General features: G+C 36.1%; 1 long non-coding RNA gene across 1 annotated transcript; it reads right to left on the minus strand.

The window, feature by feature from the left end:
- Positions 1-35,708: 35,708 nt before the first annotated feature.
- Positions 35,709-48,301, minus strand: LOC133233363 (uncharacterized). Its single transcript, XR_009731694.1, has 2 exons — positions 48,177-48,301; positions 35,709-35,962 (listed from the first exon to the last, which is right to left on the minus strand). It is a non-coding gene; the product is annotated as an uncharacterized LOC133233363 (long non-coding RNA).
- Positions 48,302-72,089: the final 23,788 nt, after the last annotated feature.

Raw genomic sequence — 72,089 nt, forward strand, 5'->3', positions numbered from 1 at the left:
ATCAAAATATATGATAGATACTCTAAACTTGAAATAAGAAAAAATATATAAGAACTGGACAAAAGATATGGACAAACAATTCACCAAGAGGATGTGAAGATGGCAAGTAAGGCACATAAGAAGACATTTAGCATCATCGGCCCTAACAGAAATGATATTTTCTTAAATTGAGATATCAGTGAATGCCTAGTAGAGCAGCTAAAAAAAAAAAAAAAACTGAAAATACTACACATCAGTGGAGATGTGAAACAAGTCAAAGTCTCAGACACTGCTAGTCACAACTCAGATTTGCAAACATTCTGTGGAAAATAGTCTGTTTTTTTTTTTTAATAAAGTTAAACATCCAGTTACAGTATAATCAATTACACTGCTCAGTATTTACCCTAAAGTAAACTTGGTTCCACACACACATACCTTACATGAAGATTTCTAGCATGTTCATATTGCTGAAAACTGGAGACAACTTACATGAGGGTGGGTTAGATGACCCACAAGCTGGAATCAGGATTGCTGGAAGAAATATCAGCAACCTCAGATATGTAGATGATACCACTCTAATGGCAGAAAGTGAAGGGGAATGAAAGAGCCTCTTGAAGAGGGTGAAGGAGGAGAGTGAAAATTCTGGCTTAAAACTCAACTTTAAGAAGACTAAGATCATGGCATCCAGTCCCATCACTTCATGGCAAATAGATGGGAAAAAAGTGGAAACAGTGATAGATTTTATTTTCTTGGGCTCCAAAATAACTGAGGATGGTGACTAAAACCATGCAATTAAAAGACACTTGCTCCTTGGAAGGAAAGTTATGAGACAGCATATTAAAAGCAGAGACATCACTTTGCTGACAAAGATCCATCTAGCCAAACTATGGGATTTCCGGTAGTTGTGTACAGATGTAAGAGTTGGACCACAAAGAAGGTTGAGCACTAAAGAATTATGCTTTGGGATGCTCAACATCACTCGTTATCAGAGAAATGCAAATCAAAACCACAATGAGGTACCATTTCACGCTGGTCAGAATGGCTGTTATCCGAAAGTCTACAAGCAATAAATGCTGGAGAGGGTGAGGAGAAAAGGGAAGCCTCTTAAACTGTTGGTGGGAATGCAAACTAGTATAGCCATTAGGGAGAGCAGTGTGGACATTCCTTAAAAAACTGGAAATAGAACTGCCATACAACCCAGCAATCCCACTGCTGGACATACACACCAAGGAAACAAGAATTGAAAGAGACACGTGTACCCCGATGTTCATCACAGCCAGGACATGGAAGCAACCTAGATGTCCATCAGCAGATGAATGAATAAGAAAGCTGTGGTACATATACACAATGGAATATTACTCAGCCATTAAAAAGAATGCATTTGACTTAGTTCTAATGATATGGATGAAACTGGAGCCTATTATACCGAGTGAAGTAAGTCAGAAAGAAAAACACCAATACAGTGAAAAGAAAGTGAAAGTGAAGTTGCTCAGTTGTGTCCGACTCTTTGCGATCCCATGGACACCAGGCTCCCCCGTCCATGGGATTTTCTAGGCAAGAGTACTGGAGTGGGTTGCCATTTATTTCTCTAGGGAATCTTCCCAACCCAGGGATCGAACCCAGGTCTCCCACATTGTAGACAGATGCTTTACCGTCTGAGCCACCAGGGAAGTACCAATACGGTATATTAATGCATATATATGGAATTTAGAAAGATGGTAATGATGACCCTATATGCGAGACAGCAAAAGAGACACAGATTTAAAGAACAGACTTTTGGACTCTGTGGGAGAAGGCAAGGGTGGGATGATTTGAGAGAATAGCATTGAAACATGTATATTATCATATGTGAAACAGATCGCCAGCCCAGGTTCAATGCATGAGACAGGGTGCTCAGGGCTGGTGCACTGGAATGACCCTGAGGGTTCAGGATGGGGAACACATGTACACCCATGGCTGATTCGTGTCAATGTATGGCAAAACCCACTACAATATTGTAAAGTAATTAGCCTCCAATTAAAACAAATAAATAAATTAAAAAAAAAAAGAATTGTGCTTTTGAACTGTGGTGCTAGAGAAGACTCTTGAGAGTATCTTGGACAGCAAGGAGATCAAACCAGTCAAACCTAAAGAAATCAACTTTGAATATTCATTGGAAGGAATGATGCTGAAGCTGAAGCTCCCATTCTTTGTCCACCTGATGTGAAGAGCTGACTCATTGGAAAGACCCTGATGCTGACAAAGATTGAGGGCAGGAGGAGAAGGGGGCAACAGAGGATGAGATGGGTGGATGCTATTACCAACTCAGTGGATATGAGTTTGAGCAAACTCCAGGACACGATTTAGTGACTAAACAACAACAACAAAATGAATAAACAAATGGAATACTATGGACAATGGAATTACATATAATATTATTCAGCAATAAATGTGGATACACTTTTGATAGACAAAACGACCTGGATGAATCTCAAATACATTTTGCTGAATGAAACAAGCACTTCTCAAATAACTGTATACTGTATAATTTCATTTACTTTGTTATTAAAAATAAAGAGTAGAACTATGGGTATTGAGAACAGGTCGTGATTGCCAAGGGCTATGGGTGGGAGAAGTGCATGGAGCTTATGAGACTGCTCCCTAACCTAACTGTGGTGATCCTGACATGAATTTGAACATGTAATAACAGTCACAAATTTTACATGAAAATAAAATAACCCATTTAATTTCATGATAATTAAAACAACTCAAAAATTTGTAATAAAAATAAACACTGTATTTTAAATCAGGCATTTATATTATCATATCAAAATGTTATTTTTGGAGTTGAAGTTACATAGTCATTATTCCTCCAGATGCAAAGGCTTTTGTGAAGAAATTTTAATTATACTAACAGATTACAATCATCTTTTATGAAGTTTCCATCACAAACTCAGTAATTTTGAAGACCTTGCTAACAAAAAGTATTAGATATAAAGAGCAAAGGGAGGTAGTGATGAGCATCATGAGTAGAGACACAGATTCTGTTAGAGGAAGCCATATCCTCAAATTCTTTATTATATTAGCATTACCTATTCCATTCACTAGGTTTTTTAAAAAGCTACAGTTTTATCTTTAGGTTCTTGGTCATTTTAGCAACTTATGCTCACAAGCCAGGAGTTACTCTTTTTGGTTTTGTTTTTTGTTTTTTTTTTTTTCATCTATTCTCATTTTAATTTTTTAGATGGAAATATCTTTGTGGTTTAAAATGTTTTCTAGTTTCCCTGAGGATTGGCAGATCATGTGGTCTGTGTTTCTTGACAATATGCCTTGTATTCTTTTGTTCCTCTTCAATTATTTTTAATTTAAAAATATACCATCCTACAAGCTCCACACTTCTGCCTCACCACCTATGATTCATAAATGATAATATCAAATCTATTCAGGGTACTGATTATCCACCAGGTTGTCCTCACAAGACAGATAGAGACATATTTTCACATTTATCTGTGAGTAAGGTGAGCAAACAAATATTTAGAATTAATAGGTTACTGGAGAAAATAAAAAGTACATTTGAATTACAGTGAATTATTTTCACCTTCATGGTTTACTGATGTATAACTATAATGCTATTAGTCTATATTTCTTACAAGACCCAGAAAAAAAGTAGTTTTTACCAGAAAACTGGTGAGGGGGAGGAGTGGAAACAAAGCAAAACATTCATCTGACAGAGGTTTTAAAGTTACTAGAGGAATTAATGGAGAAGGCAACGGCACCCCACTCCAGTACTCTTGCCTGGAAAATCCCATGGATGGTGGAGCCTGGAAGGCTGCAGTGCATGGGGTTGCTGAGGGTTGGACACGACTGAGAGACTTCACTTTGACTTTTTACTTTCATGCACTGGGGGAGGAAATGGCAACCCACTCCAGTGTTCTTGCCTGGAGAATCCCAGGGACAGGGGAGCCTGGTGGTCTGCCATCTATGGGGTCACACAGAGTCGGACACGACTGAAGCGACTTAGCAGCAGAGGAATTAAATAAATTTTATTTTAAAATTTCAGTATTTCCTTGTGATTAGTCTGAGGTCCAAAACATGTTCATTTTGTAACAGCAAAACCACTCGATTTTATGAAAAAATGTTAAGTGACATAAGATTGCTGAAATCAGGACGAGAAAGTACATTTCTTGAGCAGTTTAAATTGAGCTTTCTAAAATCCTCTAAGCAGTTCAAATCTAAAAATAACCTAAATTATTCAGATCTTTAATAATGTGCAAATACGATTCCATCCTCTCTAAGCTCTAGGTATGTGATAATTCCTATCATTTTTCATTAAATGCTGTTGGATTCTGAACATTTAGAATTCTAATCTCATTTCCACAATGGCTGAAATGGCATTAATATCGATTTCGAAGGAGATCACACATTTCATCTGCTTAGAGGAAGGACGGCACTCCAGGAGCCTTTGGCAGAAGGAGAGGAGGAGGAGAGAAATACGACCTTATGGCAGGAGGAAGATTTTGTCTGGTCAAGATGCTCAGACAGCTGCACCACAAGACATCAAAACAAAAGTTTATAAAAACGATCTACTACATTGAAAACTACAAGTTGTTTTTGCAGTTTGCCCTTAGAAGACTGAAATTTCAAGACTATTCTCTACTGTAACCTATAGAACAATGAACTAAATACAAAAAATTTTCAACAATATTTACTCTAGATAAGAGTAAGAAAAACCGTATCTAAAATCAAAAGATTATAGAAATATAACATTATCAATTTAAATGGATAGCACAACAAATTATGCTTTATGTCAGACATAAATATACTTTAAAGTAGATTCTGAGATAGTACTTATGTAACTTAGACATGAATCTGATGGTAAAGATAAAATCAGGAAATACTGAACTGTAGAATCATAATAAATAATACCACCATAATATCAAACATAGCAAGAATGTATTTTATTTCTTTTTATTTTGAAATTTATTTCCACTAATTTTTATTAGCCAATATGTGAGTAATGTATTAGTGAAATATTCTTTATGGTTATTTTCCTGAGCTTAAGATCCATTGCTCCATGTTTGAAGCAACTTCCTTTACTCTTTGCCAACTTTCAAAACTATGATCTCACTTTTTCAAGAAGCCTTCCTTTTCTAACTAGATGAAAGGTAATATGAGGCCACAATAAACTCAGTACAACACAGAAAGATGTATTCAGTTCAGCTTGCCTGTAATTTCAGCGTGTTCCATTTTCAAACCATGGAAGCCTAAGTACTCAAGAATTTTCCATTTCAGTTAACTTCTGTCAGCCTGTATGATTTGGCCTCATTCTGTTGACACCTATTACGGACTCACTGTTTTGTGCATATGGGTACTGGGCATACAACCGATGACAAAACAGTGGTTTCTCCTAACTTCTTCAAATATTATGCTTTTTGAATTATTCTGACTCATGAACAGTCTGGAATTCTAATTGCTTGAGACACCAATTTGGTGCAAAACTTTTACAAATGCTTTGAAACTTTTAGATAGGAAGTTCAAATAAGCTTTCCTATAAGTAAGAATAAGTTGGCCTATTTGTCACAACACAGATTTCTGGGCATCACAGTAAAAGGCTAAGGGTTGATTCCAGAAATCACCCAAAAGTGTAATGAGAGATACAAGAAACAATTTCTAGACATTACTTTCTTAATCTGGGACCAGACGGGTGGTCTGTAATTCAGGATCTGTAACATAAATCACCTAGAAAAATTTATCAAAGTGATTACAACTTAAAAATATCCTTAAATGTTTGACTATTACAATATCCTTCTGCCTACTCCCCTCCATATCACACAAGCTGAAATCCCCTGCCTTTCTCTTTGTGAAAACCAGTGTTGCATTTGATTCATAAGCTTCATTCACCTCTAATATTCTCTTGTGGTTCCTGTCACCATTTGTTTTGCTTAGAACAAACACAATGAACATGGACATCACAAAGACATTACTATTGCAGATTAGTTAGGATTCAGGGAGGTTTAGTGGGCATGGGTGAGGTTTTGGGTTTAAACCACTCACTGACTCTGTGACCTTGGACAAATTACTTAACCTTTTGAAACTCAGTTTCCTGTCCTTGGAAGTTGAAGAATGGTGACAGAAATTCAGGTGTATTGCACTGATTTTACAAGATAAAATACAAGGAGTTATATTGCAGTGCCTGCTACATAACATGTCTATAAAAGAGGCACCTATTCTAATATTTCTCACTATTGTTTTATTTTTTTAAAAATCATGTGAAACTCATCAAACTGTGCAACAAACAAGTATATAACCAAAATTATAATCAATTCTTTGAAAATGATAATAATATTAAAACTTTGTGTTTTCTCCTATAATCTATCTAAAAACTATTTTTTATTTTCAGAGCTGACATCATATTATTTAACATTTTATACATCCATGAAATCAACTAGGGTTGGGTCTCATCCAAGCTATCAGAAAGCTTTCCTTTATCCTCTCTTTGATCTTGTCTCTCAGATTGAGTATTTGATATTCTAATTAAAATTCTCTAATTTGCATATTAATGTAAAGCATAGGGCCAAATGCTTTCAATCCTGAAGTTCCTTTGCCTCAGTCCATCTGGACTTCACCCCTTGCTCTGGGTATGACTGACCCTCACTATTGGCTGCCATTCTTTTCTGATTATGCATAACAGAACATTTTTCCCACCTGCCACATGCATCTGTTCTGATATCTGCCATGTTTTGCAGGTCCGTTTGTATCCTGGCACTTCATGTCTCTTTGTGGACCTCCACAAGGTTCAGTTTTGAGAGTTCCATGTGATAAAGCTTATTGACAATTTTCAGCCTTAGTGTATGTCTCAATCAGAAGCTCAGCAGTCCCTCAGACTATAACAGCTTGAGTTTAAAGATTCTTCATTTTCAGGTTCACAGGAACATATCAGATTTAAAGCTCAGGTTGGATTATCTCCAGGTTGCAGTGATCTAAAACTTTATAATGAGTATTGTTCAACTTGACTATACATTTTTGGAGTTATGGAATGAAGGGTCAGCTGTGATGACAAGAAAAGAAGATAAAAGAAAGAAACTCATTTTAATAAATTTAAAAAATCATATTGAAATAGGTGGTGGGTTTAATAACTAAGCAAAAGGCTAGGCAAAGTAAGATCTTGATAGTGAAGACAACTATTATTGTGTGCACCATTAATTGTTATATAGTGTATCATTATAATTCCTCAAAAACAGCCTGTTATGAACTGAAATTATGGACTCCCTGACACCCCAGAAAATTCATATGTCTGTGTTGAAGCCTAACCTCCATTGTTATAGTGTTTGGAGGTGGGGTTTTGGTGGAGATAATAATGTTTATATGAGGTCATGAGAATGGGGCCCCTGTGATAGAATTAATGTTCTTTTATGAAGAGTAAGCCTCCCTGATGATTCAGATGGTAAAGAGTCTGCCTGCAATGCAGGAGACCCAGGTTACCTGGAGAAGGAAATGGCAACCCACTCCAGTATTCTTGCCTGGAGAATTCCATAGACAAAAGAGCCTGGCAGGCTATAGTCTGAGGTCACAAAGAATCAGACACCACTGAGCAACTTTCACAAACAGGAAGAGAGACCACAGGTCTGTCTCTCCACCATATAGTAAGAAAACAGACTAAGAAAGCAATCATTTGTAAGCCAAGAAGAGGCTTCTCACCAGACACTGAATTTGCTGGCATTCTGATCTTGAACATTCAGCCTCCAGAACCAAAAGAGAGGAAAAAATGTCTATGGTTTAAACCACCCAGTCTGCAATACTTGTTATGTCAATCTGAGTGAGCTAAAGGACAGCTTAACAAGTATTCTCCTCCTTCCCACCCAAGTATCTCATGATTATTCATACTGCTGTGACTCTTCAGTATTTCCTGGTTTAAAATGCTTTTGCTGATCCTTTCACCTCCCCAAATGTTATCAAAAATCCTTCTTAGTTTAAAATTCACATGTAAGAATATTCAAATCTCTTTGGGGATTAGATGCATAATTGGAGAAGTCATCTCTTCCCTTGTCAGCTGTAATTCGGCTGTAATATCCTCCTACCTGATACTTCTGCTTCTGCCCTCACCACACTCATTCTATTCTCCCTACAGTCAAAATTATCCTTTTAAAACATCATAGATCATTTCATTCTTTTGCTCAGTCCGTATGTGTCCTCCTTTATTATGCAAAATAGAGACCAAGTCCTCTAAATGGTGTATGTATCACCTTCACTGCTCTCTGCTACGTCTTTGACCTCATCTCTACTACTTTCCCTGGTAATCTTCATCCATCCATCCATACTAGACCCCTATCTTTCTGTGAACATGCCATAAGGCTTCTGTATGTGCTGCTCCTGCTGGCTGAATATCCTTCAACCAAATACCTATACATTTTCTGCCATATTTCCTCCAGTCCTTTGTACAGATATTATATTGTCCTTTGTACAGTGAGACTTGCCCTTCCCTCCATACTCCCTTTCCATTTATTTGTTTTATTTTATTCATATCAGTATACAGTAAAGTTAAATTAGTTAACTGTATATTATCTCCTGTGTGAGTGCACGGTTGCTCAGTCATGTCGGACTCTGTGACTCCATGGAGTATAGCCCACCAAGCTCCTCTGTCTGTGGGATTTTCTAAGCAAGAATACTAGTATGGGTTGCCATTTCCTTCTTCCCTACCAAAAAAAAAGAAAAACCACAAGGGAAGAGATTTATCTGTACTGTTAGCTTCTGTATTCCTAGAAACAACAATAAATAATTAAAAACAAGTACTTAGAAAAAAGTTACAATTTTAATTATTGCTATAAGGGGATGACAGAGGATGAGATGGTTGGATGGCATCACCGACTCAATGGACATGAGTTTGAGTAAACTCCAGGAGTTGGTGATGGACAGGGAGGCCTGGCATGCTGCAGTCCATCGGGTTGCAAAGGGTCAGATGTGACTGAGCACCTGAACTGATACCCTGTAAATGAAAAAAATTATTTGTCCTCCCTACCTGACAAACTTGTGTATCACTGTAGGATGGTTCTGACTAAAATTGCCTACAAGTGTACCAACTTGACAGGAGAGCCAGTAATATTGGGGTCAAGTATGTGTTATAGGGATTGAGGTTTCAAACTCTTTCCATCTTTCAGTTCTGCCATTCTCAGTGTATAAAAGTGTGTCCATTTATGGTGCCAAGATAGCTGCATGTGATTTTTTGCTAATATTTTTTTTTCTGGGGCACAAATATTTCAATTGCAAGAAATACTTCACGGCTCACTTCCAAGACTAAACATTGCACAAAAGAGTAATATCATGATTGGATTAGGTAAACTATGAGTCATCTTATGAATCTGGATGCACTGAACCCAGAATAAAAAGTGAGGCTCCACTTCGGGAATAATAAGGAATAGCTGTTGGGTAGATAATATGTGTGTGTGTGTGTGTGTGTGTGTGTGTGTATGTGCTCAGTCACTTCAGTCATGTCTGACTCTTTGTGACCCTGTGGATTATAGTTCTCCAGGCTCCTCTGTCCTTGGGATTCTCCAGGCAAGAATACTGGAGTGGGTTGCCATGCCTTCCTTCAGGGGATCTTCCCAACCCAGGGATCAAACCCATGTTTCCTGCATCTCCTGTATTTCAAGTGGATTCTTTGCCCACTGAGCCACCTGGGAAGCCCTATAGTATCTCACAAAACTGGTGAGGGTTAGAGCTTGCTCACCAACATTTAACCCATTTTGTAGATAAATACTGACATTCAAAAAATTTTTAAAGATTTGATCAGTAACCACTTTTTGATAAGGTCATTCAGTAGACCATCAACTAGCAAGTTTGCAAGGAGATTTAACAAAAATATTGGTATGGTAAAACAAATAAGAATTGAAAAATGAGGGTCTTGATAACCATGGAATCAACATTATCACAAGGTTTATGTAATATACTCAATCCTATTTACTGACATTGTAGGATACCAATAGCCAAAATGGGTTTTAGGTTTGGAGTTAGATGTGCATTAGCCTTAGCTCTGCCACCATGGTGCTGTGTGACCTTCCATAAATTACTTAACTTCTCTGATCTTTACTACATGATGAAAGTTCTAATTAGTACTCACCTATCAAATGCAATGAGGAGAACAAGTCAATATATCTCTCTAAACATGAAGAGGACAAACACAAATAAATAAGCAGTAAAAATCACTGGAATAATTAATAAAGCATTTCAATGCACAATTTAATCAGTAATCAAGTTTTAAAATCCCTATTCTCATTATGATTTTGCTCTGAGCACTGAAAATATATTATGAGTAGTGATGTGAATATTTTATTCTAATCAAAATATTATCATATATTAGTGAAACTGTAAGACCTAAGGTTCTTTATTAATAATGCAGTTGCATTATTAAAAAGTGGTAATTTTGATTGTTTTACAACCTGTTTATCTGTGTGCAGAAGGGGCAGTGGCAGGGGGGAAACAAAATTAAGAATTAGAGAATTCTGATTTCCAGTCACCTTCTTCTAGTTCATAGCCATATGCATATGTTAATTTGCATACATATATCTGTACTTCAATTTCATCATTTTTAATGATAAAAATGATTTTAATAATCCATTCATCTATCTAGATCTATCTATTTATCTATATTTCTGTCATCTATTTACATATAATAAAGTGTTCCAGTATACCATAGGAGTTGAATCAATTGTAGTTTTCTTAGTTTATGTAGCTTTGTTGACAAGAAAAACTGCTGAGGCATATAATAATAATGACAATAATAATCTAAATAAAAACAAATAAGTATTTGCTGGGCAGAAATGATAATCCATTAATAGGGAGTAGGATAGATTTTGAAAGAATTTTTCACTAAGATTATTTATATAACTAAATTTTAACTTCTATTTAAAGACTATTTATATGATTATTTATATAACTAACTTTTAACTTCTATTTTTTATTCTATCCTATAAATTGGGATAAACAAAAACTTTAAAACTTTTCTCCCTCTGTTTCTTTATCTAGGTCACACTGTTTGTCAAATAGTAATTACTCAAACATATTAACTGTTTTTAGTTTTTTTTTTTTCTTGCATTTCAGAGTTCTATTTCTTTCCTTAATGGCAAGGATTTTTACTGAACTATTTTATTGGTCACTGGGAGAAGGATAGACTGTTACTAACTGTGAGGTGACACTGATTTGGATATTATTTTTCTTACATCCTTGCTGCATTCCAAGCTTTGCTTTATGCTATTGAAACTCCATTGTTGCTTATTTGAAGTTCCGTCTGTTTCAGAATGTTGGAGAGTTTTGTGAAATTTGAAAACTTGACAATTTTACCTGAATAAAACCCAATGGCAAAGCAATTTTAAATAGCTATAGACTGATCTAATGACTGATGCTATCAGATCAGATCAGATCAGATCAGTCGCTCAGTCATGTCTGACTCTTTGAGACCCCATGAATCGCAGCATGCCAGGCCTCCCTATCCATCACCAACTCCCGGAGTTCACTCAGACTCATGTCCATCGAGTCAGTGATGCCATCCAGCCATCTCATCCTCTGTCGTCCCCTTCTCCTGACTGATGCTATAAGTCTAGTAAAATAATTTTGATGCCCCCAATGAGATGTATGCAATTAACTGCTTAACTATTTCAAGTTCCATACTAAATTTTAATTAATAGCTTACATTTCATATGCCTTTATTATTAGATGATAAATTATTCAAGTTTTGATGTTACAGACAAGTGTAGACAGATGCTAAATCAAAGTAGTTAATGATTAAAATGGGTTTTGATAGATTGCACCTTTTTTTTCTGGTTTTCAACTCCTGAGGGTTTAAGATTTTTGAATAGAGCTATAATTACTATGACCATTTGATTCTAAAGCTTTTACATTAAGCAAATATTAATTGAACACCCACAATAATCCAAGAACTCTTCTGGGTACTGAGTATAAAGTAAGAAAAACATAAGTGAAAGTGAAAGTTGCTCAGTCGTGTCTCTTTGTGACACCATGGACTATACAGTCCATGGAATTCTCTAGGCCAGAATACTACAGTGGGTAGCCTTTCCCTTCTCCAGGGGATCTTCCCAACCTAGGGATCGAACCCAGGTCTCCCACATTGCAGGCAGATCCTTTACCAGCTGAGCCATAAGGGAAAGCCAGGAAACATAAGGTAACTTGAAAAAGTATAGAAGAGTGATCTAAGTTATTGGAATCAGAGAAAGCTAGGCTTCAGGATGAACATGAGCTCGCTAGATGAGGAGCAGGGAAAAGGAAATTCCATATAGCAAAAGAGTGGGGAGAGATATAACTTGTCAAATTTTATGAATTACAAATTTTAATTTAATTAACATGACTGAAAGTAGTGAGATAAGGAAAAAGTGCAGTGAGCTAAGACTGCAAATATAGGCAAAGACAAAAATGTGGTCTTGTTGGGCATGTTAAAGATTTTGAAGGGTTTATATTAAGTGTGTTAAGTTATTGAGTAACTAATGGGAAAATATAACATGCTAAATTTTAAATTTCAATTAGAGCACTACCTACCAAAGGAAATGGCAACCCACTCCAGTGTTCTTGCCTGGAGAATCCCAGGGATGGGGAGCCTGGTGGGCTGCCTTCTATGGGGTCGCACAGAGTTGGACACGACTGAAGTGATTTAGCAGCAGCAGCAGCAGCAATATTTTTTAAAAAATGAAAAGTTAGATAGAGGGGAATAAAGGAGTCTGTGTAAGGTAAAATTTAAATTTAAAATAAAAGTTTTCCCTGTTGAAAATAAGGGAAAGAATATTAGTTCGCCTCTCTTCATCATCCACTCAATGGACGTGAGTTTGAGCAAACTCCGGGAGATAGTGAAGGACAGGGAAGCCTGCCTGACTCTGGAATTGCAAAGAGATGGACATGACAGCGAAAGAACAACAACAACCTTTTTCTTAAATCATTTACATTAGAAAATTTGTAATTATAATTTTTTTTGTCTATCTCTTTGAAATGAATGTAAACTTTTAAAAAGCTAAATAAACCTCTTACCATCTTCACTACCCCAAATTATCTATCTCTTTTAAATGTTATCATCAGGAAAAATAAAGCCTTTATCTCCCAGTTCACCTGGGCAGGCAGGAGCCTAATCTCTGTAGATGCCTTGCTTGAAGTTGCAAAAGTACATCTTTCCTGTGGATAAAGCCAATTCACTAACCCAGATGATTGCTCTGATAGTCCACAGAATTTGTTATTCTTGTTCAGTTGCTCAGCTGAGCCCGACTCTCTGCGATCCCATGGACTGCAGCATGCCAGGCTTCTCTGTCCTTTACTATCTCCCAGAATTTGCTCAAACTCATGTCCATTGAGTCAATGCCATTTGTGACAAATAGTGCTGTGAAGTCCTCTCACTTGAGAACATATATGTAATGGGTAATATCTTCATGGCTGTATTAAAGGGCAGAATTTCTTTTTGTCTCTTTGCAATCTCTTAATGCATTACCTCTGATACATATCACATTTCAGTTCAAGGCATATTCAATAATCAACTTTTTTTTCTCTTCTACATTTGTGGAGAAGTTTTTTTGGATTGGGAAAAGATTCTGGGTTTTTTTGTTTGTTTGTTTTATTTTTAAACTTTTATTGAAAAACAGTTGATTTATAGGAGATCTTGCTTTTAATTATCTTTTCCCAGCAACTGAACCCCACCAGATCATACCTGACAGGTATTGATTAATGTCATTTCCCTCGTGCTTCAGATGGTAAAGAATCTGTGTGCAGTGCGGGAGACCTGGTTTCAATCCCTGGGTCAGGAAGATCCCCTGGAGGAGAGCATGGCAACTCACTCCAGTATTCTAGCCTGGAGAATCCCCATGGACAGAGGAACCTGGGGGGCTACAGTCCATGGGGTCACAAAGAGTTGTACCTGACTGAGTGACTAAGCACTCCTCCAGAAGGTAAAAGTCTTCAAACACTTCCTTATTCTGCCTCAGTCTCTGCTGGTTGTTTTCTAGGTTTGATACACCAATAGTCACTCGTGATATCTTTTGGCTGAGCAATGTATCAGTTTCAATACATCTTTTCTCTACTATGATTTATTTTTACAAACAAATCAATAAATTAATAAACAAGGAGTAATAAGTAAGTCATGTCTTTGCTTTCTAGTAGACATAACCTTCAATGCTGGATATCAGTGTCTGGGGCTTGGGGAGTAGGTGTTGATTAGTAGTAGTTACAGTTTTGTAACTGTAAATGGGGTACAGCTGCTTACCACTCAAAAGCCAATAAAGAGCCCAGCTTGGTGGAAAGGAAAGTTTGCTTTATTTTGGATGTTGGCAACCAGGAGGTAGGGCAGACTCCTGTCCAAAAGCCAACTCCTCCCCACTGAAAATTAATGGGCTAGAGATTTTATAGGTTGAAGGAAGGGCATACTTGTAGGAACTGTACAGTTGGCTTCGATAGTCATTTTGACATTGGTCATTGATGGTCTGACTAGCATCATTCTGATTCTTTTAAGTACAATTAATCTTCAGTTCCTGGGTTTCCCTGGTGGCTCAGTTTTAAAGAATCTGCCTGCCAATGCAGGAGATGCAGATTCAGTTGTTAGGTTGGGAAAATCTGCTAGAAAAGGAAATGGCAGCCCACTTCAGTATTGTTGCCTGGGGAGTCCCACAGAAGGAGAAGTCTGGTGGGCTACAGTCCATGGAGTGGCAAAAAAGGGTCAGATACTGCTTAGTGACCAAACAAACAACAGTGACAACATCTTCAGTTCCAGGGTCAGCTGGTTTCCATTTCTTGAGGCCACTTCTTAGAATTGTGGCAGCTTATGCATGGTTACAGTCCGGTCACCACATAGTTAACTTCTCCACCTGGTGGGAGTTTCAGTAGCTTAAGATAGCTCACAGGGTATGGTTCAGAATATTATCTATAGCCCCTGAGAAGGAACTAAGGGTCCGTGACTATGCTTAATGACTAAACTTATTATTTTGTCTTCTTTGACTGTTTCCTTTGTTTTGGCATGCTCTTACTTCTCTGTTTAAATTTATTTGGCTAAAGCTTTTCCACAGCCAAAAGGCAGGCAGAGGACATGGGGGACAAGGATCATAGGGTTGTGCTCTGTTACACTGACATGATTCTGCTTGAAAAGTATACTTTATTACCTCTGTCCTGCACTCCCTTTTCCATGTATTTCTAACCATGGTTCATTTACTCCTGAAAATAAACCTCTTTCTATTCAATTCTCATCATATAAGAAACAAAATGCTCTGATTTCATTCACCATATAATTCTTTTGTCTATTCTTTAGCTTCATATAAGTACAGTCATAAATATAAACTCATTTTTAGCTAGATTCTTTTGCCAAAATCATATTTTTTTAAATTGAGGTATAAGTAACATTAAACATTATATTGGTTTCAGATGTACAGCTAATGATTTGGTATTTGTATGTGTTACAAAATGATCATCACAATATGTTTAGTTAATATCCATCACTACACATAGTTGCATTTTTCCCCCCATAACAAGAACTTACAAGATCTACTCTCATAGGAACCTTCAACTATACAATATAGTATTAGTAACTCTATGGGCTCCCCAGGTGGTGCAGTGGTAAATAATCTGACTACCAATGAAGGAGATGCAAAAGATGTGGGTTCAATCGCTGTGTCGGGAAGATCCCCTGGAGTAAGATATGGCAAACTACACCAGTATTCACGTGTGGAAAATTCCATGGACAGAGAAGCGGAGCAGGCTACAGTCCATGGGGTCTCAAAGAATCAGACATGACTAAACACATATGTATGCACACACATTATTAACTATAGTCGTTATGCTGTATCTTACAGTCCCAGGACTTATTTTATGACTGGAAGCTTGTACCATTTTACTGCCTTCACCAATGTTGTCCATTCTCCACCTCCCACCAACCTGTTCTCTATATCTATGAGTTCACAGGTTTTAGTGCTTTAGATTTCACATACAGGTGATGAAACAAATTTTATATTTTAAGACAAGGCAAAAAATCAAACATTAAATCCTTTTGGTGTGTTTGTTTGCATCTCCTCCTTCCCTCTGTAATGTGCAGTGCACATCTGCATTACACGTTAACCAGAGCTCCTGAAGATGGGAGTGCCTGCACAACATAAACATCATCTTTTTTTTTTTTCTTTCTTTTGATGATACCAATGTAACTTCGCAAATGAATAACATTCTTTCCTTGCTCTGTACGTTGTCATGGTGCCTTGCTGCTGGCTCTGCACATGTCTTACCTGGACTACACAGCCTTGGTGAATTTCCTGTAAAATACTGTTTTTCCATTCTGATGTACAGTCCTTGGTCTCAAAAATGTATATGACGGTGCTTAAGATTTCTAACAGGTGGAACAGTTCTCAGAACTTTCTCAGAATCTGCTTCCCAGGTCATAACCCTCAGTTTGGCTCAAATATCAATAAAATTTCTTTTATTGACTTTATTGTTAATTAAATTGTTATCAATGTAAGCAAAACAAAAAACTAACAAGTGTTGGTGAGGATAGGGGGAAAATGGAACCCTTGTGAATGTACTGTGTGAATGTAAATTGGTGCTGGAATACAGGGTAGAGGATCCTCTAAAAATTAAAATCTAGATCTACCATATGATCCAACAATTCTACACCTGGGTATGTATCTGAAGGAAACAAAAACACACACATGAAATACACCCTCATTTTTCTTGCAGCTTTATTTACAGTAGGCAAGACATAGAAGCAACATATGTCCTTTGGTGGATAAATGGATTAAGAAAATAGAAAATAGAATAGAATATTATTCAGCCTTAAAAAAGAAGGAAATCTTGCCTTTTGCAACAACATGGATGAAACTTGAAGGCATTATGCTAAGTGAAATTAGTCAAAGACAAATACAGTATGAGCTTACCTGTATGTAGAATCTGAAACAATAATATTTTTGAGATCCATCCATGTTGCTGTATTTATTAGCTTCTTTTGTTTTTATTGCCAAGGAAGATACAATTTTATGAATACAATTTAATTAAATTGATAGGTGTTTGGGTTATTTACAGTCTGAAGCGCTTATGAAAAAAGAACATTTTTGTGCAAGTATTATTGTAGGAATATTTTTATATGTTTTGTGCAAATATATAGAAGTGAAAATTTGGGGTCATAGGGTAGTTGGATTTTTAAATTTATACAAAACTTTGAAATAATTTTCCAAAAAAATGTATCATTTTACACTGTCCCTAGTAAAGTAGAAGAGTTCCATATATATCCTTCACAATATTTGATATTGTTAAACACAGGCTAGTGGATATGAAATAATATCTTATTATGGTTTTAATTTGCATTTTATGGATAGTGATGCTGCTGAGTTCTTTTTCATATTCTTAATGACTATAAAAATATCAGTTCAAATAAACATTTTACATTGGATTATCTATTACTGACTTTTAATTAATTTTATATATTCTAAAAATTAACATATTATATGCATAGAAAATATGTTTTCACTATCTATATTTACCTTTATCAAGTTCTTAGTGGTATATTTTCATGAGTGAATATTTATTTAAATAATTCTTATTTAGCACTGCTTATTCAGTTAGTTTTGTCTATGAAATCTTTGCTTACCCCAAAGTTGTGCAGGTTTTCTCCCATATTTGTGTCTGCTAAGTCACTTCAATAATGTCCGACTCTTGGCAACCCTATGGACTACAGCCCCCTCTGGCTCCTCTGTCCATGGGATTGTCCAAGTAAGAACACTAGAGTGGGTTGCCATTCCCTCTTGCAGAGGATCTTCCCCACTCAGAGACTAAACTCGAGTGCCTTATGTCTCCTGCATTGGCAGGCAGGTTCTTTACCACTAGCTCTACCCAAAAAGGCTCCTCCATCCATGGGATTTTCCAGGCAAGAGTACTGGAGTGGGGTGCCATTGCCTCTCCACCTCTCCTATATACTAAAGCTAAAATCTTAAGCTTTGTATTTGTCTTTAATCTTGATTTAAATTTTGAGGATTGTGTGAGATAGGGGTCAAAGCTCACTCTTTTTCTATTATGTTTATCCATTTAGTCCAACACTGAATTCAGTTCAGTCGCTCAGTCGTGTCCGACTCTTTGCGACCCCATGGATTGTAGGACACCAGGCCTCCCTGTCCATCACCAACTCCTGGAGTTTACCCAAACTCATGTCCATTGAGTCGGTGATGCCATCCAACCATCTCATCCTCCGCCATACCCTTCTCCTCCCACCTTCAATCCTTCCCAGCATCAGGGTTTTTTCAAATGAGTCAGCTCTTCGCATCAGGTGGCCAAAGTCTACCTGTTGAAAATACTTTTCTTTTACCCATTCAATCTTCTTGGTACTTTTGTTGCAAATAAATTGACTACTCATGTAGATATATTTCAAAACTTTCTGTTCTTTCCCGCTGATTTATTAATTAACACGAGGTATTTTTAATATGCCTGCTAATTAACATTTTTACTATTCATATTTTGAATTTTTCAAGCATGCACAGATGTTGAATTTTCTCATATGATTTTTCTTAAACTATTGAAATGATCATATAATTTTTCATTTTTATTCTGTTTATAATGTTTAGCTTTATTAATGTCAAGGGTTAAATCAACTTGATTTCCTGATATAAACTCCAATTGCTTGTGGTGCATTATACTTTTAATATATTTCTGTATTAAATTTTCTAATATTTTGTTAAGAATTTTTTCAAGGAGTTATATAATATTCTGTTTTGCATGTAGTTTTCTGGTCTTATAATTTCTTCTTCAAATTTTGATATCATTATCCTAGGTTAAATCTTATAAAATAAGATGAGAAGAGTTTAGTCTTTATTTTAAAAAGCGTTTCTGTAGTATTGATACTTTTTTCTTTCTTAAATGTTTAATAGAATCATCAGTGAAGCCATACAGGTCTAATGGCTTTTTTTATTTACTGATATTCCAATTCAAAATTTCTGAATACAGAATCTTTTCTTAAAATAGATTTGAGCAACTCAGATTGTTTAGTGCTTTGTGTTTTGATTTGGTGTATTTTTATTCTACTTTCCTTTAAGAGTTTATAAGACATGTAGAAGTATGTCCTTTTTCACATTTCTGGTATTACTTATACTTGCTGTACTTTTTGAAAATTGTTCAGCCTCTCTATATGCTTACAGATTCTATTAGTTTTCAAATAATCAGTTTTGACCTAATTTCTCTCTATATTTATTAATTTTAATTTCATTTATTATAATTTCTTTATGTCAATTAGTATAGCTTCCCTTCTAATTACTTCGGCTTTAGTTTACTTTGTTTTTCCTACTCTCTATAGATAGAAACTTATTCATTTACTTTGAAATAATATTTTTATATTAGCAGTTAAAGCTATAATATCCTCCTTAACACTGGTTTAAATTGCACTAACTTTGAATTTTTCTTTCCATTGTCATTCAATTTGACAGATTTTTAATTTCCCCTGTGATTTCCTCTTTGACCATTTATTATTCAGATTTTTCTAATTTGTTTTTTTTTTCCCCCCAGATTTCTTCATTTCAATGATTTCTAATTTAATTCTGCTGTGGTTAAATACTACATTTTTTAAATTTAATGAATAATTGTTTCAAAGTCTCTCATATAATTTTTGAGGAGAACATCACATTTGCAGTAGCACATTACATTTACAGAATATCGTCTGTAGTTTTAGCTGGAGTGATAAAAACTGTCAATTAGTTCAAATTAAATACTAAATATATATTTTAACTTTATGTCTACACATTTTGCCAGTTACATAGAAGAATGATGAAGTCTCCAACTGCTAATATGAGTCAAATCTGTTAGATTTGCTTCTTGTGTTTTTAGCCCTACTATTAAATAAATGTACATTTTCATTGGTAATAGTTCCCAGGAAAATAACTCTTTTGTAAAATATAAACTGTTCCTCTGTCTTCTGGTAATATTTATTTTCTTGAAATTCACTTTTTATGACATTAATATTTCCATCCTAGTATCCTTATGATTATAATTTGATAAATTTTATTTTATTGCTTTACTCTCAATCTCTCTGTGTGTTTGTAGTCAGTGTGTAAATCTTTAGAAAGCAGCAGGTAACATCAAGTTTGTTTTTTATCCTGTTAATCAATTTCCAGTGGAAGTGAGAAATAGGTTTATGGAACAAGATCTGATAGACAGTGTGCCTGACGGACTATGGACGAAGGTATGTGACATTGTACAGGAGACAGGAGTTAAGACCATCCCCAAGAAAAAGAAATGCAAAAAAGCAAAATGGCTGTCTGAGGAGGGCTTACAAATAGCTGTGAAAAGAAGGGAAGCAAAAAGAAAATGGAAAGATATACCCATTTGAATGCAGAGTTCCAAAGAATAGCAGGGATAGATAAGAGAGCCTTCCTCAGCGATCAATGCAAAGAAATAGAGGAAAAATATGGAATGGGAACTCTAGAGATCTTTTCAAGAAAATTAGAGATACCAATACCAAAGGAACATTTTATGCAAAGATGGGCTCAATAAAGGACAGAAATAGTAGGGACCTAACAGAAGCAAAAGATATTAAGAAGAGGTGGCAAGAATACACAGAAAAACTGTACAAAAAAGATCACTACCCAGATAATCATGATGGTGTGATCACTCACCTAGAGCCAGACATCCTGGAATGTGAAGTCAAGTGGGCCTTAGGAAGCATCACTATGAACAAAGCTAATGGAGGTGACAGAATTCCAGTTGTTGCTGCTGCTGCTAAGTCACATCAGTTGTGTCCAACTCTGTGTGACCCCATAGATGGCAGCCTACCAGGCTCCCTCGTGCCTGGGATTTTCCAGGCAAGAACACTGGAGTGGGTTGCCATTTCCTTCTCCAATGCAGGAAAGTAAAAAATGAAAGTGAAGTCACTTAGTGATGTCCGACTCTTAGCGATCCCATGGACTGTAGCCCACCAGGCTCCTCCGTCCATGGGATTTTCCAGGCAAGAGTACTGAAATGCGCTGCCATTGCCTTCTCTGGAGTTCAAGTTGAGCTATTTAAAATCCTGAAAGATGCTGTGAAACTGTTGCACTCAATATGCCAGCAAATTTGGAAAACTCAGCAGTGGTCACAGGACTGGAAAAGGTCAATTTTCATTCCAATCCCAAAGAAAGGCAATGCCAAAGAATGCTCAAACTACTGCACAATTGCACTCATCTCACATGCTAGTAAAGTAATGCTTAAAATTCTCCAAGTCAGGCTTCAGCAATATGTGAACCGTGAACTTCCACATGTTCAGGCTGATTTTAGAAGTGGCAGAGGAAGCAGAGATCAAATTGCCAACATCTGATGGATCATGGAAAAAGCAAGAGAGTTCCAGAAAAACATCTATTTCTGCTTTATTGACTATGCCAAAGCCTTTGACTGTGTGGATCACAATAAACTGTGGAAAATTCTGAAAGAGATGGGAATACCAGACTACCTGACCTGCCTCTTGAGAAACCTATATGCAGGTCAGGAAGCAACAGTTAGAACTGGACATGGAACAACAGACTGGTTCCAAATAGGAAAAGGAGTACGTCAAGGCTGTTTATTGTCACCTTGCTTATTTAACTTGCAGGCAGAGTGCATCATGAGAAACGCTGGGCTGGATGAAGCACAAGCTGGAATCAATATTGCGGGGAGAAATATCAATAACCTCAGATATGCAGATGGCACCACCCTTATGACAAAATATGAAGAAGACCTAAAGAGCCTCTTGATGAAAGTGAAAGAGGAAAGTGAAAAAGTTGGCTTTACCCTCAACATTCAGGAAACTAAGATCATGGCATCCGGTCCCATGACTTCATGGCAAATAGATGGGGAAACAGTGCAAACAGTGGCCAACTTTATTTTTCTGGGCTTCAAAATCACTGCAGATGGTGATTGCAGCCATGAAATGAAAAGACACTTACTCCTTGGAAAGAAAGATATAACCAACTTAGACAGCATATTAAAAAGCAGAGACATTACTTTGCCAACAAAGGTCCATCTAGTCAAGGCTGGTGGAAACTATTAGCAAGGTGAAAAGACAGCCTTCAGAATGGGAGAAAATAATAGCAAATGAAGCAACCGACAAACAACTAATCTCAAAAATATACAAGCAACTCCTACAGCTCAACTCCAGAAAAATAAACGACCCAATCAAAAAATGGGCAAAGAACTAAATAGACATTTCTCCAAAGAAGACATACAGATGGCTAACAAACACATGAAAAGATGCTCAACATCACTCATTATCAGAGAAATGCAAATCAAAACCACTATGAGGTACCATTTCACACCAGTCAGAATGATTCCTTAAAAAACTGGAAATAGAACTGCCTTATGATCCAGCAATCCCACTATGTCCATCAGCAGATGAATGGAGAAGCAGTTCTAATGAGGTGGATGAAACTGGAGCCTATTATACAGAGTGAAGTAAGCCAGAAGGAAAAACAAATACAGTATACTAACACATATATATGGAATTTAGAAAGATGGTAACAATAACCCGGTGTACGAGACAGCAAAAGAGACACTGATTGTATAGAACAGTGTTTTGGACTCTGTGGGAGAGGAGAGGGTGGGAAGATTTGGGAGAATGGCAATGAAATATAAAAACAGTAGGAAACGAGAAGACTCTTGAGAGTTCCCTGGACTGCAAGGAGATCCAACCAGTCCATTCTAAAGGAGATCAGTCCTGAGTGTTCATTGGAAGGACTGATGTTGAAGCTGAAACTCCAGTACTTTGGCCACCTGATGCGACGAGCTGATTCATTGTAAACGACCCTGATGCTGTGAAAGATTGAGGGCAGGAGGAGAAGGGAATGACAGAGGATGAGATGGTTGGGTTGCATCACTGAATCAATGGAGGGTTTGGGTGGACTCTGGGATTTGGTGATGGACAGAGAGGCCTGGTGTGCTGCGGTTCATGGGGTCACAAAGAGTCAGTCACAACTGAGTGACTGAACTGAACTGAATCAATTTCCACCTCTTCTACCATGGTAGTTCACATACATGTAATTATTGATATGATTTTATTCAAATTTAAACTATTGCTATATTCTCTTTGTTCTAGTAACCTCATCTTTTTTTTTTTTTAATGGAAGAAATAATGTAATGCTTAGTCCCTTAGACTTTCACTATTTCCACCAGTGTTGTTTCCTCATCTTTCTATTCTATGAGGAGGTTCCAACAGAGGGCTTCCCACATTCTAACAACAGAAGTAGAAATGGTCTGTCAATGGAGTTACCACTAGAAAGAAGGTCACCAGATCAAGAAACAACTGCATTGGAATTTGTTGAATAAGAATCCTTTGAGTGAATGTGAAGCTGCTGAGACTTGGGGGTTGTTCTTATAACAGCAGTATTATTTTCCCTAGCACATTACTAACCACATTATAAACCCACTTGCTTTAAAAGTTTTATTCCCTTTGAGGTGAACCTAAAGTGTTCCTTTACTGTTCCCATCTAGCTTACACCTTCACCCATCTGCCCAAAGGCCTATTTCCTCTTTGTCTTCAAAATTTACATCAAGGTGTGTTTTAATTTATTTCCCTAAATATAATGCAAAGTTGAATTTTTAAAATTATTTTCAAGTGTTCTAACCATTGGGAAACAATGTTTTCACAACTACTGCATATAATAGTGGTATTTTAAAGTGCTATGAGGTTCAAATACTGTGGTCTTGTGTTGAAGATTGCTTCTAGCTTTTATTTACATATAGTATAATTATTACTCTGTTTCAAAAATTTCTTACAAATGTAAAAAAAAATAAGTGAGGCTTATAAGATATTTCAAAAAATGTCCTCACTATATTCTTCATCCCTTGATAAACTGATAATTCCATCTGTCTGAAAATTATATCTAATCTCTTTTACAAATACAGAGCATAGTTGTTGAGATTTCCCTGTACTTACACTTCTATAAAGTAATGAGGTCATCTTTCAGAATACTCTGCCATAAAACCTTTTTCCTGCTGTTTGAGTATCCACGAAAATATATTTATTAAAACATAAGAGAAAATAATAAGTGTTCTACCTGTTAAGACCCTTAATTTGAAGTAAAGCTAATGCAGATTCAACTTGCCTTCTGTCATTTAATGCCTGTGTGATTTAAGAGAATTTGTTAATTTTGGGTCTCTCACTTGTGTAGCAGAAATAAAAATAAAACAGTTGTGTGAGGTTATATAAACATGATCTAAAATATTTATATAATTCATAGAATATATAAATAGGCAATTCATGATTATTATGATTATATTTTATGAAATTTTTTATTCTGCATAAAAATATGTAATTGAAATTAGCCCTCAATTGAACAAGAGCTCAGATTCTCTTTTCCCCAGCACAAGGAAAAAACGATCTGTTATAATAAGTATAAAGTCTCTATCATTTCTAAATAGCCTTGCTGCCAATAATGTAACACACAAAAAAATATTAAAATATGTGCAATGGGTTTATTAAATGGGTTGAATTTATTGTGGATACATAAATAGCTCTGCCTTTCAGTTGGTTATCTCAAATCACCCTTTTCCACTCCTGTGATGTCACCTTGGGCATATCTTAAAGTTTTCTGGCCAGTCTGAGGTATTGCAAAATTTTTTCTAGCACAAAGTTAAACTCTAGTCTCACCCTGATTTATAATTTTTCTCTCCTCAAGTCAGGTAACAGATTTGATACTGGCAGTACCTGAATAGGTATATATTCACTATAATTCTCTCCATCTGCTGCCTTTTACAGAGTTCATTGAGAGGAAGGGAAACAACAAAAGAGGTGTGGTTTCTCTGGTGGCTCAGATGGTAAAGAATCTGCCTGCAATGCAGGCAACCCAGTTCCATCCCAGGGTCGGAAAGATCCCCTGGAGAAGGGAATGGCGACCCACTCCAGTATTCTTGCCTGGAGAATCTTATGGACAGAGAAGCCTGGCAGGCTGCAGTCTGTGGGGTCACAAAGAGTCGGACAGGACTGAGCAACTAACACTTTTGTGATACACAGAATAACAGTCTCCCAAAGATGCCCCCATCCAAATTCTCAGATCCTAAACAGTAAGCCTTACATGATAAAAGGTATTTTGCAGATGTGACTGAGGTGACAGACCCAATCTGATCAAATGAGTCAAATAAGCAGAGAAACTTTCCCAGCTGTGATCAGAGATGCCCTGAAGGAATGAGGTCAGAGAAACACTATGAGGATTTTATGCCCAGTTCCTGGTTCTGAGATGCAAGGCATTGTATGAGAAGGCTGCACAAAGGCTTCTAGGAGAAATGGGCTGCCTCCCACTGACTGCAGGGAAGGAATCAGAGACCTCAGATTGCTGAACAGAACTGAATTATGCTAATGTGTGAATGACCGAGAAGATAGATTCTCTTCTAGCCTCCAGAATAGTCTGTTGACACTTCAATTTCAATCTGGTGAAATCCATAAGGATTTCTGATCTGTATAACTGTAGGATAATAAATATGTGTTAAGTTACTGAATATGAAATAATTGTTATAGCAGCAATAGGAAACAAAGGATAATGAATATAGCTCATGCTCTTTATAATCCTCTGTACAGCAGGTATCCAAATTCTGAATTGCCTTGGGATGCATTTGTGAATTTTCTGAGTCCTCAGTGGTGATCTGTGCTTCAGAACTCCCTAACATGCTGCAGTATTAGGCAGAAACTTCTTGACCATAGTCCTTTGACTCATTCCAGTGTAATATAGTGGATTTATGGAGCCCCTCACCCATGTTGGCTGCTTTCTTGAGAAATCTCACCAAAATTACTTGAACCTTGGTATTTCCTAATAAAGCCATGTTATCTACAGGCAACTCTGAACTGCTCAGCCCTTCATAAACCAGGGATAGAGAGGCTGCCTGAGCTCCAGTGATGCACTTTTGCTTTTCCACATGGGAATAGTTGGTGTCAAATAAAAGTGAGGAACAGGGTGGATAAAAGAAATGTCAGGACGGGTAGCTCTTATAGACTTACAAAATCCATGCATCCCTTTCCTGGAAAACTCTATTCTTATGTAGGCTAGTTTCAGGGAGTTAGACTGGGTACTGCTCACTAATATGAGTTTGCATCTTATATTAACTTAGAAACACCTTTATCTTCAGTGCCCATTTTTCTCAAACTATATATACATATATATGTATATATAGTTGTTGTTTATTTGCTAAGTTGTGTCTGACTCTTTGTGACCCTGTGGACCATATATAACCTGCCAAGTTCCTTTGTCCATGGGATTTTTCAGGCCAGAATATTTGAGCCAGTTGCAATTACCTTCTCCCAGGGGATCTTCCCAACCCAGGGATCTAACATGTGTCCTCCTTCATCTCCTGCATTGGCAGACTGATTCTTTACCCCTGAGCCACCTAGGAAGTGTGTGTATATATATATATATATATATATGTATATCTGCATTTAAATTCATTATATTAATATTGATTTGTGTGTATTTTAAAGCTAAAATTATAAAGTTAATGTAAATTAGATATAATTACCTGTTATAGTTCCTTTTTGTTGTTGTTGTATTCTCCTTAGTTTTTTCAATGGCTACATGGGCTAGGAGTAGATGTTGCCACTGAACAATGGCAGTGAAACACTAATATGAAACCCAGTTCTTTCCCTGGCATCTTATTCTGCAAGTCCTTCCTCTAGTTAACAAAAACAAAAATATCTACTCCAGGGGCTTTCCCTAGGTTCAGAGATGGGATACTAAAAATTGTCAGGTGTCTTCAGGGACAACACAGACTTACTGAAGGAGGAGTTAGAAAATCAAAACCACAGTTGTCTCCTTGAAGCAGAGCCATATGAATGCAAGCACCATTGGAAACTGACAAGCAATTTTTGCATTTTCATTAACAGAAAAAGTTCTCAATTTGTAGGGAAAGGCATTTCCTGGAAGCTGGAAAGAATGAAAAGAACATGGATTATATGAATCAAAGTGATAGGAGCTACCATTTCAGGCTTAGACAAATCTCTTTGTCCATGATATTCCTGGCTTGTATACGATATCACAGAAAATGAAAAAAGAGTCATTCTAAGAAAGCTGAATCCAGGTTTTTATAAATTTTTCACATGAGCTTCTCTCTTTGGCATAAATGAGAGAACCCACATAAATATTACTCATTCATCTTTTTATTATAAAAATTGAATTGTTAAGCTGTTTTTTCATTGTCTACTACTATAGGATGACTACAATGGAACTCAGTAATTCAATTTTCAAAGACTGTAATAAACTTGTCACATGAATGGATGATGTAAAAATTCCATTTCATTGGCTTTAAGATTTTCATAGGTTTCTCGTCTAGGAAGAAACCAATATTAGCACTGCTGGGAATCAAACTCCCTACTTGAAAGAGCAGTAGGAACAGTGGCAAAGACTGTGGAAACATTGAACATGAAAGGGAAAGATTTAGAGAATCAATCAACAGGAAACTGCCCAACATTCTCTCCCTGAAGAGAAACCAGCATATAAACCTGTTGTCTTTATTGCCTAGCTTGGAGCAGCACTCTCAGTGGGTTGAAACTTTGTTTACTTTTTTGATTCTTTCCATCTTTCTACCTGGAGCTAACTCCTGGCAGGATGCCATCAGGGTATTTAAACCCTTTTAGATCTCTGCCAAAAGAGAAAGAGCAGTTGACTGTGTTGAAATAGGTATTATTAAGACATCTTTCATGTGAAACAAACCTGGAAACATGCAGGGATGAAGAACAAATAATTTGGGAGAAAAAACGACAAATTTTCAATGTTCTATAATTTGTATCCTTAAGAATAACTAATGTCTATATAATTAAGGTTGTGTTAGGCTAAATTTGAATAATGGAGCATTAAGGCTTTAAGCATCATGGAAAAAATCATGAAATAGTTTCTCATTGTTTTGCTAGTTTTCTACAGAATAATTAAGATATGTTAAAACAGTCCCTCATATATATGTGTGTGTATATAAACATATACATATATATATGGAAATGAGGTATTGTTACTCTAAGAAAGCCACACCTATTGCTCTATATGAACCTGTGCTATTGTTCCACTATAATAAAGTTTAAAAATTATTCACACTGCACTTCAATATCCAAAAACATTAAGAGTTTACTTTTTTTTCCTATGATGCAAATAATTTTTTGTGACACCACAAAACACCAGACAACTCCTTGCTGGCAGTGGTAGAACTTCTACAATTAGCGATTAACTGTCTGAAAGCTTTTCAGGTTAAAAAATGCATCCTTTCAGTTTAAACAATACTTTTCATATAAATGGTAGACATTTTCAATTCCTTCAGATCTTGCAAGGATTTGGTCTAAGTTATATACTGCTCCCTCTTACAGTATTAAACCAATGTTTAATCTTAATGACTATATTTTTTCCTTTTGTTCACAGAGCAACACATTAGTCTCTGATCTGGATTTACAAAAAGAGCTTTCCTTCTTTCAGGAACATTGTCTTGTAAAGGGATCAAGAAAGTCACAACCAATCAATGATATCTTATTCTAGGTGATATATATGTTCTTTTCTTGAGTTCACTCTTGAGGAAAGACACAAGCAATTGATTTAAGGGCAGAGCTGGGGTAATTTAAATTTATCAGCTAAATGTGTTCACTGTAGTGCCTGCATGCTCACTCTGTCGTGTCTGACTCTTTGGGACCCCATGGACTGTAGCCTGCCAGGCTTCTCTGTCCATGGAATTTTCCAGGCAAGAATACTTGAGCGGGTTGCTACTTCCTCTTCCAGGGGGTCTTCATGACCAAGGGATCGAACCCAAATCTCCTGCATCTCCTGCATTGGCAGGTGGATTCTTGACCACTGAGCCACTAAGAAGTCTGTTCAATGTAGTAAATTTCATTGTAATCCTATTTTTCTCATCCTGAACAAAAGGAAATAGAAACATTGTTATGTTTTAAAAATATTCTTCTATTCTATCCCAGAAAGTGGGGAGGTGTTAAAAATTGTACAAAATACAGCCTATATAACACTAGGAAAAAAATAAGATTATTTTAATTCAATTATTTTTATTGTACTTCAGAGAAGATCTATTTCAGGTGGGTCTTAATAGCTATTTAGGAAAAAATATAGATCTAGTAGATGAATACAAATAATATAGCCACTGGAGTACTTATCCACCTTTTAATCTTTTACTAAAGTTTGGTATTTTATTTTCAAAGCAGAGATGTTCTTATGGCAGAGGTTCTGGGGGCAAAATGTAAGGAAGGAATATGATATTTTTTCATTTAAATCATACGTGTAAGGACTTTGGGTTGAAGATGGCAGAGTAGGAAGATCCTGAGCTCACCTCCTTCCATTATCATTGTTGATCACTCAGTAAGTCATGTCGGACTCTTTGTGATGCCATGGACTGTAGCACCCTAGGCTTCCCTTTGCTTCACCATCTCCCAGAGTTGGTTAAAATCTTGTCTATTGAGTCGGTGATGCTATCTAACCATCTCATCCTCTGCCACCCCCTTCTCCTCCTGCCTTCAATTTTGCCCGGCATCAGGGTCTTTTCCAATGAGATGAATCTTTTTATCAGGTAACTAAAAGTATTGGAGCTTCATTTACAGCATCAGTCCTGCCAATGAATATTCAGGATTGATTTCCTTTAGGATAGTCTGGTTTGATCTCCTTGCTCTCCAAGGGACTCTCAAGAGTCTTCCCCAGCATCACAATTTGAAACCATCAATTCTTCAGCACTCAGTCTTCTTTATGGTCCAAATCTTGCATCCATACATGATTATAGGAAAATCCTTAGCTTTGACTACACAGACCTTTGTTGGCAAAATGATGTCTTTGGTTTTTAACATGCTGTCTAGGTTTGTCACGGCTTTTTTTGTAAGGAGCAACCATCTTCTAATTTTGTGGCTGCATTCCAGTCCATTTTAGTTCACTGATTCCTCATATGTCGATGTTCACTCTTGCCATCTCCTGCTTGACCATGTCCAATTTACCTTGATTCAGGGACCTAACATTCTAGGTTCTTATATAATATCATTCTTTACAGCATCAGATTTTACTTTCACCACCAGATGTACCCAAAACTTAACCCAGCCACTTCAGTCTTTCTGGAGCTATTAATAATTGCCCTCCACTCTCCCCCATTGGCATATTGGACACCTTTTAACCCGGGGGGCTCATCTTTCAGTGTCATATCTTTTTGCCTTTTTCATACTGTTCATGTTCACGTGGTTCTTGTGGTAAGAATATTGGAGTCGTTTGCCATTCCCTCCTCCAGTGGACCACATTTTGTCAGAACTCTTCACTATGACCCATCCATTTTGTGTTGCCCTGCGTGGCCTGGCTTATAGCTTCATTGAGTTATACAAGCCTCTTTACCATGAGAAGGGTGTGATCCATGAAGAGGCACTTCTTCCCATAGGCACACCACAGCTACAACTATATATTGGACCACTATTTCTGAGAACCACCTGAAGACCAGAAGAACTGATCTTTTACAACTAACGCTACAAAGAAAAGGCCACATAAAATGGGTAGAAGAAGCAGAGAGGTGTACTACCTAAGGAGTGACATTTCAAGCCCCGTGTTGAGCTCCCCATCCCAGGAGACCTACATTGCAACTATGAGCCCTCATAACATCTGACTTTGAAAACCAGCAGAGAGCTCATGTTTGGGTGAGAGAGCTATTCTAAACTGAGACACTGAGACTCTGTTCTTAAAGGGCTCACATGAAAACTCACTCTCTTTAAGCTCTAGGGAATAGGCAGCAACTTAAAATGCACCCAGGTCATACAAGAAGGAGATCCATTGACTAATTTTAAAGTATATACCAAAAGGGAAGCAAGCATATGGAATGAAAGGACTGATGGAGCCTTTTTTTTTTTTTTTCCACTTTTCTTGCACCTGGTAGGTCTGGCACGGGCAGTAGGCATTTCTTTTGTTCTCCATCAACCTAGCTAACACTATGTGCCCTACCTTGCCATTTTGTTTTGTGACTAGAATCACCCAAACCACTTATTCAGTCCAACTGTATATCACCCAAACAGTGGGTGGCCCCAGCTGAAACTGGTGCTCCTCTGAACAGGTGCTCCTGCCCCTGGAGCTGGTCCACATACTAGCACACCCTCCTCCAAAGCCATGGTTGGGCCTGCGGCCAGTCACACCTGGGGCCAGCCCCAGACATCAGCACACCCACAGCAGATGCCGCTGGGGTCATAGACAGATAGACCAAGGACGAGTCCCACCTAGCAGTGAGCCCAGAGCAAACAGAGCTCAACCACAACAGGATTGCCCACACAGGGCACACATGAAATACCCCTGGGCTACCTGGCTTTGGACCCCATGGACACCTTCTACACCTTCTGTTTCAAGACCTGGATATGTAGCTAATACACTGAGTATGTAGAAACAAAAACAGAGACTTAGAAAAATAAGGAAACAAAGGAATAACTTCCAGATGAAATTAGAAGATAAAAACCTCCAAAAAAAGAACTAAACTAAATGGAAACAAGTAATTTACTTCATAAAGAGATCAAAGTAACAGACATAAAAGTGCTCAGTGAACTCAGGGAGAAGAAAGGATGAACTCAATGATAATATCAACAAAAAGACAGAATTAAAGAAAAGAAAAATCAGACTGAAAAATACAGTAACCAAAATTTTAGAATATCCTAGAGGGATATTAACAGCAGATTTCATTATACAAAAGAATGGATCAGCAATCTGGAAAACAAGGTAGCAAAATTCACCTAATTACAACAGCAAAATATTAAAATAAAACAAAACAAAAATGAGGATAGTTTAAGGGATTCCTGGATTAAGATAAATCATAGCTATATTAACATTATAGGAATCCTAGCAGGAGAAAAGAGAAAGTTATAGAAAAAATATTTGAAGAAATAATGACTGAAAATTTCCCTAACCTGGGGAAGGAAACATGTATCCAAGTCCAGGAATTACAGGGAATCTTAAATAAGATGAACACAGAGAAGCCCACACTAAAGCACTTTATAATTAAGTTGGCAAAAATTGAAGAGAAAATCTTAAAAGCAGCAAGAAAAAAGCAAGTAGTTACATACAAGTGTCCCCCCATAGGACAATCAGCTGAATTTTCAGCAGGTATAACTATACTTACATCAGTCAAAACAGATTTTAAGGCAAAAAGAGTAATGAGACAAAGGTCATTATATGATTATCATAGTGTCAATATATCAAGACATATAATAATAGTAAATATATGTGTACCCAACATTTAAGCACCTAAATATATTAGGTATATAATAACAGATTTGAAATAGACAACAACCTAGCAATCCTACTTCTTGTTATATATTCAAAAATAAAAACAGGATCTAAAAGAGATATTTTCATCCCTGTGTTCATTAAGGCAATGGCACCCCACTCCAGTACTCTTGCCTGGAAAATCCCATGGATGGAGGAGCCTGGTGGGCTGCAGTCCATGGGGTCACTAGGAGTCGGACACGACTGAGCGACTTCACTTTCACTTTTCACTTTCATGCATTGGAGAAGGAAATGGCAACCCACTCCGGTGTTCTTGCCTGGAGAATCCCAGGGATGGGAGAGTCTGGTGGGCTGCCACCTATGGGGTTGCACAGAGTTGGACACTACTGAATCGACTTAGCAGCAGCAGCAGCAGCAGTGTTCATTAAAGCATTATTCACAATAGCCATATGGAAATCACCTGTCAATGGGCAAATGAATAAAGAAAATTTGCTATATATACATATGATGGAATATTATTGAGCAATAAGAAAGAAGGAAATCGTGTCATTTGCAACAATGTGAATGAACCTTGGGGGTATTATGTGAGGTGAAGTAAGTCAGAGAAAGACAAATACTGTGTGAGGTCACTACTATATGTAATCTAAAAAAGGTGAACTTATAGAAACAAACATCAGAGTTGAGGTTACCAGAGATCAAAGGCTTGGGGAAAATGGTGAGATGTTGGTTAAATGGTACAAAGTTTCAGATATAACATAAATGAGTTCCAAAGATCTAATGGTGTTCATAATTAATGATGCTATGATTTATACAGTTGACCTTTGAACAACTTGATTTGACTTCATGGGTAAACTTATACTTGGGTTCTTAAAACACATATACATATTATAGTTCTATATAATCTGAGATTGGTTGAATCCATAGATGCAGAATTGCTGACACAGAAGGCCAACTGTAAAGTTTTATGTGGACTTTCAACTGTGTGGGGCTTCAGTGCCCCCAACTTTGTGCTGGTCAAGGGTCAACTGTACTAAAAAGTTGCTTAGAGAGTATATCTTAAATTTTCTCATTTTAGAAAGTAAATGGTTATTAAGTGACATGATGTACATGGTAGCTAGTACTATAGGGGTAATCATTTTACAACTTATGTGTTTCAAATCAGCATGCTTAAATTTTAAACTTACACAATATTATATGTCAATTATGTCTCAATAAAGATGAGAAAAATTGTCAAAAATTAGAAAGTAAAATAGAATAGCATCCTATTACCATAAGACAATCAACAAGTATTTTATTTTTTTCTATTCTATTTTTCCTCTGTGTTTGCTACAAAAAATTTACTTTTTTTGCCAAGATCAGCTTCCTGTCATTAGCCTCATAGAATGTTTCAAAAATTATGCTCCATGTGTCTTAATGGGCATATAATTTCCATTTAGGTTGATAAAACAATTTGGAAATCAAGAATGGTGACGATTGCAGAACATTGTGAATGTAATTGATACCACTATATTATTTGGTTAAAATGCTAAAAATGATAAATGTAATGTTATATATGGCCAGTGTGTTCTCTTGGCAAAACACTATTAGCCTTTGCCCTGTTTCATTCTTTATTCCAAGACCAAATTTGCCTGTTACTCCAGGTGTTTCTTGACTTCTTACATTTGCATTCCAGTCCCCTATAATGAAAAGGACATCTTTTTGGGGCGTTCGTTCTAAAAGGTCTTGTAGGTCTTCATAGAACTATTCAACTTCAGCTTCTTCAGTATTACTGGTTGGGCCATAGACTTGGATTACTGTGATATTGAATGGTTTGCCTTGGAAACAAACAGAGATCATTCTGTCGTTTTTGAGATTGCATCCAAGTACTGCATTTCAGACTCTTTTGTTGACCATGATGGCTACTCCATTTCTTCTAAAGGATTCCTGTCCGCAGTAGTAGATATAATAGTCATCTGAGTTAAATTCACCCGTTCCAGTCCATTTTAGTTTGCTGATTCCTAGAATGTCGACGTTCACTCTTGCCATCTCCTGTTTGACCACTTCCAATTTGCCTTGATTTATGAACCTAACATTCCAGGTTCCTATGCAATATGACTCTTTACAGCATCGGACCTTGTTTCTATCACCAGTCACATCCACAACTGGGTACTGTTTTTGCTTTAGCTCCATCCCTTCATTCTTTTTGGAGTTCTTTCTCCATTGATCCCCAGAGCATATTGGGCACCTACTGACCTGGGGAGTTCCTCTTTCAGTATTCTATCATTTTGCCTTTTCATACTGTTCATGGGGTTCTCAAGGCAAGAATACTGAAGTGGTTTGCCATTCCCTTCTCCAGTGGAGATTTCCAGAAAAACGTCTATTTCTGCTTTATTGACTATGCCAAAGCCTTTGACTGTGTGGATCACAAAAACCTGTGGAAAATTCTGAAAGAGATGGGAATACCAGACCACCTGACCTGCTTCTTGAGAAATTTGTATGCAGGTCAGGAAGCAACAGTTAGAACTGGACATGAAACAACAGACTGGTTCCAAATAGGAAAAAGAGTATGTCAAGGCTGTATATTGTCACCCTGCTTAGTTAACTTATATGCAGAGTACATCATGAGAAATGCTGGGCTAGAAGAAGCACAAGCTGGAATCAAGATTGCCGGGAGAAATATCAATAATCTCAGATATGCAGATGACACCACCCTTACAGCAGAAAGTGAAGAGGAGCTAAGGAGCCTCTTGATGAAAGTGAAAAAGGAGAGTGAAAAAGTTGGCTTAAAGCTCAACATTCAGAAAACGAAGATCATGGCATCTGATCCCATCACTTCATGGGAAATAGATGGGGAAACAGTGGAAACAGTCAGACTTTATTTTTTGGGGGGCTCCAAAATCACTGCAGATGGTGATTGCAGCCATGAAATTAAAAGACACTTACTCCTTGGAAGGAAAGTTATGACTAACCTAGATAGCATATTGAAAAGCAGAGACATTACTTTGCCACAAAGGTCCATCTAGTCAAGGCTATGGTTTTTCCAGTAGTCATGTATGGATGTTAGAGTTGGAATGTGAAGAAACCTGAGCGCTGAAGAATTGATGCTTTTGAACTGTGGTGTTGGGAAGACTCTTGAGAGTCCCTTGGACTGCAAGGAGATCCAACCAGTCCATTCTGAAGGAGATCAGCCCTGGGTGTTCTTTGGAAGGAATGATGCTTGAAGCTGAAGCTCCAGTACTTTGGCCACCTCATGCGAAGACTTGACTCATTGGAAAAGACTCTGATGCTGGGAGGGATTGGGGGCAGGAGGAGAAGGGGACGACAGAGGATAAGATGGCTGGATGGCATCACCAACTTGATGGACGTGAGTTTGGGTGAACTCTGGGAGCTGGTGACGGACAGGGAGGCTTGGCGTGCTGCAATTCATGAAGTCTCAAAGAGTAGGACAGGACTTAGTGACTGAACTGAACTGAACTGTTATATATATATATATACTTTTTACAATAAAAAGTATATAAAAATCAACCAGGCATGTCTTAATTAAATGCAAAATCAATGTTTATGAATAAATATTACAAATATTATAATTCTAATATGCATAGATAGTAAGATCCAGACTTAATAATGGGAAACTGATTACATTGAGAAAATGTCTTGATTATTTTATTTTCTCATACATGAATTCAGTAGAGGTTTCTTTCCAAATTTCTCCTTAATAGGAATAGTTCTTGTAGCTGGGTCATTTGAGATGGGTTGTTATATCTCCTAAGGGCATCAAGGTTTAATACCACCTCTTTCACTTTCCTCAGAAGTATTTCAAGGATATGCATGGTTCACTCAGTGTAATGATCTGGGACAATGGGGATGTGCACATCCTGTTTTGTGGCTGCCTGCAAATGAGACATTCATGAGTATTTTGATATTCATGAGTAAAATGAGCCAAGTACCACCATTTCCCTTCTTACAGAAAGCTTCTATGTATAAATAGTCAATTCAGACATGTATTTTAATATACTGTATACGTGTCCTGAATCTACTTTAAAAGGTGAATGCCAAGCAGAATAATTTCCTAGCATTATATCTTAATCAAGACTTATTGATTTTTTCTACTTTAAAGCATTTTAGTGGCTTTCTGTCAATATACCAATGAATCTGATATTGCCAGCTACCATTATCCTATGAAAGAAATACAGATTAGGAAATAATCATAGGATTGCTTTTTATTACACTTTACAAAAAAAAAAAAAACCTACATTAATCAGAAATAGCTTTGAGGTTAAAAAATCTGAGGCATATGGTAATATAATATCATGGTTTATGTTTTTCTGTTTTTACAATAAAACTGGAACTAATGTAAGATCTGGAATAGAACTATTCTGGGATTACAGAAAATCAGAGTGCTGAATGATTTTGAAAGCAATCTCCCTATTTTTAATCTAGTATTTTTCAAATTACAAATTACATTTATATTTTTCCAAATTGGGGAAACAAAATATATAGGCATGACAGCAATAACTTGTAAATTAAGTATATTTTTAAAATTCTTTTAACTTTAGAGTGAATGCAGTTTAATTTGCTTCCACAAAAATTGTAAAATAAGAGTTTGCTCCTTTCTTATTTGGGAGAACTTATTAACATAAATGGACAAGGATTTAATGTTTAATTTAATATCTAAGAAAGAAATATATTCTACACAGTTCTTCTGTTAACCTGTGATTCCTAGTTCCTTATCATCTCCCACTGCTCCTGATTTTCATGTCAAATTCTAGATGAACTAATACATATCAAAATGTCTTTCAGAAATTAAATATTTAATATATCCATTGAAAACCACAACGCGCTATATATGGTGTATTTAATTTGCTATTTGAGAATTTAAGTTCAGAAATCAGATGCAGGGCTTACCATATAAATGAATGACCTTGGGAAAGTTGAGTTAATCTCTTCATCTCATTTTGCTGCTGCTGCTGCTAAGTTGCTTCAGTTGTGTCCAACTCTGTGCAACCCCAGAGACGGCAGCCCACCAGGCTCCCCTGTCCCTGGGATTCTCCAGGCAAGAACACTAGAGTGGGTTGCCATTTCCTTCTCCAATGCATGAAAGTGAAAAGTGAAAGTGAAGTCTCTCAGTCGTGTCTGACTCTTAGCAACCCCATGGACTGCAGTCTACCAGCCTCCTCCGTCCATGGGATTTTCCTGGCAAGAGTACTGGAGTGGGTTGCCATTGCCTTCTCCATCACCTCACTTTAGTCATTTGTAATAAAGACAATAAGAGGACCTACGAAAACAAAGAATCATTTTGCTGTGATTTTTCATCATGGGTGTTCATATGGGAATGTGTGTGTATATGTATTTAACAACAAATACTTAAAAACTATGATATGATATGAGGCAATTTGGTAGTATAGTTAACTATTTTAAAGAAAAAAAATGACAGTAATACCAACAGAAACTCTATTCACTTAAACAATTGGGAAATGAATAAAAAATAAAAATTAATTCAAGTCCTTACAACTAATACTTTCACAGGTCTCTGCTTTAATGATATCATGACTGTTAAGATATAAAGCATTTCAAAAAGGACTTTTTGAAAATGTATACCTATAGTTCACTCATGTTGAGGTTTGATAGAAAACAGCAAAATTCTTTGAAGCAATTATCCTTCAATTAAAAATAAATTAGTTTAAAAAAGAAGAAAAAAATTATTTTTATAAAGATATGAAACTAGTGCTACTGTTTACTATACTGTTAAATATTAGCACTTTTGTGGAAGATGGGTCCTGAAAATTATGGAATAATTAGGCAAACATTTATTGTCTTCTTCAATGATTTAGATTGTATGGGCTTGGCAAATTAAAGCTTATTCTTGGAAAATAAATACATGTGAACATTTCAACAGTTGTCCTCCGAGCCTTCTGGAAGAATAAATGGACCTTGAGTACTGTGTTAGTCACTCAGTTGTGTCCAACTCTTTGAGCCCACCAGGCTCCTCTGTCCATAGTATTCTCCAAACAAGAATACTGGAGTGGATAGCCATTCCCTTCTTAAGGGGATCTTCCCAACCCTGGAAGTGAACCTGGGTCTCCTGCATCATAGGCAGATTCTTTACTGTCTGAGCCACCAGACCTCATGTGGGTATAAAGTAACAATCTTTTGGAGTTCAAATATTTTAGCCATGAAATAATATCTCTAGGTGATATAAAAAGATATTAGTCCAATCAATGTTTCTAATAAAAATTTCAAAGTTACATGAGTAAGTAACTTTACATAAATTATTATATATCCATTTTACGGAATATCTTGCTACTGTTATAAACAAGGGAGTGGGGTTAGATATACTTAGCCATGAAAAATTTTAAGCTTATTTTTAGGACTCAAAAGCAAATTTGAAGATAGTACAATGGTATTAGTCCAGTTTTGTACAAACTCACACACACACATATACCTTCCAAAACTCTAACAGGTATTGCGATAGTATGTATATAAATGAAGATATAGACAAAGCATTTAGGAGGCCATAGATATTACCAGTGACATCTCTTACCTCTGCAGAAAGAACTGAGGATGGTAGAGATCAGTAAAGAATATAATTTTATCCATGAATTTAAAATGTAAGAATAAAATACTACAACTGGCTGTAGAATATTTTATTCAGAACTTCTCATTGTTATTTGGTCATAGAAAAGGGTTCAGAGCAAGAAAAGAAAATCCATGTCCTAGGAATTTAATAGCTTTTTTTGAGAGCGCAAACAGGCCTAGAACTGTGTTCATTTCGAGCAATCAAATATGAGCGTCTATTGCCGACAGTTTGGAAATCAGATCTGAAAAGCCATTATGGTCACTGCTTGATATAATGAAGAAGGAATTGAATAAGGACTGCAAGTACTATGGAAAAAATAGACCTAAAACAGTGCTAGAGAAACACAACTGCATCAATAAATATGAAACTTAAGGGAGATGCAATATTTTAAAATTTCAAGAAAACCAACTGCATGTAAGACTATCTCTTTAAGAAAACTTAAATTAATGACTTCTATTTTATTCTAGTACATATTTCTTTAAGTCATACTTTAATTCCCTCAAATGCAACTTTGGGTACAAACCAGTTCTCATTTTATCCCAATGCTTATCAGAGTAGACACACAATATATTTGAGATACTGGAATGGATTAGTACAGTGTATTAACTAATTTTGTGGCTCAAATGTCAGGTTCCCCAGGTTTTAATCTAGGCTTTACATTTCTAACTTTGGGCAAGTTACTTGGGCCACATATTCAAGCAATGAACACTATAAACTTAAATAAATAATGTGGAGATGAGACAATATGTTTGTATTAATCATCTACTGCCACAATAATTGAGCAAAGAAAAACACTACAAAATCTAGTGGCTTGTAATAGAAGCATTTATTTCTCATTGTCAATGCTGCAGTTCAGCTAAGATTCGACTGCATACTGTGGCTTGCATTCTTGTCTGTTTCATGTAAAGCCTTTTTCACAATCTTAGTCGGAAATCAAATTGGCAAGATTATTTGTATGAGTACAATGCAAATCCTTGCTTTCAGTACATGTTCTATCATGCTATTTCCAAAAGAAAATGATAAAGCTGAGTCTACTGCCAGTGGGAGGAGAATGTTAACACTTAGATGATGGTGTAAGAAGAAAAGAGTGAATATCTGCTTCATACTACCTAATTACCACACAGTACCCTCAAATCCATAAATGTTCACAACTTTCCCATATGGAAACAAATCTCACCTTCTTCCCAGAACACCCAAATTTCTTCATTTACAACATTAGGCTTAAAAGGTATGATGTTATGTATTGTGTTGGCCAAAAAGATAGTTTGGGGTTTTCTGTAAGAGCTTATGAAAAAACTCAAATGAACTTTTTGGGCAATTCAATATGTCAGGGTGAATATAGATTCTCTTGATCTTATATAGATTTATACATGAATGTTCTGCTTCCCTCCCAAACACTCATAGACATTTACACATAGGACACTGGTGGTACAGAGACATGATAATAATAGACAACCTTATCTAAAATAGAAGTAAAATGTGTGTGTATATATATATATATATATATATATATGATGTACAGTATTTACTGATTCATAGCAATTCTGAAATCTCATTAGGTCAATGTTTACCATGTTCCTCTACATTGAGCACAGATACTATTTCTATCTTAGGTTCAACATTAGTCCTGGGAACTAACTCCCATGTCCAGTGCCCTCCATAACCTCCTTAGCCACTTCTGGATAAGACAATATGCTCTCTTGGTGGCAGGCAGTATTTTCAACCTAAATTCTGCTTTTAGATAGTTGGGATTTGAGGTTTCATTTGTCATTTATTTATTTTTTATGTTTTTGAATATTTAAATCTTTCTTTTTTTTGGCATGGTTTCTGTCATGTTTGACAACAAAAATCTTTCAAAAACTGTCTTTTTAAAAAGAAATTTGCTTTGGTTAATAGTTTAAATGTGATTTTGATGACATTTGAAACACCTAGATTGAAAACAGAGGAACAGAATTCCTCCATGCCACCAGTCGCACTGTGAGCAGAACTGCATATTATTTACCAGAGATGAGGCAATAAATACACAGAAAATAAAAATAACAGAGTAGGATGTGCCTCCCATCAAAGTGAAAATGGTATAAAATACATGTATTAATTTTCTGTCACTGCTATAACAAATTTGTTAGTGACAAAAAAAGAAACACATTTATTAACTTATAGATTTGTAGGTCTGAAGTCTTGACATAGTTCTCTGAAGCTAAAATCAAGATGTCAGCAGGGTTGAATTCCTTTCTGGAAGCTCTGAGAGATAATTATTTTTTACCTGATCATTAACTTTGTTGGTAAAATTTATTTCCTTAAGTTTGTAAGGTGGCAGATATTTTCTTGCTGTCTGCCAACTTAGGGCTATTCCCAGCTTCTAGAAGCTGCTCAAACTTCTTGACTCATGGTCTCTTTCCTGCACCTTTGAATTCAGCAAACACATCTTGTTTTGGAACCTCCCGGGCTGATGTGTCAACAGTGCTGAATGATGATGTGCAAGCCACCCAGCGGGCTCCGCTGCTAAGCTGCTTCAGTCGTGTCCGACTCTGTGCGACCCCATAGACGGCCGCCAACCAGGCCCCGCCGTCCCTGGGATTCTCCAGGCAAGAACACTGGAGTAGGTTGCCATTTCCTTCTCCAACGCATGAAAGTGAAAAGTGAAAGTAAAGTCGCTCAGTCGTGTCCAACTCTTAGCGACCCTATGGACTGCAGCCTACAAGGCTCCTCCATCCATGGGATTTTCCAGGCAAGAGTACTGGAATGGGTTGTCATTGTCTTCTCCAGCAGGCTCTGTAGTGCTCCCTAAATATCCAAGCTTCCAATACGGAAGTGAAAACCTTGACCCGTTTGAGTGAAGCAGCAGTTTCGGTACACTTTCCCAAAGGAAGTAAAGTCATAAGATTTATCACTTACAAACTCCTGGACAGGATGCAATGAGCTGGGGGAAGGGCAGTCTTCTGTCCCATGTCACAGGCAAGCAGGAGACAGACAGCAGGAGAGCAAACATCTGTGACTGGACTTATACAGTGGTTGGGGCAGAGGTCACTAATTTTTCACGGGTTCAGTTCTGAGTGGTTGTTTTTAAAGGAGTCATGAGGAAAGAAAGGTGGGAATCCTATAGTGGGGTCCATATCTAAATGTCCAGACTCTGGGTGCAAGCAGGGTTATCCTATTGTAAAATGCCTAGACCGCAGCTCAAATACGACTTTCTCATCACAAAGCAAGCTCCTTATTTCAAATCTCTTTCTCTATTTCTCTCTTCTACTCTTCTACCTTCCTCTTCCACTTTTAAGGACCCCTGTGATTATATATACACTCCAAACAAGGATATTATCTCTACTTTGAAGTCCTTATGCTTAACTGCATCTCCAAAGTTTCTTTCGTCAAATACTACAACACATCCAGACATAACACCAAGGTCTTCTTTGCAGTAGGAGTGGGGCAATTATACTGTCCACCATGGCATATGTAATATTATAAGAGAAGACAATTATTTCTTTAGAGTTGACACTCAGCTGCTTAGTAAAAATGTAAAAATAACATGGTTGCAGACTTTAAGACATGGTGATCTTTTTTATTTATTTATTTATTTTTGCTAATTTAAGGAATGAGGATGAGAATTTTCACAGAGAAGTTGGATTTACTTATATATTTTCAGTTGTTAACTTTTCTCAGAAATGTTTGGAAAAATGAATTACTTTTAAAATTGAAAGTAATATCCTGAGAAATAATAGTGTTGGAAAAAAGAAAAACTGGTGAAATAAAAATTAGCTGAGGATTAGTGTCTCTGAACATGAACATCCTTGCTTTCAAACTACAATTTTTGGAAAGTTGCTTGATAGCAATAAATACAAGGGCCTTTACTCAATGATTTTACAGTTCCTCTATGTATTTTAGAATTCTATGACTTTCATATTTTTTTAGTTGTAGCTATCAATGGCACCCCACTCCAGTACTCTTGCCTGGAAAATCCCATGGAGAGAGGAGCCTGGTGGGCTGCAGTCCATGGGGTCACTGAGAGTCGGACACGACTGAGAGACTTCATTTTCATTTTTCACTTTCATGCATTGGAGGAGGAAATGGCAACCCACTCCAGTGTTCTTGCCTAGAGAATCCCAGGGACAGGGGATCCTGGTTGGTGGCCGTCTATGGGGTCGCAGAGTCAGACACGATTGAAGCGACTTAGCAGCAGCTGCAGCAGCATGGTCTTCATATTTAGACAGGATTTAAAATTTGGCATCTTGTTGAAACTTTTGCTTTAGAAGCAGTGTGTAAAATTTTGATATTACCCCCTTCCCAAAAGAAAATCAGTAAAAACAGGCAGTTTAGTGAAACAATTCACTAATATCACTTGATAGCAATAAAGAGAAATGCTAATTATTCTAAAGGTTAATTACATGATACTCCAAATTTATAAAAAGAAAATCCCTATGCATAGTTATGATCAAAATATTACAAAAAATATACAAAATATGATAAAATATTAATTCAAATAAATATATTTGAAGATACAGCTATCAATTTTCAAAGATTTGATAGATTCTAGAATATAAGTAATTCTGGTCTTTCACAGATAGCAAGCTTAATCAAGGTTGCCCAACTATATACACCAGTAAACACCAGGGTTATATTTAAAGTCTAAACACCAAGGTAAAAATCTAAAGTACCTAAAAATCAAGATACAATCTAAAATTAAAATAAAATCTATAGTTACTCTAAATTAAAACGCATGACCATTAGATAATACACAATGCACCAGTGTTAGTAAATTGTGTTAATGTCACAGTTGCCAAACTGCTTAGTTTTTAATAAAGAAAGAAAATCGACATGGGATTTATATACTGGTCTATTTTCAAGGCTGAATAGAGGGGAAAACAACTTTTGTGTGAATGTACTAAATATTTTTCTAGGTGTGTGGTGAGCTCTTACAGAGACCAAGTTTTATAATCTGGGAATATTTAGGTTAATATGACTGAAATTGAAAGCAGAAGTAGAGCTTAAAAATCAGATACAAGATAATCCACTGTGTGGCTGTCAGTCTCTTTCCCCAGCCACCCATTTCCACCCATGTCATATTTAGCCACTTTCCATTGAGTTTCCTGAATATTCATTGGAATGACTGATGTTGAAGCTGAAGCTCCAGTACTGATGCCAAGAAGTGACTCACTGGAAAAGCCTCTGATGATAGGAAAGATTGAAGGCAGAAGGAGGGGAGGACAGAGGATGAGATGGTTGGATGGCATCAGCGACTCAATGGGCATGAGTTCGAGCAAGCTCAGGGATTTGGCGATGGACAGGGAAGCCTGGCATGCTGCAGTCCATGGGGCCCCAAAGAGTTAGACAAGACTGAGTGACTGAACTATGAACAAAGTGATGATGTTGACAAGGATGGTGGTTATTAATGAACTCAGTAAAATAAACTTTCCTTGACCAAGGCTGATGTTGCTAGAGCTGCTGTTGAGCATGACCACATCCAGAGCAAAAACTGACACTAAACACACTATGGCTCACTTCCTAGGGCATCAACCAGACACGAGGTTTTACATGGATCACATTGGAGAATTTCCATCATGGAAGGGGTAGTATATTTTTCCCACTGAAATAGACATTTTGCCTGGAAATGCATTTCCTTTTTCCGCCAGTAACACTTCTCTCACACAGCATTGCTTCTAACTGAAGAATTCATTTTACCGTAAATTAAGGTCAGAATTGTGCTTCTTGTCAAGAAATTCAATGATTTTACTGTATTCCTAATCAAGATGAAGCAGCTGATACGAAGGAATGGTGAGATAGTCTTTAATGATTCAGTGATAGCATCAAAATGAGGGTAATGTTTTATCTTACTGAGAAAAATCCTTTTCGATATGCTCAGAATCAAAGACCAACATTTAGTGTTGTCTCTACCAAAGCCAGGATTCACAGGACTAAAAACCAAAGGGTGGAAATGGGATGCTCCTCTTACCATTATCCTTTATCATACACCAGGTAGCACAGGTGGTGAAGAATCCGTCTGCCAATGTAGAAGACGCAAGAGATACAAGTTCGATTACTGGATAAGTAAGATCCCCTGGAATAAGAAATGGAAACCCATTCCAGTATTCTTGCCTGGAAAATTCCATGGACCGAAGAGCCTGGCAGTCCATGGGGTTGGAAAGACTCAGACACAACTGAGCGCGCGCACGCACACACACACACACACACACACACACACACACACACAATGTCTGCTTGACTGCTTGTCAACTCTGAATGCCTCATGTCAGTCAACCAACAGACAAAGAGAGTGTTATACCAAGGTAAACATCTGACTACCAAGAGGAAATTATATTTCTACTACCCATCAGTGATAAGAGGAAATTTTGTTTGGCATGAAGGGTACACCTATTATTTGTATGCTCTTGTACTCATTAATGGAAAACTACCCTAATAAGCAATTTGCCAATGACTAAGATCCATCAAGAAAGAATACTTAGGTCACCCAATTAGGCAACAAAACAGGACCAACAGGGTTCACAATTCAGGACAAAGGGTGTAGCAATGAGCAGGTATGATCATACATATCATAAATAAGGGATAACCATGTTACTGATGGCAGAAATTAGGATTTTATTAGTTGTACTTCTGCCTTATTTTAATATGGATATGATTATAAATATATTAACCAGTTCTTTCCTTTTTTCTTTTATCCTCATCCATACCTTTACCTTTACCATCTACACTAAAAATAGTTCATAGTAGTTAACCTGAGATGATTAGATAGCATCACTAATTCAGTGGACATTAGTCTGAGCAAACTCCAGGAGACAGTGAAAGACAGGGAAGTCTGATGTGCTACAATCCATGGAGTCTCAAAGAGTTGAACACGACTAAGCAACTGAATAACAAGAACAAAAGCTAACATATTTGTTTCAACAATCCAAAGATAAGGATGTCCCTTTTATCAGCAAAATAAGTATCAGTGTGAGAATAATTGACCTTAGGGACACTGATTCATCTTTTGGGGAGATGATTAGTGTATTTGTGATTTTATCAAAGATAACTGCATCATAAAGAGATTCACTTAGACTAGGACAGTGAAAATGAGTTTGGAAGAATTGAGAATATGGGTGTAACATTGTATGAAGATGCATTTACAAGAATAAATTGTCCACCTATACATTTATGATATTGAAAACGATTTTATTTGGATTGATTTATTTTTCTGTTCATTATAATTTACTGATATTTAGTGAAACAGTTTTATTATTCTGGCAACAGATTTCTTCAAATTTAGAATTTTTTTCTTCCTTGGACTTTCTTTAGAAAATGGTCTAGTTCTATGGTGGCTATTTGTATAGACAGGGGTTTATGCCATTTTATTGCATTCTGTTGATTTTTCTGAACTTGTTTTGTATTACTATATATGCTTTTGGCTGATGCATTTAAAAGGAACTCAGTTACTATATAATTTAATGTGTTTGTTGGTTAGTATTGATTAGTCACTACATTGTAGTGTAAATCTTGATCTACCAAGAAACTTGCTTGGTTTTGCCTCCTATAACATAACTTTATAAATTAATACCTGTGAATGTCTCTTCATTTAAACTTTTATATATATTGGTTCATAGTTCAGTATACAAACTTAGACATTCCCATTGAATTCTAGTAGGCAGGCAGTCTGTCTGTAAGGAAAAAATTCCAGGAAAATGCCCTTGAAATAGCTTTCAAAATTTGCATAACAAAAACTACTGTTTTGTACTGCTGGGATGCATATTAAAGGACACCATAACTTACATCGAAACTGTAATTTACATAAGTAGTTTAGCATCAGGAAAAACAAAATCATTAGTTATACAGATTATAAACCAATAATGGAATAAGCATGATAATTCATACAAATAAATATTATGTTAATTTTAAGGGTAAAGGTCTAGCTTTTGTGAAAGACAGGATTTTTCTAATTAATGAATTAGGGAATGATGATGTGGGTCACAGCACCATACTTATTCACTGAACCGTTTTTCATGCATTTCTTTGCATCTTTGTTATGGGCTTCTCAAGTGTCTCAGTGGTAAGAATCTGCCTGCCAATGCAAGAGACGCAGGAGATTGCAGTTCAATCCCTGAGTCATGAAGATCCCCTGGAGTAGGAAATGGCAACCCACTCCAATATTCTTGCCTGGAAAATTCCATGAACAGAGGAACCTGGAAGGCTGAAGTCTGTGGAGTCGCAAAGAGTTGGACTTGACTGATACAAGCATGCATGTATACACCTATGTTACAATGCATAATACATCTAAACAGAAAAATTATATATAAGAAAGCACACAAATTACCCTGAGAATAATTAAAATAAAGAGTTATTATTTCTGTTACTACTAAGGATGTTAGTAATGGCTGCAATTTTATATTTTAAATTTATTTGTATTTGGGTCATATAACTTTATTAATATCTCTGAGAATGTATCACCATATCAATATTTTCTTATTGAATTAAAAAATAAAATACAATACAAATAATTAATTTATATTAAATTTATAATCATCCTCACATGTATACTGATGTTATACATATGAAACATGCTGTTTTATATAGTTCAATATATATTTTATATATAATACTGCACACTTTATACCATTGAGTTATTTTCTCTAACTTAACTCATTAAGAAATTATAACAACTAAAATTCAGGAAATTATTGTGCAGAATGAGCTTATTTTAGAATGGATATTTCCTTCCTTTAATATCTTCATTTATTTTAAATTTCTTAATAAAGCTTTCTAAAGATATAGCTATCTCATCATCTAATACAATATACTGAATCATTTTCCCATAATACATTTGAAAGTATTTCTTTTCCTTTTCAGCACTTCAATAAGACAGCTTAGAAAACTTGAAAACTCTACTTAAGAAAACCATGGGGATCAAAATTTTAGAGCAGATTTATAGTGTTATATTTAAATTATTGCTTATAGTTCATTTTAAAATAGAAGTAGAAAATCTGACTCTTTCTTTTATAAATTATATAAAATCAAAGCTATTAGAACTAGAACCTGTCTTAAAAGACTGTCTCAATCAGTGCCCTCAATTTAATGATGAGAAAAGCAAGATCCAAAGAGACAAAGTGATTTTCATAAAGTGAAGAAACTTGACTCTAACTGAATAAAATTTTCTTAAAATGATATCTTGCTTAAGTGACCCTTGATGTTTCCTGATTCTGCAGGAACATTCAATTCCTTGAATTCAATGTTTTGTTTTGAGGCTGAGACTTTGTATTATATTTTTGAGAGATGATTCACTCAATGTTTTAAAATAAATTCTCTGAGAAGTCACAGAAACATGTTTTTGATGCTATGTTAATCTCTCAGATCTGGTCTTATCTAACTTCTAATGTTTAGATTAAATGCAAAAAAATCGCATTTTGAGTTAGAAATAATTTCTATGCATTAGGTATCATCTAGCAGATGAGTATTTGGAACACTTTTTACTCTTTTTTGATTAAGCCTCAAGCATTTTGAAATAGTAGAGAACAATGTTCCCTCAGACATCCCAATGCACACCTCACCTAAAAGTTACCGGTTTAATGAGCTGTCGGCAGTAAACCTATTTCACGCCTTCTCTGGGACACAATTTTAATGGAAGGAAAGGTTGGTGGATCCATAGGGAGGTTGTCATGACAGTGACTTCATAGAAAACCAATAGAATGGAACACTCACACATAACCTAGGAAAACTATTAGCCAACTTCTTTAGTCACTGAGAAACAAGATTAAGACTAAAGGATATAGAAGTATAGTAGGTTAAATACTTTCTTTCAATTTTTGTGTAGATCTCTATTCTTCATTACATTTATTTTACCTATATTTATTAACAAATGCAGGATTTTGTAGGGTAATTCTTCAATGCTTTTTGTTTTCTCTTTCTCAACATTTTAAGAGAGATTAAGTACTTTACCTGGCTAACCTCTGAATAATCTAATTATGTAATAAATGTTAAAGAAATGAAACACAAAATACTTACTTTTGGTTGGGAGCAGTAAAAAGTATTTAAATGATGAAACTGGTAGATTATGCCAATTTATATTACTTTACATTGTATATAGAAATATTCTTAAGTACGACATTAAATGGTTTTGACAGCCTTGCTACTAACAGATACTGGAAGGAAGCTTCAATTTTACTGTGTCAGAAGAAAAAAATTAAGCACAAAGTGAATACTCCCTACATTTCAAAAAATTCTACTTTGAATTCCAACATATCCACTTACTAATACTGCTAATTTTTGATTGATAGATACACAAAATATATTGATGAGAAATATCTCTGCTTAATTTCTCATTTAATGAATCCATTTATTTTACCTTAATAAAAAATAGCAATTGAAACCTATCGAATTATGTTATTAATTTTAAAAATTAAGTGAAATCATGGGAACATGATCTAAAATTATACCAGAATTATACTGGGTAATGAACTTTTGATTTAGCCTCTAAATATCCATTTTTATAATTAGAACATATATAGACCCATGTTCTCTGTCATAAGGCATAACATTTACTCCACAATAAAATTCTAAATTTTGAAGAATAAAGACTCCACTGCAACTTTGTTCTCCAAGTGTACTGACAAAAATAAATGTGTAATGAATATTTTACTTAGTGGATTGAAGTAAATATGGATAATGTTATATATATTTTTCTGTGTTTCGGCTCATGAAATTTTTCAAAATATCCCCTTAGTTTCTGTCATAATTTTCATATCTTGGAATAAGGAGGCTTGGTTGAAATTATTTGATTGTATTGTTGCAGATTGTGTGATTTAGGGAGAGAGGTTTGCCCTATTCATTTTAAAATCCTTTAGAGTATAGTAGAATTCTGGTCACAGTGATTATTAAATAAATGTGACGATGAATTTCATTGTTTGAAATCTCTTTAACCTAAGAAATATGAAATAAACAAACAAAAGCACGCTCTACATTTTGACAAATATGTATTGAGGCAAACATATCTAGATTCTAAATTATATGTAGAATATAGATTATCAAGAATTTAAGACTGAATTTTTTATTAATCAGTTTTTTTTAACCTCTTTAAGATGTTGAACTCTTTTTTATGCAACTAAGGTACATGTTCATTTATTCAACTGGTTAATGCACTCATCTATCTGTCGATCTATCTAGCTAGCCAGCTCAGTTGGTAAAGAATCCGCCTGCAATGCAGGAGACCTGGGTTCGCTCCCTGGGTTGGGAGATCCCCTGGAGATGGGAAAGGCTACCCACTCCAGTATTCTGGCCTAGAGAAGAGTCAGACAAGAGTCGTCAAGAGTCAGACACGAATGAGGGACTTTCACTTTCATCTATCATCCACACAATGAAGAAAGATATTTGTGCAGCCAAAAAAAAAAAGTCCTGTTTCAATAAAGCATAATTTTAATCTTTTACTGTTCACATACACTAGCCAATATCCTCTTCTAAAGTATTAAATATGCACTAAGTCAAAACTAATTCTATTTTCAAAATTAAATGCACAGTTTTGCCAATATTTTGTTCATGGGACTTATTGGGAAAAGTATAGGTTGTGGTGTAGGGACAAAGCATTCAATCCTAAAATTATCACTTCAAAATTGAACAATGACAATTTACTTAATGTCTCTGAGTGAAGTTTATTTAATATTTACGTCTATTTACATCTATGTTACAAGGCTATTCTAATAAAATGAAATCACACCCTCACATCTGCAGTCTGATATTTACATGTGTTCAACACATTATTTCTCAATGTTCACTTCACTCAAGTGTGTCTGTTTATGTCTAATGAAATCAACATATTAAAAACTGTAGTCAATAGTTGTTTACCTAACCACTTGGATATTTCAGAGACTTATTTTAAAAAAAATAAATAATGATGAGTACCCATTGTATATGGTAGCTGATACCTGACTTACTGTCTCATCACATTTCAGATCCCTTTATTTTCATCAGCTAGGGAAGTTATTCTCCAAAACCCCATAATTAGGTCAATAGGGAAAACTCAGGATATTTGATCTACCTCTCTAACATTTAAAGTTTGAGGTTTATTCTACCCAAAATGGTAGTTAGGAGGCATGTTATTTGAGGCAGTACAGTTCAGTGAGGTGATTCTTCCTACTTAAATGTAATGGTATTATTTTATATATTCAAATAGTATTTAGTTTGACCATACTTCATGTGCAAACGTTGCCTCTCCACGTTAGTATTTCAAGCATGTTTTGACCCACTCCTATGCAAATGATGATTGCTAAGGGCCAGGGTATATTTAGAATGCAATAAGCAAAGAGTCAGACATGACTTGGCCACTGAATAACAACAACAAGGCTAAGCAGAGGAAGTAATTGGAGAAATTTCTCAAGTAGGAGAAATTGAAAAATCACAAGCTCCTACCTATTAGAGAATGTAATTACAGTGTTTCAAAAGCAGAGAAACTCTATAATTACTCTGACATTTCCAAAGATTTTTGGAAGAGAAAAGGCAGGATCTTAAGGGATGTGATTTTAAACCTGAGGAAAATTCTTTTAGGTAAATCATATTAGAAACTATAGTCCCAAGGTGACTCTGGGTAGTTTCAAATAACTGGATACTCTTTTCATGCTAAACTCTCCTTATGCATACTGTTATTTCTTTGTTTTAGGAGGAAATAGCAGATGTACTAGTCTTGAGAGTTTGAAGGCACTCAATTAACTGTGTATGAATGAGTGTATGAATCATTGAACTAAGATTAAATCCTTTATAAATACTACATCTATATACCTCTTGGTCAGGTTTCCTTTCTCAACTACACTGTCATCTCTGTATTAGGATAATGTCAACTCATAAGTTTCTGGGTATTGAAAAAGGACAATGTCATACATCCACTCTTAAATTCACCTGCTAAACAAAAATTTATTAACTACTGCACACAAATCATTATTCTATGTGCTTCTAATATATTAGTAAACAAAGTGAGTTTACAAGCTTTTGTGATGATGGTGATAGTGACAATGATGATGATGATTATAAAAACAGGTAACAATTTCATAATGCTTAATATGTACTACGTAATGACTTTCATATATACATGCATATGGGCTTCCCTGGTGGCTCAGATAGAATTGGCCTGCAATACCTGAGACCCAAGTTCAGTCCCTGGATTGGGAAGATTTTTCCTGGAAAAGGCAATGGCTTCTCACTCCAGTATTCTTCCCTGGAGAATTCCATGGATAGAAGAGCCTGGTGAGCGACAGTACATGGGGTCACAAAGAGTTAGACTTGACTGAGTGACTAACATACGTGTATAAATATATAAAACAGTGTTTCCATAAAAACTATCAAATAGGTACTTTGATTTAATCCTACTCTATAAATGAGAATTGAAATAGAGTGAGATTAAGGAAACTTGCTCATGGGCATAGAGCTAGTAAGTCAGAGAACTGTGACCAAAGCCTGGGATTATGGCTATAGGACCTGTCTTAACCATAACACCATGCTTCTACCTAATTATACTAAGTGACGAGCAGTTGATTCTTTCATGCTGTTATCTGAGAACTTTTGTTTTTGCTCAGTCACTCAGTGGTGACTGAGTCTTTGTGACCCATGCCAGGCTTCCCTTTCCCACAGTGAGTGGGTGGAATATAATTCTTACTTGTAGCTGGGAAAATGATGGAAAAATTTATACAAAAAAGTAAGATACACTTTTGGCAGAATATTAAAACCTTTTAGGACTAATAGAGATAGAATGTGTATTATCTAAGGGATCGGTATAATGTAAACTTATAGAAGAGAAACCTGACCAACTTCTTTGGAGCCTAATTAATCTTCTATGATGACAGGGCTTTACAGTGTACAGCTTGGACTAGGACAAAGGCTGGAGAAGGCAATAGCAACCCACTCCAGTACTCTTGCCTGGAAAATCCCATAGATGGAGGAGCCTGGTAGGCTGCAGTCCATGGGGTCGCTAAGAGCTGGACACGACTGAACAACTTCACTTTCCCTTTTCACTTTCATGCACTGGAGAAGGAAATGGCAACGGACTCCAGTGTCCTTGCCTGGAGAATCCCAGGAATAGGGGAGCCTGGTGGGCTGATGTCTCTGGGGTCGCACAGAGTCGGACACTACTGAAGCAACTTAGCAGCAGCAGCAGCAGCAGGACAAAGGCTCATTGTTTTTGCACACTGTTCAGCCTCTAGTCTTATTTTTATTCAACTATATTTTATAAATGAATTGTTTATTTAAATTAACATAAGCATATATATTGAAGAAGGCAATGGCACCCCACTCCAGTACTGTTGCCCGGAAAATCCCATGGATGGAGGAGCCTGGTAGGCTGCAGTCCATGGGGTCGCTAAGAGTCGGACACGACTGAGCAACTTCACTTTCACTTTCCACTTTCATGCATTGGAGAAGGAAATGGCAACCCACTCCAGTGTTCTTGCCTGGAGAATCCAATGGATGGAGAAGCCTGGTGGGCTGCAGTCCATGGGGTCACACGGAGTCGAACACAACTGAAGCGACTTAGTAGTAGAAGTAGTAGTAGTAAGCATATATACAATAAGGGATATCCATATTGCAACTTAAGTGAAAGTGAGTGAAGTCACTCAGTCATGTCTGAGTCTTTGCAACCCCATGGACTGTAGCCTACCAGATTCCTCCATCCATGGGATTTTCCAGGCAAGAATACTGGAGTGGGTTGCCATTTCCTTCACATCTTCCCCACCCAGGGATTGAATCTGGGTCTCCCTCATTGTAGGCAGACACTTTACCTTCTAAGCCACCAGGGAATTCCATTGCAACTTAGGTGTAATGCAAATCTAAAGTTCACAATTAACAATTCAAGCATTTGCCTCTGATGCTAATTAAATAGCGTCCTTCTTGTAAGCAACTCTATAAATACCATTATAGACAAACTATACACAGTGTCTATATTAAAAACTGATGGCAGATAGCAGGTAAGTTGGAAAAATAATTATTGAACTAACAATACTCATGTAAAGATTACTTTAACCACACAGCCAAAACTAAAAATTAACCTAACAATATATATTAAAGCATATATCTTTTTAAAAAAACTGAAAAAGAGTATATACGTATGTGTGTATAACTAAATTTACTGTGTTATATGTCTGAAACTAACATGATGTTGTAAATCAACTGTACTTTAATAAAAAGCAAAAAACATATATCCCTTTTAGCCTATGATATTATTATTAATTAGCACTTTCTATACTACAGATTTTAGAGAAGGCAGTGGCGACCTACTCCAATACTCTTGCCCGGAAAATCCCATGGACGGAGGAGCCTGGTAGGTTGCAGTCCATGGGGTCGCCAAGAGTCGGGCACGACTGAGCGACTTCACTTTCACTTTTCACTTTCACGCACTGAAGAAGGAAATGGCAACCCACTCCAGTGTTCTCGCCTAGAAAATCCCAAAGACAGGGGTGCCTAGTGGGCTGCTGTCTTTCGGGTCGCACAGAGTCGGACACGACTGAAGCGACTTAGCAGCAGCATACTACAGATTATCTGCTTATTAAATATATAAATAAATTGATCCATCACTTACGTATTATCTCTAGGCCACATAATATACTGTGCTATACACATAAACATATGACTAAAGTGAATCCTTAAAACCTGATGCATGAGATGAACTTATTTTCAAGTACAATTTAAATGAATGTAAAATACACATTTTTATTGCTAATCATGTGTACACATTCCCTTAGCATAAGAATTATATTTTAATACATTATGCTAACAAAAAATGAGCAAAACATGTTTCTTTTCAAGATAATTTATATTATCAAGTCATGCATGAGAGTAATGAGATTAATAATAGAAAGTATAGATTTATTCACTCTCTGGATGATAAATCATGACAAGTCATTAAAGTCATTTAATTCTGATACAGTAAAACCATGTGATGGCAGAGAGAATGGATAATACTATTTAGAACAGTTCATGCCTAGTTGATGAGATAAAATTAAGTCAGAGTTGTTAGTAGTGTTTTAAAATTGTTTTGCATTAATAGAAATCTGGTAACTTTGAATGGAATGTAAATCATAGGAGAATAGAATGCTCCCTTTGATGATTTCAATACCACATGTGAAAAGAACATTCCAAGCTAGTATCTCTTACAGTTTATGACTCATAATGATTGAGTTCTTTCTTACATAAAACAGGTCAATAGTCTCCCACAACTTAAGTTAAAATATAAACATAAAGACATGAACTTTTAATTGTGTTTAAATATACAAACAATTGTTTGTATGCTTATTATTCCTGGGTAAACTATTATTTTCCTTATGTTTTATAATTTTATTTTTATTATCGTTGTTTTAAAGTTAATAAACACCTGGCTCACAGCTCAAAAGTTATAAAGGGATTTCTCCTGCTTACCTCTTTCACATACCTACTTCTTTTGGAATATCCCAGTGAGTTTACTGGGCAATCTTTAAGAGATACTTCACTTAAAGTACATATATTTGCTTATATATATATTCATTTCCCCACTGTTCTTTTCACAAACGTTTTAGCACAATATACAACTGTTCTAAAACTTTTCATTTTTTTTTGCTTAGTGTTTACTTAGAAAATCTAAAGGCCCTCTTGTTAAATGAAAAAGTTATATCTATTTTATATACCAAAACATTTATCAAAAATTTTTAAAGTGAGATATATTATCAATAATATGTACATTTTTAATTGATATATTCATTTTACATTTAGAAATAGATCTAATTATTACCATTATTTTGAAATGAATTAGTTTAAGCTTATAATTTTTGCTACCTATGAACGTGTTAAACATTAGGAAATATCAAAGCTATCTATTGGCAATTCTATTCCTGACTACTGTTAATGTACTGTGGTTTGTGGACTGGGAACACAATTTAAATAAGTGCTCAACTTTGCATCTTAATGTGAATAAAACTTTTGCTTGTCTGCTTTGATCTGTTTATGACTCAAGATCTTAGACAACTGAATAATCTCCAAGGGTCTGCAAACTGCTGTTAATGCACCCATTTACAGGAATTTGCTGTTGCTAAGTTGCTCAGTCTTGGCTGACTCTTCGCAACCCATGGACTGCAGCACAACAGACTTCCCTGTCTTTCACTATTTCTCAGAGTTTGCTCAAACTCATGTCCACTGAGTCGATGATGCTATGCAACCATCTCATTCTCTGTCACCCTTTCTCCTCCTGCCTTCAATCTTTCCCAGCATCAGGCTCTTTTCCAGTGAGTCAGTTCTTCACATCAGGTGGCCAACATACTGGAGATTCAGCTTCAGCATCAGTCCTTCCAGTGAATATTCAGGGTTGATTTTCTTTAGGACTGACTGGTTTGATCTCCTTGCTGTCCAAAGGGCTCTCAAGAGTCTTATACAGCACCACAATTCAAAAGCATCGATTTTTTGACACTCAGCCTTCTTTATGTGCAACTCGCACATCTGTACATGACTACTCGAAAAACCATTAGATGGACCTTTGTCATCAAAGTTTTATCTCTACTTTTTAATATGCTGTCTAGGTTGGTCATAGCTTTTCTTCCAAGGAGTGAGCATCTTTTAATTTCATAGCTGCACTCACCATCTGCAGTGATTTTGGAGCCCCCCAAAATAGTCTCTCACTGTTTCCACTGTTTGCCCATCTATTTGCCATGAAGTGATGGGACCAGATGCCATGATCTTAGTTTCCTGAATGTTGAGCTTTAAGCCAAGTTTTTCACTCTCCTTTTTCACTTTCATCAAGAGGCTCTTTAGTTCTTCCCTTTCTGCCATAAGGGTGGTGTCATCTGCATAGCTGATGTTATTGACATTTCTCCCCAGCAAACTTGACTTTAGCTTGTGCTGCATCCAGCCTGTCATATCCCATGATATACTCTGCATATATGTTAAACAGGGTGAAAATATACAGCCTTGTTATACTCCTTTCCCAATTTTGAACCAGTCAGTTGTTCCATGTATTGTTCTAACTGTTGCATCTTCACCTGTATACAGGAAATCAGGAGATAGATAAAGTACTCTGGTATTCCCATTTGTAAAAGAATTTTTCACATTTTGGCAAGAATACTGGAGTGGTTTGCCATTTCTTCCTCTGGTGCACCATGCTTAATCAGAACTTTCAACTTTGACCCATACATCTTGTGGGGCCCTGCACATCATGGGTCATAGCTTCATTGAGTTACACAAGCCCCTTTGTGAGAACGAAGCTGTGATCCATGAAGGGGATATTAGCATTAACACTTAGAAAAAAACACCAATCACTAATTTTTATAGTTTCTCAAAATAAAAGTCTCAAAGTAAATTGAAAAACATATACAAGACTTGCGTGCCAAAAATTACAAAATAGTGATGAAATAAAATAAAGATCTAAATAAATGTTGGGATATATTATAGTGTTGTCCAGACAACTTAATATAGTAATGATGTTCATTTTTTCCCAACTGATACACAGATGTATCCCAATTCTTATCAAAATCACAGCAAAATTTTTATAGATATAAATAAGCTTATTATAAAATTTATATGTAAAGGCAAAGGAATCAGAGTAGCTAAAATGAATGTTTGTTGCATTTATGTTAATGGGCTTATTTTATTATTTATTATTTTTAAAAAGTTGGAATTTTATGGTGTCATATATCTATAATTTTCCTTGTGTATCTTATTTTGATATCATGCTCTGTGGGTTTCTTTATTGAAATACAGTTGATTGACAACATTGCATTAGTTTCAGCCATACAGCAAAATGATCCAGTTATGCATTATTTTTCAGATTACTTTGAAAGACCAAATGCTGAAAGCTATAAAACATTGATCAAAGTAATTGAAGATGATGTGAAGAAATAGATATCTCATGTCCTGGATTGGAAGAATTAATGTTAAAATGGCCATAATACTCAAAGAAATCTACATGTTTAACGTGATCCCTATGAAAATGTCTATGATACTTTTCATAAACTAGAATACATTTTTCTAAAATTTTATGTTTTTTTTGCACTGTAAATATATATGTATGTGTTATATATGAATAATATATAAAATGTGCGTGTTTTGAAAGTAAAACTGAAAGTCACTCAGTCATGTCTGACTCTTTGCAATTCCATGGACTATACAGCCCATGGAATTCTCTAGTCCAGAACAGTGGAGTGGGTAGCCATTCCCTTCTCCAGGGGATCTTTCCAACCCAAGGATCGAACCCAAGTCTCCCACATTGCAGGAGGATTCTTTAGCAGCCTTTAGGGAAGCTCTGTGTATGTTTTATATATATATATATATATGTGTGTGTGTGTGTGTGTGTGTGTTTTGTGTGTGTGTGCATGTGTATATTCAATATTTTATGATGATGATGATAAAGTCTAAATCCACATGTGATTTATTTTGTTATTTTGTATGCTATTCAGATTTAACTAATTTTTATCTTTTAAACTTATTTTGAAAAACATTTTTACCCACCTATTTTGGATACATTATTAATCATATAAAGGGTTATTTCAATTCCCTTTCTATCTTACAAAGCATTATTTCAGTTCAGAATAACAAGGTTCTTTAGAAAAGTAAGATTAAGTAATTAATAATAAACCTACATATGAAATTATTCCCCATGCAAGCATCCTTACTCATATTTAATTCTACTTGTTGTTGTTCTTTACTCACAAAGCCCTGTTGCAAAAATTGCAACCCCATGGACTACAGCCCACCAGGCTCCTCTGTCCATGGGATTTCCTGGCAAGGATACTGGAGTAGGTTGCCATTTCCTTCTCCAGGGTATCTTCCTGACCCAGGGATCGAACTTAAGTCTCCTGCATTGGCAGGAGCCACTGAGCTACCAGGGAAGCCACATAAATTCCATTAATCCAATCAAATCTTTAAAGGACAAAACGATACCAGGATGCAATACAAAGACAACAAAAAGGGGAAAATATTTAAGAATTACAGAAATGTGCCTAAAATGACTGTGTCTAGAAGTCAAACACAAAAATAAAAAGGAAAATATAGAATTCTTTGATACCAAGAATCAGTTAACTATGTCCCCTCTGCTAAAGAAACTCAAACAGTGCCTGGAAACTGTTACAGATTAGTAGGAAATAACTTGGGCTAATACACTTCTATGGAATTATATGGAGTATATAGCATATCACCCAGAAATTTTATGTCCATAAATATCAGTACTTTAGTTTTGAATATGTAAAATAAGTTATACTTTAATTCATGTGCTTGCTTTCTGATCAGCAAGTGGCATCAGTTGCCTGTTGTTAGCAATGGAAGACAAGCACTTCTGCCTACTGCATCTTGGTATCTGAGTCATCAAGGAAATATCAACACTGGAAGGAACACTGCTTTACTCTCGTGGAGAAGAGAGGAGTAAGATCAGCTTCAGTAGTGAGCTTCAGTCTCCCATGGACAGCAGGTTCCTCTAGGCAGCCAGCCAACCCCGGGCAGATGACCTGCACTCACGCTTCTTGTGCTGCAGCAGAAGGCCTTTATCCATCCCCTCCCTGTAGGAGACAGATACAGCAGTGGGCTGACCAGATGCCATATGACATACACACTTAGGTGAACAAATGAGTGCACAGTGAGTGTGAAACAGGGAAAGATTTACCCCACAAAATGATAAGTCAGGCATGGTAAGAAAGTGTTCTGGACCCAACACCCATTCTTATGTGATTGAGAAAAAGTCCAAAGACAATGATGAAGCTTTTCCCAACAGCTTCATGGTGAATTTTGCCTTTTTCATAGTTTTACCTTGGCACTAAAAATAGAATATAAGCACCAAGGACAACTCCACAGACAAGCCATTAGAAAATGAAAGAATGATTCATTTTACACGATTTATAATGCAGCTAAAAGCCCAGAAAACAAAACAGAGCAGAACAAAACAGGAATCTAAAACAGGAGAGAGAGAAGTCGATTCATTTCAATTATTTTTATATTGAATATCCTTGTTACAAAATGCTTTGCAACCTGATTTACACATCTTGTTTTTGCTCTTCACAAAAAACCTGAATGTCAGAAATCAGGTATTTTTGTTAGCAATTTATTGGAATGAAAATTGAACTTTAGAGTTATTCATATAATGTGTCAGAAACATTTTAATCATAAATTGCATCTTATAGTTCAGTTCAGTTCAGTCATTCAGTCATGTCCGACTCTGAGACACCATGGATAGCAGCAAGCCAGGCCTCCCTGTCCAGCACCAACTCCCAGAGTTTACTTATAGTTGTTTGCTTTCAATTTCCAGCATTTCTGTGTTTTGCTTTTCTAGTAATATAGTCTTTATAAAGTAAGGATGGCTTCTTAAAATCAAGTATACTGTTCAGTAAAGAACATCAGATGCTAGAAAACAGAATTTTATATGACAACTTGGGTTTTATAATATGAAAATTTCATAATTCAAAAAAATTCAAAATAGATGAGAACTTAATAAATTCACTTTAATATTTCCTAAAATAAGCATTGTATTATGGCAGGCTAGGCAATGGCACCCCACTCCAGTACTCTTGCCTGGAAAATCCCATGGACGGAGGAGGCGCAGTCCATGGGATCGCTGAGGGTCGGACACGACTGAGTGACTTCACTTTCACTTTTCACTTTCATGCATTGGAGAAGGAAATGGCAACCCACTCCAGTGTTCTTGCCTGGAGAATCCCAGGGACGGAGGAGCCTGGTCGGCTGCCGTCTATGGGGTCGTACAGAGTCGGACACGACTGAAGCGACTTAGCAGTAGCAGTAGCAGTAGGTTAATAAAGGAGAGATAAGAGGGACTTTCTCAGTGAACAACAAAAAGGAACAGAGGAAAACAATATAATGGGAAAGACTAGCAATTTAAAGAAAATTAGAGATACTAAGGGAACACTTCATACATAGATGGGCACAATAAAGGACAGAAACCACAAAGGCCTAATAGAAGCAGAACAGATTAAAAACAGCTGGCATGAATACATGGAAAAACTATCCAAAAGAAGGTCTTAATTACCCAGATAACCACGATGGCATGGTCACTCACCTAGAGCCATAAATCCTGGAGTGTGAAGTCAAGTGGGCCTTAGGAAGCATTACTACAAATAAAGCTAGTGGAGATGATGGAATTGCAGCTGAGCTATTTAAAATCCTAAAAGATGATGTTGCTAAAGTGCTGCACTCATTAAGTCAGCAAATTTGGAAAATTCAGCAATGGCCACAGGACTAGAAAAAGTCAGTTTTCATCCTAAACCCACAGAAAGGCAATGCCAAAGAACATTCAAACTATAGTAAAAATGTGCTTATTTCACATGATATCAAGGTATGCTAAAAATCGCTCAAAGCAGGCTTTGATAGTACATGAACCAAGAACTCGCAGATGCACAAGCTGTATTTAGAAAAGGCAGAGGAAGCGAAGCAGAGAACAAATTGTCAACATCCCTTCAATCTTAGATAAGACAACAGAATTCCAGAAAAACATCTACATCTGCTTCATTGGCTATGTTAAAGCCTTTGACTGTGTGGATCACAACAAACTCTGGAAAATTCCTAAAGAAATGGGAATACCAGACCACCTTACCTGCTTCCTGCGAAACCTTATGCATGTCAAGAAGTGACAGAACCAGACATGGAACAATGGACTGGTTCAAAATTGGGAAAGGAGTACATCAAGGCTGAATACTGTCACCCTACTTGTTGAACTTATATTCAGAGTACATCATGCAAAATTCTGGGCTGGATGACTCACAAATTGGAATCAAGATTGCTGGGAAAAATATCAACAACCTCAGATATGCAAATGACACGAGTCTAATAAGGGGACAGCAAAGGATGAGATGGTTGGATGGCATCACCTACTCAATGGAAATGAGTTTGAGCCAACTCCTGGAGACAGTGAAGGACAGAGAAGGCTGGTATGTTGCAGTCCATGTGTTTGCAAAGAGTCAGACACAACTTAGCAACTGAACAACAGGTTAATAATATATCCTTATTGAAAATGGACTGTGAAAATGGATGTTAAGTGATAAACAAAATTGTTAAAAATTTTATCCATATTCAGAGTAAAAAACAGTTTTGGATTCAGAGGACAAGCTACAGCTTCACAGTAAAACAGTGCTGATCATTCAGGTGTGTCTGACTCTTTGCAACCCCATGGACTATAGCCTGCCAGGCTCCTCTGTTCATGGAATTCTCCAGGCAAAAATACTGGAATAGGTGTGTTTAGTCGCTCAGTCATGTCCGACTCTTTGTGATGGTCAAAGACTGTAGCCCACAAGGCTACTTGGTCCATTGGGATTCTCCAGGCAAGAATACTGGAGTGGGTTGCCATGCCCTCCTCCAGGGGATCTTCCAAACCCAGGGATAGAACCCAGGTCTCCTGCATTGCAGGTGGATTCTTTACTATCTGAGCCACCAGAAGAGTAGGTAGCCATTACTTTCTCCAGGGGATTGTCATGACCAAGGGATTGAACCCAGGTCTCCGGCATTGCAGGCAGATTTTTTACCATCTGAGACAACAGGAAAGTCCAATTTCAAGGTAGTTCACTTAAATAGAACCTGAAAGATCTCAAAGTGGCAAATAGTTATATCAAACATTATTTCATTCAGGAATTTGTAACTTCATGTGTACATCTCTAAATGCCGACTACAACTTGCCTATAGATTAGATTTTAAAATCTACTAGTAAAGTTGTAGATTAAAACTTGAGCCAGTGTTTCCCTGAGGATAAAAATCAAAGAGTTCAGTCTAACTGTATAAGCATTTGCTCTTACACAAGAATATAATTTAGACTCACTTATACGAATAGCTTTATTTCTTTCCAAATAATGTTTAATATTGTAATCTGCTTTCCTTATTTCAAGAATGTTCTCCTTATCATTACATCATTAATTTCAAATTCACTCTCTCATAATTAATTCAAATCTTTTATATGCTCCATGGAGAAGGAAATGGCAATCCACTCCAATATTCTTATCTGGGAAATCCCATGGACACAGGAGCTGGCTGTCTTCAGCTCAAGGGGTCACAAAGTCAGACACAACTTGGCAATTAAACAACAATACTGTATATGCTAAACAAGTCTTAGTAACTACCATTTTATTGAGAGATTTTAATTCTTTAAACAAAGTATATTTATATACTAGGAAAGAAAAACTAACATTTACATATTTTAAATGTACATTAGCTACAAAAAATATTATCTAAGTTTCAATAGGAACACACATAGTATTAATTTTTACCTCTTTGGTTAGTAGAATTTCTTGGTTATTAGTTGTATATAAATGATCTGTCTTAATATCTTCATTCATGTCTATATGAATATTTACAGGAACCAGAGATCAAATTGCCAACATCCCTTGGATCATCAAAAAAGCAAGAGAGTTTCAGAAAAACATCTACTTCTGCTTTGTTTACTATGCCAAAGCCTTTGACTGGGTAGATCACAACAAACTGGGAAATTCTTAAAGAGATGGGAATATCAGACCACCCAACATGCCTCTTGAGAAACCTGTATGCAGGTCAAGAAGCAACAGTTAGAACTGGACATGAAACAGCAGGCTGGTTCCAAATTGGGAAAGGAGTATGTCAAGGCTGTATACTGTTACCCTGCTTATTTAACTTATATGCAGAGTATATCATGTGAATTGCTGGCTGGAAGAAGCACAAGCTAGAATCAAGATTGCCAGAAGAAATATCAATAACCTCAGATATGCAGATGACACCACCCTTATGGCATAAAGCAAAGAAGAACTAAAGAGCCTCTTGATGAAAGTGAAAAAGGAGAGTGAAAAAGTTGGCTTAAAACTCAACATTCAAAAAACCAATATCATTGCATCTGGTCCTAACACTTCATGGCAAATAGATGGGGAAAATGAAAACGGTGAGAGACTTTATTTTGAGGGGCTCCAAAATCACTGCAGATGGTGACTGCAGCCATGAAATTAAACAAGACACCTGCTCCTTGGAATAAAAGCTATGATCAACCTAGATAGCATATTAAAAAGCAGAAAGGTTTTTTTTGCCACAAAGGTCCATATAGTCAAAGCTATGGTTTTTCCAGTAGTTGTCATGTATGGATGTGAGAGTTGGACTATAAAGAAAGCTGAGTGCCAACGAATTGCTGTTTTTGAACTATGGTGTTGGAGAAGACTCTTGAGAGTCCCTTGGATAGCAAGGAGATCCAACCAGTCCATCCTAAAGGAAATCAGTCCTGAATATTCATTGGAAGGAATGATGCTGAACCTGAAACTCCAATACTTTGGCCACCTGATCTGAAAAACTAACTCATTTGCAAGACCCTGATGCTGGGAAAGATTTAAGGCAAGAGGACAAAGGAATGACAGAGGATGAGATGGTTGGATTGCATCACCGACTCAATGGACATGAGTTTGAGTAGGCTCCAGGAGTTGGTGATAGACAGGAAAGTCTGGTGTGCTGCAGTTCATGGGGTCACAAAGAGTTGGACAGGACTGAGCAACTGAGCTCATCTGAAGAGAGAGCATTATATAGAAGGGCCCAGGGGTGAAGGGATCTAAGAATCTGAAAGAGGACCCCTGGAGCTAGAAGTAAAGCCTGGCATGCTGCAGTCCATGGGGTCACCTAGAGTCAGACAGGACTGAGTGACTGAGATGACTGAACTGAACCAAACTGACACATTTGCAATTAAGGTGCAAAATACTGTCTATTTATTAGGTATTTTAAGACAATGAGAAAAATATCAAGAGCTAAAAAGTTCATTTTTCTCCAGCAAAACTACACTGAAATTTTATAGTCTTAATATTCTTACAGGGGCACAGCAGTTAATAAGCACTACAATGAGTTAATTTGATGAACATAGATAAATAGATTATCTGTCTAAATAAAAGGGTAGGGTTTTTCTGTTTTGTAACGGACTCATATGCACCAGTGAACACAATTAACATCTTAAATATGTTGTACGGTAAACTTCATACAGAATGAAATTCATATTTCTTGAATGTGTTTCTCTTTAGAATGGATAAGTTTTTTTTCTCTCTCATTGGAAGCAATTGCTAACTTCATCACTCGTCTCTGTCTCTTGTTCTCATTATCCAATGACCATTTCCATTAGCTCAACATCCAAGACTACTACACACTTTTTAACTACAGAGTCTATATAGTTGTTAATAATCTAGAGAAATAAATGTACCTTCCCCAGATACCATTTAACAATTACTCAAGCAAGGATAAACTATGATCATGGAGACTGTAATCTCACTCACCATCTGCTTTTCCTTTGAATTGTTTAAGAGACAATCACAGAACAGACTGTCTAAGAAAATAATTCCACTTTATTGGAATAATGAGTTATTTTCACATATACTTTAAGAACTGATTAATATAAATTCATAGGAACAAATTATTTTGGTCACATTCACTATTCCTATTAAATGAAGAATATTTCAGGATATGGAAGATAGTAAAAAGCATTATTTTGTTTATTGTTACTCATCATATCTTCTTGAGTTAGTTTTGTAAATCAATATATTCACACAAGAAAATATGTTTTTATTCTAAATCAATACAATGAAGAAATGTTTGTTGTTTAAATGCTGATATCATATGCTTCAATGCATCTGCCTACTTTGAAATACTAGAATATTATGAGTATGTTAAAAAAGTTAATGCATTAATGTAAAGTGAAACCAAAAGGAAATATTGATTTAATTTAGGTTTATTAAATAGCCTAGGGGAAATGTGAGATCCAATAATACAATATTTAATGAATTAAAGTTTAATGAAAATTCACTTTTGCTAAATTTTGTAATTGTGCTTATATCTATTTTATAATGTAAGTGTTTGCAACATGGTCAATAAAACAAAGACAGTGACCGCATGTAAAAGTCGGAATCACTTATATGAGAGGTACTCAATTGGCCTTAGTCACATTTTCTTTCACTGAGAATTTTGAGGATGGTAAAATATATATGTATTTTTATTTCTTTAAATGTAACATTCTATTCGTGTCTTTTTCAGGCAAATATTACATGACATTTAAAAACATTGCTACTGCTACTGCTAAGTCGCTTCAGTCGTGTCCGACTCTGTGCGACCCCATAGATGGCAGCCCACCAGGCTCCACAGTCCCTGGGATTCTCCAGGCAAGAACACCGGAGTGGGTTGCCATTTCCTTCTCCAACGCATGAAAGTGAAAAGTGAAAGTGAAGTCGCTCAGTCGTGTCCAACTCCTAGTGACCGCTTGGATTGCAGCCCACCAGGCTCCTCCATCCACGGGATTTTCCAGGCAAGAGTACTAGAGTGGGGTGCCATTGCCTTAATATGTAATTGTTATATACACACACACACACACACATACATATATATATTTTTTTCTTGTACTCAGATTCCTTTCTATGACTATGTGTTAACCTGACAGGCAAGATATTTAAGTTTGCATTATAACTTTGAAAAATTACCAGATGAACCCATTCATGCAGCTTATTTTTGGTAATTTCACAAAGACAAATTTTAATTATTTGAAATTCATCAAAAGCATTTTCTTGAAGATACATCAATAATGCAGTGAAGCACAGAATTCATTTAAAGTGGGCTAATCCTAAAATCATACCATGATGAAATGAATGTTACAAAATGGCATGGCCATACTTATTTTAAGCCAAACATAGTCAACTAGAGTCACTAAGGATATTAATTTCTGAAATAAAAACCAAATGTAAATGTAAATATCCTTATTTATGCCAATGATTTGAATATAATAAGAACATGAATTGTTAAATAATTCTACATTTTAAGGTCAAATCAGTTCAGTTCATTTCAGTCGCTCAGTCGTGTCCGACTCTGCGACCCCATGAATTACAGCATAAGAGGTTACAAAAAAGAAATCTGAGAATATTAAAAATAATAAGGCTAGGAAAATTTCCCACAAGATAGCAACAATTATGATGAAACTATGGTATGATGTTTGTAAAGTAGTATAATAGATAAAGAGTTAAAGGGAATAGAAAAAAATAAGAAACCATGTCATTTAACCTGTAAATCTATTTACTAGAGAAGCATTAGAAATCTATGGGAAAATTCATTCAGTAAAGATCATTAGAAAGTTGGCTATCCATAGGGAGAAAAATAAAGTTTGATCCAAGCATACCTCTTGATATATAACTCTCAGATAGATTAATAACATAAATATTTAAACAAAAATTCCCAAATGATATTTAGAAAATAAGATACTATATTTATGATAGTGAACAGAACAGTAACTGTTTCAAAAAATAAAAGCACAATGGAAAAATAAATTATATATTTGGTAATATTTAAAACATTTTTTCCTGAACAACAAAAGATAAAATTAGTAACATTAAAAATATAAGCCACAAACTGAGGGAAGATACTTCAAAACATATAACTAACCAAAGATCATCATTGAAAATATATACAAAATTTCTGCAAAACATTAATTTTAAATATACCTAATTAAAAATACACAAAGGACAAATACAAAGTTGAAGAATTCTGAGTTCTCAACAAATGTGTGAAAAAAGGTTGAATTTTACACATAATCTAGATAGTAGATATGAGATGAGACATCATTTTACTGACAAAAGATTGACAAATATAAAAATGCCTGATGTTTATAAGAATTTCATTGATGTAAAATCAAGATAACGTTTATGCATGAATTAGAAAAATTAGCACCCACTCCAGTACTCTTGCCTGGAGAATCCCATGGATGGAGGAGCCTGGTAGGCTGCAGCCTGTGGGGTCGCTAAGAGTCGGACCCTACTGAGCGACTCACTTTCACTTTTCGCTTTCATGCATTGGAGAAGGAAATGGCAACCCACTCTGGTGTTCTCGCCTGGAGAATCCCAGGGACGGGGGAGCCTGGTGGGCTGCCGTCTATGGGGTCGCACAGAGTTGGACACGACTGAAGCGACTTAGCAGCAGCAGCAGCAGCAGCAGCAGCAACCACTCTGGAGACCAACTATTAATAAAGTTAAATACTATTACTTAGAAATTCTATTTCCAATCACATACATACATACATGCAAACACACACATAAACATAAACACACTATTCCAGAGTAAAGGCACAGTGGAGATTCTACCCAACTCATACCCTATGCTTATAACCTTAATACCAAAACATAAGAAACACAGTACGAGAATAAACTTACTTATAGGTCAAGTTCTTAATGAAGTGTATGGGAAAATCTTATTCTTAACAAAGCAGTATCAGCAAAGTATAAAATGGGTAATAGAACTACCATGTGAGTTATTCCAAGAATGCATGGCTGCTTAAACATTAGAAAAAATCATTAAGTGCAGTTCATCAAATAAACATGATAAAGAAGAAAACATACATTCATTAGATATTTTAAAATGAGCATAGCAAATGTGTTGGATATAAAATCAGCATACAAGGTCCATTTCTGCAAACAATGAAACATATTTTAAAAATTAGTGTAAAAGGATGTCATTTTACAACAGCATACCCATAGGAAGTACAAAAGAAGTAAACTGATAAAAACATAAATAAGACCTCTATGAGACAAAAAATACCTCCTAAACAGGCAAGAGAACATCTTACAAGTTCTTAGAAGGAAATAATACTGGTAAAATGTAAATTCTCTGCTAACTGAACTATAGATTCAACAAAATTCAAATCAAAATTGAAAAATGATTTTTTTATGGACCCTGGTATAAGAGGGTCTCAAAAATTTATATGAATATGCAAAGGGCCAGAATACACAAGTCCCTATGTATAAGAATTACAAAGTGAGAAAATTCATCAGACCCAATACCAAGCATCACTTATAATTTATAGTAATTAAGAGGATATGATTTTGGCTTTCTTATGGACATATGATCAATTTAACATAGTGACCTCAGAAGCATATACACAAATATATGAGAAATTTGATATATTACACAGATGAAAATGCAGATGGGAGTAAGATGACTGATTTATAAACAAATTGTACTGTTTTGGAACAGTTTTAAATTTATAGAAAAATATAGTTTCCTTGCAGCTCACACCCACTTTTCCCTATTATTAATGCCTTATATTAAAAAGGTGTATGTTTTTATTGCTTAAGGTACATTTGTTATTGAATAATCAATAACATAATAACTACTTATACATTACTTTTAGATAGCATCTTTATTTTCTTTCCATTCACATAGTGTTAACCTAAATGTATTTTTCTGGTTCAGGAGTCACACCTCCCTCCAAGATATCACATAACCTTAGTCAGTATATCTCCTTATTCACCCCTTGGTTTTGAGAATTTCTTAAAGTTTCCTGTTTTAATGACCTTCACAATTTTGGGAAGTAATGATCATGTATTTGTAGAAAATCCCTCAAATTAGACTTATTTTTTTTTTTGAGAACAAACAAAAATGATTTATTTTTGAGTTATCCCTTGATACATGCATAAGGATTGTTACAGAAAGGGCACTGTCTTTTAAAAGGAAAAGCAACCATAATGGAAGTAGGCAGAATCACTAGACTTATTTATTTCTCTTGTGGTTATACTTTTCTCACGGTTTTGGTTTTAGAGCAGAGGATCATAGATGAAGGTGAAGTTTTATTATAACGTATCAAGGATACATGCTATCAACATGGCATCAGTGTTGTAGTTGACTTATTGAACTTAATCACCTGGGCAAAGTAGTATTTGTCAGATTTTTCCTTTCTAAAGGTAATATTATGTCATTTCCATCCTGTACTCAAAAGGAGAAACTCAACATGCACAGCTGAAACAAGGAGCAAGGAGTTAAATCCTACTTCTTGAAGGACAGAATATCCCCATAGGTTATTTCTAATTCTTCTGCATTCAATATATTTAAAAAAATTATTTGTTTATATCAGAATCAGATTGTTTCTGAATTAGCCATGGGGAGCTCTTTCATTTAGTTTTCGAGTTCCTTTGCCATACCTCATCATTGCTGTATTTATTTTTTAAAAATATATCCTTACTGGAACTACAAGTTACTGCAGTATCATCTTGTCTACTTCCTGCCTTGGTTCTAGAATCACCATTTCTCTAAGGAATCCTTGAGGTTTTTTTTTTTTTTTTCTTTTTCTTTTTTTGCAGAATGGTTTGTCAGATTTTTTTGTACAGACCAAAAATGGAAAAACCCCAAAGCTTTATTAATATTGGAATGAGTAAATATATTGTGGAGTATTCACACAATGGGAAATTACACAGTAATGAATATGAATAATCTATAGCCTCAAACATCCATATGGATGAATCTCACAAAAATGCTGAGCTTAAGTTTCAAGTTACAGTAGATTGGATATAATGTAATTCTATTTATAATAGAATCATGCATACTTCCTTATAAGAGATCATTTGGTTAGATTTCTATTGCTATTGTAACAAATTACTAATTATTGTAACAAACATGTTTGTTAGTATAAATAGACCTTACAGTTCTGAATTAAGTCAAGAGTTCTAAATGGGTCTCAATGGGCTAAAACTAAAAGTTTGACAGGGCTGCATTCCTTTAGCAGGGTCTAAAGGAGTATTCCTTCCTTTGACATTTCCATTTTCTAAAGGTCACCACATTCCTTAGCTCGTGGGCCCCTTCCTCCATCCCAGCGCTACCTATGTCAGGCTGCATTCTTCTCATGCTGCCATCTCTTTAATTCTCCATTTTTGCCTTCATCTTCCACACGTATGGCCCTTATGATTTCAGGGGACCCATCTTGATAATGCAGAATAAAATCCTAACTGTAAGGTTTGTTGATTAACCAAGCTAACTCCATCTGCAACCTTATCTCCCCTATGTCATGAAATGAAACGTGTTTATAGGTTCCAGGGTTAAGCACATGGTAGGGACATCATTCTGCCTACTAAAATTATCATTCAAAAATTAATTACATATTTGAATTCCTGTATCGCTAGTAAAACAATGAAGAAAACTAGGGCAGTGATTCTCACTGAAGTTAGAAGAATGATTCCTTCCAAGAAGAAGACAAGGAAATATAAACAGAAAAAAGGAAAATGTATCAGCCTCTCATGCAGCAGTGACCGATTTCTTAAACAAAAGTTTCAAGTGGACTCATTGTTAATCTTTATCCTGCAACAGTGGGCACAGTGTTGAGGTACTATGTGTTCTACAATTTGGAATTATTTGTTGTTTTTGCCCTTACAATTTTAAAGGTCATTAAGTGCTTTTCAAAACCCATTTAAGATGACTCCAAATAAGCCGGTATACCCACACATGAAAAAGTAGTTATGTATTAATGTGTACACAGGTAAATACTTCAATTAAAATGAAAATCTTTGGAGTAAAAGTACTGAATTCATCACATTTTTCATCTGTTTGACCTGTATATGCCACAGAAGCCTGGCTTGCATCAACTTGGTTCCTTTTACATCAGGCTTCAGGTAAGGTTTCATGACTGGAAGGCATGGACAGAAGATTGAGAATTCAGTAGTTAGGGAGAAAAAACATATTTATAAAAATTTTAGTGAATATTTAGAAAAACATATAGTTGTAATCCATTTTGTTAACATGTGAAGGACTGATTTTGAAGCTGAAACTCCAGTACTTTGGCCACATGATGAGAAGAGCTGACTCATTTGAAAAGACTCTGATGCTGAGAAAGATTGAGGGCAGGAGGAGAAGGGGACAACAGAGGATGAGATGGTTGGATGGCATCACCAACTCAATGGACATGGGTTTGGGTAGACTCTGGCAGTTGGTGATGGACAGGGAAGCCTGGCATGCTGCGGTTCACCGGGTTGCAAAGAATCGGACACGACTGAGCGACTGAACTGGAACTGGAACTGGAAAAGCTCAGTGACTTTCTTATTAAACATAAATCATTTTGTTGTTATTGCTATTGCCATTCCTCCTTTCTCCTCCAACTCTTTATTTTTCTTCATTTTTTCCTTAACTTCCTCCTCTTCCCTTTTCTATATAGTCTTTGTCTTCTTCAGTTTCTTTTTTTCTAGTGTTTTTGCCTCTGTTCTTCAGGGAGAGTTATTACTTTACTGATTTTCCTTTAACTCAAAAAGGAAGCTCCTTTGGGGCTTCCCTGGTAGCTCAGCTGATGAAGAATCCTCCTGCAACGAGGGAGACACGAATTCGATCCCTGGGTTGGGAAGATGCCCTGGAGGAGGGAAAGACCACCCACTCTACTATCCTGGCCTAGAGAATTCCACGAACTGCATAGTTTGGACTGGGCTGTATAGTCCACTGACTGTATATAGTCCATGGGGTCACAAAGAGTTGGACTTGACTGAGCGACTTTCACTTTCACTTTTGAGTAAAAAATAAAAGTATAGAGGACCACACAATTAGGTAAAATCTCACCACTGCTTATACCAAAACATTATGTAAAAGAGTGGTTTCTAGAAGTCACTATGACTACAAGTATTTTCCATTCTTATTTCTTCTGCATCCTTTGCTTTTGTAAGATCAAAGATAAATATTTAGTGTATAGAGTAAAATGATAGAGGGAATAACTAACCATAGCTTGAAATTCAATAGATAATGGTTTTCCTTTTCATTCTGGAATAAGC

The sequence above is a fragment of the Bos javanicus genome, chromosome 20, assembly GCF_032452875.1.
Source record: "Bos javanicus breed banteng chromosome 20, ARS-OSU_banteng_1.0, whole genome shotgun sequence".
Taxonomy (NCBI): Eukaryota; Metazoa; Chordata; class Mammalia; order Artiodactyla; family Bovidae; genus Bos; species Bos javanicus.